At 45.2% G+C, this 71,772-nt stretch overlaps 4 protein-coding genes across 4 annotated transcripts in view; 3 read left to right on the top strand and 1 right to left on the bottom strand.

Moving 5' to 3' along the window:
• LOC123427957 (kinesin-like protein KIN-14H) overlaps window positions 1–4,854 on the top strand; it is a 5,268-nt gene extending 414 nt beyond the window's left edge. Inside the window, exons 2-17 of the mRNA XM_045112103.1 lie at window positions 94–312; window positions 409–553; window positions 921–1,030; window positions 1,116–1,235; window positions 1,315–1,518; window positions 1,632–1,841; window positions 1,945–2,019; window positions 2,104–2,250; window positions 2,373–2,514; window positions 2,613–2,722; window positions 3,145–3,303; window positions 3,383–3,582; window positions 3,664–3,745; window positions 3,948–4,052; window positions 4,141–4,245; window positions 4,349–4,854. Coding sequence (XP_044968038.1) covers window positions 94–312; window positions 409–553; window positions 921–1,030; window positions 1,116–1,235; window positions 1,315–1,518; window positions 1,632–1,841; window positions 1,945–2,019; window positions 2,104–2,250; window positions 2,373–2,514; window positions 2,613–2,722; window positions 3,145–3,303; window positions 3,383–3,582; window positions 3,664–3,745; window positions 3,948–4,052; window positions 4,141–4,245; window positions 4,349–4,540 — 2,325 coding nt within the window. The 3' untranslated portion in view covers window positions 4,541–4,854. The remainder of the gene's footprint in view (window positions 1–93; window positions 313–408; window positions 554–920; window positions 1,031–1,115; window positions 1,236–1,314; window positions 1,519–1,631; window positions 1,842–1,944; window positions 2,020–2,103; window positions 2,251–2,372; window positions 2,515–2,612; window positions 2,723–3,144; window positions 3,304–3,382; window positions 3,583–3,663; window positions 3,746–3,947; window positions 4,053–4,140; window positions 4,246–4,348) is intronic.
• A 30,204-nt stretch (window positions 4,855–35,058) lies between these two features.
• Window positions 35,059–49,811, top strand: LOC123430906 (disease resistance protein PIK6-NP-like). The gene is made up of 3 exons (XM_045114736.1): window positions 35,059–35,384; window positions 38,020–38,235; window positions 47,307–49,811. Exons 1-3 carry the CDS (start codon window positions 35,119–35,121, stop codon window positions 49,546–49,548), a joined length of 2,724 nt encoding a protein of 907 aa, XP_044970671.1. The 5' UTR covers window positions 35,059–35,118; the 3' UTR covers window positions 49,549–49,811.
• Window positions 49,812–52,397: 2,586 nt separating this feature from the next.
• On the top strand, window positions 52,398–53,958 carry LOC123430905 (thioredoxin-like protein CXXS1). Its single transcript, XM_045114735.1, has 3 exons — window positions 52,398–52,676; window positions 53,112–53,234; window positions 53,557–53,958. The coding sequence occupies exons 1-3, from the start codon at window positions 52,563–52,565 to the stop codon at window positions 53,734–53,736; spliced, it is 417 nt and encodes a 138-aa protein (XP_044970670.1). The 5' UTR covers window positions 52,398–52,562; the 3' UTR covers window positions 53,737–53,958.
• A 5,733-nt stretch (window positions 53,959–59,691) lies between these two features.
• Window positions 59,692–62,740, bottom strand: LOC123427956 (protein CutA 1, chloroplastic). The gene is made up of 6 exons (XM_045112102.1): window positions 62,553–62,740; window positions 62,205–62,290; window positions 61,845–61,907; window positions 60,612–60,643; window positions 60,385–60,479; window positions 59,692–60,279 (listed from the first exon to the last, which is right to left on the bottom strand). The coding sequence occupies exons 1-6, from the start codon at window positions 62,723–62,725 to the stop codon at window positions 60,195–60,197; spliced, it is 534 nt and encodes a 177-aa protein (XP_044968037.1). The 5' UTR covers window positions 62,726–62,740; the 3' UTR covers window positions 59,692–60,194.
• Between the last annotated feature and the right edge of the window lie 9,032 nt (window positions 62,741–71,772).

Genomic DNA, 71,772 nt, shown 5'->3' with positions numbered 1-71,772 from the left:
TTTCTTTCTTTACCCTTTTCTTTCTTCCTCCCGTGGATGAATTTCTTCGATCTGTTCCTGATTTCTTTCTTGGTGGTAATGGTGGCGGCGCAGAAGAAGGAGAACCTGGGGAACGCGCGGAGGGGGATGGGCTACAACGCGCCGCCGCGCCGCAACGTGCTCTCGGCCATCAACAACGGCGGCGGCGCCAACGCCGACCCGGCGCCCTCCGAGGCCGGCTCCGAGGCGCCCGCCTTCGAGTTCAGCGGGAGGGACGACGTGGACCGCCTGCTCAACGAGAAGATGAAGGGCAAGTCCAAGAACGACTACAAGGTGTCCCATCCTTCCGGGTTCCTTGGTTGGTCCGGGGTCCATTTCGTTGCAGATTCGTCCTGCAAGGGTTTCCTCAACCCGCTGGATTTGTTTCAGGGGAGGACGGAGCAGATGAGCGAGTACATCAAGAGGCTCAGGGCCTGCATCCGCTGGCTGGTGGAGCTGGAAGACGGCTACTTGGCCGAGCAGGAGAAGCTCCGGGGGCAGATTGATTCAGACAATGCTCGTCACGCGGAGTTTGGTAAGGAATTCGAATCTATGATGCTCATAACTCCTCCCCGTGACTCTTTGATCTTGTCCAGGGTACAAGTGACTCATTTATGATGCCACTTGCGTGCTCTTTCCTCATCAGTTAATCTGGTGGTGTAGAACCTGTGACCGCGTTCTTCAGCACTGCATTATAATGCTCCTGCTTCATCATTTGCGTCTGTTTGGTCTTTTCACCAGAGAGTAACAACTGAGCCATGTTTAGTGCCTTCTTACTGTTCCGGTCACCAGCTTATAATTTGCTGGTGTTCAACCGTCAGTGATGTTGGTTCATAAAAATGCAAAAGCTATAGATAGTGCCATCTTATCAGAATTTGATTTTTGTTGGATTTCCTCTGCAGAGGCTCAGCTCAGTGGCGCGCTTGAAGAGTTGAAAGCTGCAAACTTGGAGATGACAACACGGTGCGACTCACTGGAGGAGAGCCTGAACAAGGAGAAGGCCGCCAGGCTGGTGAGAACTACCACAACGCTATTATGTATCTGATGTGATACAGACTTGAAGCACAACTTTAATTTCTCAATTTCCAAACTGGCAGCTTGCTGTGGAATCCTATGAGAAGGAAAGAGAAGAAAGGGAATCAGCCGAGGCTTCACGGGATGTACTGACGGTCGATCTTGAAAGGGTCACTCATGAGGCAAAGCGGTTTAGTGAGCAGGTAGAAGTTCAGATCATGATGTCTTTACATGAGCCTGTATCCGTAAATCCTTTTGCTGACTGCAAAATTTGTGAACCAGCTAAAAATGGTCCAAGACACCAACAAAAGACTTCAGGAATACAACTCCAGCTTGCAGCAATACAACAGTAATCTTCAAGCTGATACATCTAAGAATGGAGAAATCATCTCGAAGCTGCAAAGGGAGAAGAGTGCAATGATGGAAGCCATGACTAATCTGAAAGATCTCAACAACTCAATGAAGAACCAGTTGGATTCATCCATGGTGAGTTTTGTTTGTGACATGTACAAATTGCAGTTTTCAGTCTTCAGGCTTAGTATTTTGAGTCAACTCTTTCTTTCACTTATAGTTTGCACAATCTATTATATACTCTACAGTCCTCCCAGAAAGAAGCAATTAGAGTGAAAGAAGAACTTAGAAAAGAAGTAGAGTGCCTCAGAGCTGATTTACAACAAGTTAGAGAAGATCGTGATCAGTCTGTTGCTCAACTGAATACCTTGACCGCTGAACTGGCCACTTACAGCGAACAGGCTAAAAAGTCTTCAAAAGACTCTGAACTTTTGCAAATAAAAGCGGCAGCCTTTGAGGTTTGTGCTTTCAGTTCATTTGGTTAATTTTCATGTGACTAGTTGGCTAGACATTATGCTTCTTCTTTTTTTGCGAAAGGCTTACCATTATGCTTGTCCTCAGGAAACATGCAGTTCACAGCAAGAGCAAATTGAAACATTGCAGAAGCAGCTTGCAGTTGCAACCGAGAAGTTGAAGGTTAGAAAAGCTTATTTGTAGCTCATGAGTTTTTGCAATATATAAACATCCTTTGAAGATTAATATAATAATTTGCTTACGCAGCATGCTGATGTGACTGCAATTGAGGCGATGACAGGATATGAAACGCAGAAAGTGACAATTAAAGATCTGGAAGAGCGTTTGGCACATGCAGAGTTTCAAATCATTGAAGCTGACAAGCTACGAAAGAAGCTGCATAACACCATCTTGGTAATACTTACAAAGCAGTGGCAGGGGATGGACTTATTCTGTTGTAGAACAAATTATAAACAGATTATTGCAATATTATGCAGATTTCTCTCTTGGTATTGATGATGTTCTTTGTTTTGCAGGAACTAAAAGGCAATATCAGAGTATTTTGTAGGGTTCGACCCTTTTTATCGGACACTGATTCTAATGGTCAGGAAGAAGCCATTATTTCTTATCCATCATCTGTGGAAAATGCTGGGCGTGGTATAGATTTAATAAATCAAGGTGAACTATGCTACTTCAGGCTTTTTGCTGGTTATACTTAAGATAATTTCCTGCATCAAATCTAACGAAACATTATGCCTTTGGTTTTGCATTTGTAGGCCAGAGATGTTCTTTTTCATATGACAAGGTTTTCGATCACAGCGCTTCGCAAGATGATGTGTTTGTGGAAATGTCACAGCTAGTTCAAAGTGCGCTTGACGGATACAAGGTAATAATCTTTCAATACAAAGTTAAGTGCTGTTGCCATTGCTTGGTTGCAACTTGTAAGTGGCATTCATTTTCTTGTTGTAACTAGGCCGTAGCAGCGTCTGTTAGAACAGTTTTATTTAAGTATCTGGCTATCTGCCATATTCCAATAGTATCTGTGTTTTTTCCACCACCACCACACATAGAAACTGCAATTTGATATGCACATTCTTTTACAAATGTTTATTCTTGTGCTTTTGTGGTATGTGAAAAGATAGCAAACTAATCAGGCACATTCTAATCACTTCTGTGTCACTGTCATCCTGGAGGCTTAAGCTTATTTATAGATTTCAAGACCTATATTATTTGGATGCCTCTGCAATTTTTATTTCATTTCAGTTAATATGATAGCTGTTATGCTTAATTTACCTTTGCATGGTACAGGTATGCATATTTGCATATGGTCAGACAGGGTCAGGTAAAACTTATACAATGATGGGTAAGCCAGGCCGTGATCAGAAAGGTATCATACCTCGATCTTTGGAGCAAATTTTCAAGACCAGTCAGTCTCTAGAAACCCAGGGATGGAAGTATTGTATGCAGGTTAGTCCGTGCATTACATTGCAATCTAACTCCTGCAATGATATATTATCCATGCTGCTACTAAGACATTCACACACAGGCATCAATGTTGGAAATATACAATGAGACAATTCGTGACTTGTTAGCGCCAGGCCGCTCCAGCAGTGAGATGCCTGGCGGTAAACAATACACAATAAAGCATGATTCCCAGGGAAACACAACGGTCTCCGATCTTACTACTACAAATGTGTTCAGCACTGCTGATGTGACGTCTCTTCTAGAGAAAGCATCCCATAGCAGGTATACCATTCGTTGCCGAACAAAAAGCTTGTGCTGAAAAATTATGTTGCGAATCTGATGCGATGCACCACATTTACACAGGTCTGTAGGTAAGACCCAAATGAACGAGCAATCTTCCCGGAGTCATTTTGTCTTTACACTAAAGATATTTGGATCAAATGAGGTAGGTCACTTCTCTCAGCTTTGAGCGTAAGAAACACTGTCCGAAACTTCACAAAATCATTAGCTACCGACATTTTTACAACACAAAATTGTGCACACGTAGAATTTATCAAGAATTGCTATTTTTTCGAAAGGTTATGCATACCAAGTGAACACAGATACTGAGAACTGAGAGTAATATGGTGCTTTTGATCTGGTTGCAGAGCACAGGCCAACAAGTACAAGGTGTACTGAACTTGATTGATTTGGCCGGGAGTGAGCGTCTTACTAAAAGTGGTGCAACAGGCGATCGCTTGAAGGAAACTCAGGTGAGCAGTTGAGCAAAGATAACTATGTTGTTGGGATTTGGTGATGATGATGCCATGGATTTAACCGTCGTGTTTGTTGATGTTTCAGGCCATCAACAAAAGCCTGTCAGCTCTCAGCGATGTTATCTTTGCGATTGCGAAGAACGACGACCACGTACCCTTCAGGAACTCGAAGCTCACGTACCTCTTGCAGGTGAGTGACCCCTCTGCTGCATAACTAACCACCACCATATATGTATAAACGACCTGCACTCAAACAAACTCTTACACCAACTTGTTTGTGCATTGCATTGCAGCCTTGCCTTGGCGGGGACTCCAAGACGCTCATGTTTGTCAACGTCTCGCCCGAGGCGACCTCGGCCGGGGAGACGCTCTGTTCCCTGAGGTTCGCGTCGAGGGTGAACGCATGCGAGATCGGGGTGGCGAGACGGCAGACGCAGTCCAAGTCCTCATCATCGGATAACAGTAACAGGCTGAGCTACGGGTGAACTCTGCCCTGTCTGTCAATGGCCATCGTGGCCTGATGCTGATGTGATACTGCTACATAACGAGCTAAGCTAGCTAGCGGCTCTGTGGGCCGACTTGGCCACGAGTGTGCTGTGCTGGCGACGCGGAGCGGCTGGCCTCTGGCATTAGTAACAATGTACAGTCAGTAGGGAGAGTGGCAGAGCATGCGCTGTGGCATTGAGAGCAGGAGAGAACTGGCGCTACTTGCTGCTACGATGATTGATCTTCTGTTTGTTTGTAGTAGCTGATTGATTTGAGATTTGAAAAGTAATGTTAACTGGCGCTATATTCTTTCTGTGTGTGAGTGCGTGCTGCAGCTGGTACTTGTGGGTATCTTTTGACCCGCCGATGCATCAAGGATGAATCCATGATGCTGATAATATGATTGCGCGTCCATCGGTGTGTATGCCACTCCGTTTTGTGAAGGGCGGAGCCAGGATTTGATCGTAGGGGGAGGAACTCTATTTTAGGCGCAAAAATTTGTGACTACATATGTGGGAATTGGGAATTCTTCAGAAAAGGGAATATAGGGTTCCTGGCTGCATTGTTCAAGAATGACTATTGAGTTTGTGTTAATGAGTCCTCCCTCTCCGATTTTCATATAATGAAATTAACTGGAATATAAAAAATGTTCATAAGGTTCTACTCCCTCTGGATAATAAGATACTCCCTCCGTCCCAAAATTCTTGTCTTAGATTTGTGTGGATATGGGTGTATCTAGTCACGTTTTATTATTTAGATACATCCATTTCTAGACAAACCTAAGACAATAATTTAGGAACGGAGTATGTCTAGATGTATTTAAATATGTTTGAAATTAAAATATGTCTATATGTATTTATCTCTCGGACAAGTATTTTTGGATGGAGAGAGTATTATAGACCCACTGAGAGATCAACCACATCCTGCCTAAAGCGGGATCGCAAAAAAACATCCCTAAAAGGGAAACATTCAAGAATGCTAAACGTACAAAAAAAGGCTGGGTTCTCTAGGCCAACACCCATGCGAAGCGCGGTAAGGCCAACTGCAGCGCGTGACCCCATCTGGACGTTGGTTTTGCCCGGATTCTGTCCGTTTGGGGCGGGTGATGGGGTCGTGTCCGAGTCATCTCTAGGATGCGGTGGTCGTGCGTCCAACGCGCGGACGCATCCTTGGCCACATTATGTCCGCCTCATTTTCAAACACATATCGAATAGCCATGGCCCATAGTTCATCTAAAGCGGCCCTAGATCACGCCGGCAACACATCCAGCCTATACGTCCTCGTCAGCAACACAGCCAGCGGCCGGCAACACAGCCGACCTCCAAAAAAGAATAGGTTTTTCGCCGGCAACACAGCGAGCGGCCGAAACACCATGCTAGCCTCGAAAAAAAAGAACGACCAAGGCCGATCTGACGCCCTAGTTCAGGCCATCGGTGCCGAACATCTCTTCCTGCCGGGCCTCGAACTAGCTCCTTGTCTTCTCGCTCATCTTGCTCAACTCCACGCTCATGATCGCCAGCGCCAGCTCCTTTGCTTTAGTTGCGCCATTGGCGGCCTCGATGTCGAGCTGCCTCTGCATGGCCGCCTCCTCGATGTCGAGCTGCCTCTGCTTGGCCGCCTCCTCCATGTCGATCTTCCTCTTCTTGGCCGCCTCCTCTGTCTCAAGCTTCTTTGTTTGCAGCTCCATGTATTGCTTCATTTGCTCCTCCTTGCCTTGTCGCTTCTTCTCGTCCCTCACTTCCTTTTGAGACATCACGCCATGCAAAGTCTCATGCAAAGCATACGATGCCGCATCACGCTTGTCGTCCACCTTGGTGTTGGTCTTGCCCCTCGGCCTCTTCAACGCCTCACCATCTCCACCTCCGGCCAAGGCGGCCGCCTTCTTGCCTCTCTTCCTTTGAAGCTCACGGTATTGATCTTTGAACTTAGGGCAATTGTTGATGATTTGCCAAGAATGCATGAGAGTGGATGACTTGTCGTTGTACCGGGCCATGAATGCTTCCAAAGATTGAAATGCCTACAGATCAACAACTATTGGACATGCAAACACAATTAATCATAGAGGAGGCCGAGGCATGGCCGTAGCAAAGAAAAGAGAAGAGGCCATACCATGTCCTCGATGCCAAGACCACTCACGGGACGTGCTTCAAAGCTCTCAAGTGCGGCGCAATATTTGTTGCATTCTTGTTGGATGAACAACCACCTCTTTTGAATCGAGTTGATGTTACGGTCGCTCGTAAATTGGTAGGGCGGAAATGACTTTCTTTCATGGAATGTTTTATGAACTCTTGTCCAAAAAACAATTCCCTTTGGTTGCGCACCGACTCTAGGATCTTGGCCAATCTCCTTCCAAATTTCGTATATCAACCCGTCCTCATCTTGTGTGTATGATCCTGTATGAATGCTCTTCTTCCTCATTTGAGCTTCCACTCTTTGGGTGAGCTCGCCGGTGAACAATGGCTCGCCCGAAATATCGACGCCGTCCTCTTCTTCATCACCTTCGCAATATATGTCATCTTCTTCATGCCACGAGTCACCATGGCCGGCCTCGAAGTATTCATCGGCCATGTACTCGTCGCGGCCATCTTGACTCTGGGTCTCCTCCGGATCGAAGGTCAAGCCTTGCCCACCCGTCTGAAAAGCCTCGCCATGGCCGTCGAAGATAACATTCTGCATGAACTAGCCGTAGAAGGGGTCCTCGACCGTTGGTGTCTGTGTTGGCATTTCGCGGAATGGTGCGCGGTGCGACGACATGGTGGTCGTAGACGGCGACCGGGCTTGCTTTCTTTGCATCTCGACGGATGGACGGCCGCCGCTGCAGGACCCCGGCGTGATGTTGAGGTCGATGACGGCCGAGGGCGCGGCGTGGACGGCGCGATCACGCTGACTTCCGGCGACCCCGACAAATGGGTCTGGGCTTGGCACCTTGGCGGAGGGAAACCGAGCGATAATGGCGTGGTCGACGACGCCGGGGAGGGGCACTGCGGAGGCCGGACGACCGACGAACCTGTGCTCGCCGGCCCGACGGGCGCAGCCGCGAAGCTCGTCGGACGACACAACCCCATCACGAGGAGGGCGTGTGCTTTGCTGACGATGTCCTCCTTCTCTTGAGCATCGGCCTTCTGCCGCGTGGCCTCCAACGCAGCGAGCTCGATGACGTAAGCGGCCGCGGCGTCCTTGCTCTTCGCCTCCGCTCGCCGCTTCCGCCTCTTGTCCGATTCTGTGCGCGTCCAGCTTTGCGATCTCCTCCGACGTGAGTTCCGACCGCGGCTTCTTCGTACCCTGGGGCATCTTCTTCTTCTTCGCCTTGGTGGCCGGGACGACGGGCGGTCGCCGGAATTCGATGGGGGATCGTCCATGGCGGGAGGGTGGCAGGCGGAGGGGAGTGGCGGGGCGTGGGAGGGTTTTGGGGGGGGGGGTGCAATGGGGCGTGGGGGCGGGAAGGTCGTATTGCTTTGTGTCACGGACAGGCAGGCAAGGGAAGGACAGGCACGCTCGTCCTGCCCGTCCGCGCGTTGTCCATTTCACCTTAAAACCAGACCAAGTTTAAACCGGAAATGGATCGAAAGCAAACAGAAAACAGATAGACGTCCATTTACATCCACACGCTGGACTGTCTGGTGTATCCGTTTTACTCAAACGGACGCAGAGGGACAGGACGGCGTGGTGGAGTTGGCCTAAACCTCCACCAGCTCGATTAGCTTTGCTCGAGTGTTCATATATTTTGTTTTCCACGGGAGCCCTCATGGCGCTCCATCGGGGAATCCTCCCCCTCGGCCTCGGGTCTCTCCATTCCAGTGCTTGGTCGGTTGCTGCACCACCCAGGGAGGCCCAGGGCCTGCTGTGTGACCAAGACCTTGGAGGGACTCACGTGAGGTAGGATACATTTTTTCTCTTCCATAAAGTATACTCCATATATTATCTCTCTTCCTTCTAAACGAATCCAGTTATACTGAACCAAATTGAGCCATCGGCTAGTCATGTGCCCGTGTATACATATACTACTTCCGCTTTTTAAATATAAGTTTTTTAAAGATTACACTACAAACTACATACAGAGCAAAATAAACGAATCTACACTCTTAAATATGTCTATATACATTTATATATAATCCGTAATTAGACTTATATTTAAAAATGAAGGGAGTATATCATTAAACCTATATGTACATTATGTACATGTTCTCTAAAATATATTCAATTAGTCCGTCCCTCACAGGTGACCTGAAGTTAATCACATGCGTGAAAGTCAAATAATACCCAATCAACCTCGTACTCCCTCCGTTTTGGTGTATAAGTCATCTTACGAAAACCAAATAATCCCAAAACACTTAGACACGATGCATTAACTTTCATCTTGTTTTTTTGTTTTTTGACATGAATAAAAGAATCAACCAATAAGAGACGTGGGACGTGTATATTTTTAATGACTTGAGACTAACTAGCATGACATGCAGTGATCAGTTCATTACATGCAATGATATTAATTAGCAAAATCATATTAATTTTTTTGTTTTTCTCTTTGTCTTGATCACGATGCATAATTTAAAATAACCTATACACCACAGAGGGAATACAACACAAGTGCGTTATGTTTGCACGCCCTGCTAGCCCAATGTTGTGCACATCCAGCTCACCAACTAGTGCTGCAGAGATAGGGAAGATTATGGATGGCTCTGGCATCTATTCTCTTGTCTTTCACATCAACCGAGGCCTTTTCTTTAGTCTTGAGTCCAATGGTGAAGAAAGCATCGTCCAGCTCGACAAGCACGACACCTCTCATCTCCGCGAACAACACGTGGTTTATCTCTTTAGACCATCTACACTCGGGCTTGTAAATCCGATCTCTCAAACATCTGTGGATACGTTCAGTTAACATTGGATGTATCAGTTTTAAACCTCTATTTTTTCATCCACGCAGCCGTATCTTTTATATTTTTTCATATGCCCAATCACTTATACGTGTGGTGGACTGACCGAGCATGTTCGGGTATGTCCGCAAACCCTCGTACTGTGCTCACATTTAAGATGGATTTGAGGAATGCCGGTCAGTACGAATGTTTGAGATGGATAGGAGAGCTCCGACTCGGTCAGTTTTTTATGATTGATCAGTGACCAAACGTGTTGCCCGGACGTTTGAGGCGGATTTGAGAGATCCGGCTGTAGATGCTCTTATCCCTTCCAAGATTTTTCAAGTCAGAGCGCAACACCGCCCTTTGAATTATTCACTAATCTCATGGTCGTCATACTGCCCTTGCTTGGTCCAAATCTCTAACACACCAACATCTCGCATACTCACAAATAAAAGCCTTCCATCTCCGACGATGCATGAAAAACGTCACTCGCCGCCATTGTCAACCGGCGTGGACTATGATCGGGGTTTTGGTCAAAGAGACATGTGCCGTGGTGATGCTTACATTAAGGGTGTAGAACTTGTTGCGTTCCGATACATCCTGTGCACGATGTCGTGGGCGACGTTGTCGGAGAAGGGTCCACACCTGGTGAGGCATGAAACTCGGCGGCACTTGACATGCATGCTCCAAGGAACGACATCGTTTTCAATGGCGTGTCGCCCTTTGCTGACACCGTGCCTGAAAAGATCGATACCGAGAGCCAAAACTGGAGGACAATGGCTCTGTTGCGGGAGGCGGGATCGCTTCCAGCTAGGGTAAATCGCTTGACTAATCTCTCAAAACAGGCTTTCGTCCCCCTTTATAACATAAACGGCCGAATGATACATAGTGATGAGGAAACCCTCATACAAGCACGTCGGAACGAAAGATAAAAAGACATCACGTGAATGGCGCAAGTGCCACTAACCTAACGCCAAACATGAAGAACATGAGAGGCCATGTCACGCCCAAGATGCGACCCTATCCTCAATTTGGCACGAAGGCCTCGTCAGGGATAGAAGCGCAACTCGTCGTGTTGCAAGAATGGATATCGTTACAAGTACATGTACTGAAAAGAAGAGATATATAATAGAATTGGCTTACACTCGCCACAAGCTACATCAGAGTCACAACAGTACAATACATAATCATCATGAATAAGAGCAGGGTCCGGCTACGGACGAAAACAAACGAGAAAAGAAGAACGACGTCCATCCTTGCTATCCCAGGCTGCCGGCCTGGAACCCATCCTAGATCGATGAAGAAGAAGAAGAAGAAGCAACACCAAATGAACAATCAACGCGCTCGCGTCAAGTAACCTTTACCTGTACCTGCAACTGGTGTTGTAGTAATATGTGAGCCACAGGGGACTCAGCAATCTCATTTCCAAAGGTATCAAGACTAGCAAAGCTTAATGGGTGAGGTATGGTTAAGTGGTGAGGTTGCAGCAGCGGCTAAGCTTATATATTTGGTAGCTGAACTTACGAGTACAAGAAATAAGAGGAGGAAGATCTACACATAACGGACGTGAACTACTGATGATCAAATGAATGATCCTGAACACCTACTTACGTCAGACATAACCCCACCGTGTCCTTGATCAGAGAAGGAACTCACGAAAGAGACAATCATGGTTACGCACACAGTTGGCAAGTTTTAATTAAGTTAACTTCAAGTTATCTAGAACCAGTGTTAAACAAAGCTTCCACGTTGCCACATAACCACGGGCATGGCTTTTTGAAAGATTTAACCCCGCAGGGGTGCTCCAACTAGTCCAACTAGGTGAAATCCAAACCAAGATAGCTCAATGAATAAACCATGGGTTGCAAATATCTCATGACCGTAGAATTGGTGGGATTAATTATCTCATTCTTGAAAGGAAAACTCTTCGAGGCTCCTACACTAACAAGAATGCTATAATACCACCTCAAAGGATAAAGGAAGACCAATTGCACATATAAATGCAAGAGAAAGGATACTTGAGGTTCTCCAACAAGAATCTTGAAGAACACTTGAGAATGGATTGAAACCTTGATGAACCACCATGAAGGACCTTCGTATACAAATGAATGATGCAACGATAAGAAGGTAGAAAGGAATAAGATTATGACCTTTCCAAGATTTAGATGAAGCTTCACAAAGAGATACTGATAGACTTGGAACTTCGGAAAACAAAGATAAGCACTTGAGAAAAGAATTGATATCATGAGCCACTCCGGAAGAAGAATTCAAAATACTACGAACAAGAATAAGAATTATGTTATGCTTGTCCTTCATCAAGTTTAATTGATGACAAGCAGCGGATTTAGCATACCACTTATTCTTCGTGAAATGATCTTGAAGAGACAGAGAGATAAGCACCTCTTGAAGTAAAATTAAGGAAGCACCGGTAATAATTCACAATTAAATGGGAACACCACGGATTAATGGAGATACATGAGAATGAAGAGATCATGAGCCACCTGAGAGAAGAAAAACTTAAACAAGGCACCAGAATAATTGAGAGACGAACGAAGAGACAACAATGGAGAAGAATTGAGGATGAAAGCTGAAAGCTGAGAACGAAGAATCTTCTAAAATGATGACCTTCGGAGGAACAAGAATGAAAACAACTCAGAAATGCACCGGATAGGAAGAAAAGAATTACTCATGATTGGAACAATTAAGATGATGGCACAAAGCTGGAATGATGAATCCCCAAGAGAATGAACCAAGATTGAGAGAAACACTCCTTTGAATCTTCAATGGAGAGAATGACGAGAAGAACCTCAACAAGAATAATGAGACACTCCGGAAGAAGAACAAGGACAAATATAGCCAATGACGACAAATAAATTTGAAGCGAACTTGAAGAAGGAATAAGACTGATGAAATTCATACTTACGTCATAGTTGAAAAGAATTAATGATCTCCGGGAAAAGATTACAAGAGCCAGATAAGATCCTGGGAAAACCTATGGGTTATGGGCCCACTCAAAGAACCACCGTTAGAAAGGATTGCTTAGAAGAGAGATATTGCACCGGTAGGAAGAGAACTAGATGAGGTTGAGAACCTCCAAATAATTGAAAAGACTAGAAATAAGAACTACAGAGATAACTTCAACGCTCCAGATCGAAAAGAGAGAAATAAATACCAAGATAGGCTCATAAAAATTTCCGACATGGGAAAGGATTACAAGGATAAATAGGATATGATGAACACCGACAACTGAATTAATTCATCGGAAAAAGATAACCAGGTTGAAGGAATGATGAACTAGAACTCCTGAAAATCTACACAATGAATCGCCGGGTAAGAGAGAAAAGAACGAACAGTGGAAGCACAATGAAAAGAAAACTCTTGGATGAAAACCAATCACCGAAGAAAAAGGGTGGGAGGACGGGGAAAACAAAGAAAACTTGAGACAGATGAGACGAACACCGGAAAGAATTGAGAGAATGATCTGCAAAAACTGGAGAAGATTGAATTCAGTTGCAGAGAAGCACACCGGTTGAAAAGAATTGATACGATGACTCCCGTTGACAAGAATTGAAAAGACACTTTGATTTGAGCAACAGAATTAATACTCTCATAAAAATATGAGAACACCACTTAGGAAAGATCTGAAATCGCCACTTGACATCGGAGCAACACAAATTTGTTGGAAGATCGTCCTATAAGTAACTACTTGAATTCCCACCTATGAATTCCCGAAATATCTGGTCATGCAATCTGGTACACGGATACAAGGAGTAATAATCACACAACTCCTATACTAACTCGTCACCTGTATCACATCCGTCAACACACAACCAGAATCTCGGACCTTCATCTACAACAGACCCTCGTGATCACAATGATACAAAGTATGGTAGTACTCCCGAACAATCTGCACTAGTACTGGGGACTTCGGGGTTATCTCGCCACTACTAGTATTGAAGCAATTACGAACATCCTTCGTTCTGAGATACTAAGAAATCTGAAGGATAACGATGTGCTCAAGAATCCCCTGGAGCTCAACTCCCTGGAAGAAAATCAAGTCAGACAGGAGGTACCAAGACAGAACTCCGTCACATCGGCATCATAAAGATTCCAAAAATATCCATGTGATCCTAAAAAAAATTGAGTGAGAAGAGGAGTAGAATTAAATTATCACCAGAGCATAGAAGAGGAGAAAAAAGAATCCTACTCTCCCATATATAACTAGACTCAAAGTAGTTTTTCACTAGACTCGACTCGGCCAAGTTCGATCAATCAAGGGGGCTCCTAGGTCGGTACTGGTCTGATACCAACTTGTCACTCCCAAGATGCGACCCTATCCTCAATTTGGCATGAAGGCCTCGTCAGGGATAGAAGCGCAACTCGTCGTGTCGCAAGAATGGATATCGTTACAAGTACATGTACTGAAAAGAAGAGATATATAATTGAATTGGCTTACACTCGCCACAAGCTACATCAGAGTCACAACAGTACAGTACATAATCATCATGAATAAGAGCAGGGTCCAGCTACGGACGAAAACAAACGAGAAAGAAGAACGACGTCCATCCTTGCTATCCCAGGCTGTCGGCCTGGAACCCATCCTAGATCGATGATGAAGAGGAAGAAGAAGCAACTCCAAATGAACAATCAACGCGCTCGCGTCAAGTAACCTTTACCTGTACCTGCAACTGGTGTTTAGTAATCTGTGAGCCACAGGGGACTCAGCAATCTCATTTCCAAAGGTATCAAGACTAGCAAAGCTTAATGGGTGAGGTATGGTTAAGTGGTGAGGTTGCAGCAGCGGCTAAGCTTATATATTTGGTAGCTAAACTTACGAGTACAAGAAATAAGAGGGGGAAGATCTACGCATAACGGACGTGAACTACTGATGATCAAATGAATGATCCTGAACACCTACTTACGTAAGACATAACCCCACCATGTCCTCGATCGGAGAAGGAACTCACGAAAGAGACAGTCACGGTTACGCACACAGTTGGCAAGTTTTAATTAAGTTAACTTCAAGTTATCTGGAACCACTGTTAAACAAAGCTTCCACGTTGCCACATAACCGCGGGCACGGCTTTCCGAAAGATTTAACCCTGCAGGGGTGCTCCAACTAGTCCATCACAAATTACCACAAGCCGTATAGAAATCCTCGATCACGACACTCGCGATCTCGTCGGATTCCTTAGTGGAAAACCTCAACTCTGAGATTACCCAAAGCATAATCGGAATCCCGATGCACAAGATATCTCATCAAAGGTAAAACTAATCCAGCAAGGCCGCCCGACGTGTCGACGATCCCGATAGGAGCCGCGTATCTCGTTCTTAGGACACGACGGATAAGCGAAGCGTACGGTGGCCTGATAGAAATCTCCCGAGTTGCCCCTGGTTGGCCCCGCACGGTGCTCTGTTTTGGACCAGCACCATCAGCACTGGCCCTACCTGTATTATGTGAAATTAATCCTCGGGTTCATGACGCCCTATGCTTTCAGTATTAACAAAATTATTATGTTGGGCAAATGTAGTACCAATGTTGGGCCTTGCCAGACCAGCTTTAATCTAAAAATGAATTATCAAGGGGGTCCCCATAACAATCCCGATCGTGTTAGGAGTGCTCACTTATGGAACATAACACCGGTAGCCGAAACTAAGGGGGCAAAGGTGGAAAAAAACACCAGGCTAGAAAGGCCGAGCCTTCCACCTTTTACCAAGTATATAGGTGCATTAAATTAAATAGCATTTAATATGCTGATATGACAAGGGACCCACATTACCACATGGAAGCAACTGCACGTGCAACTAGCAACGCTAACAACATGGTTAAGCAAGCGGTAACATAGCCAATCAGTGGTTTGCTAGGTCGAACAGGTTGAAGGTAACCATGGCATTGTTGAGAGGCTGATATTTAACATGTGGTAGGCAACGAGACATAAACGATAGAAGCGATAAAACTAGCATGACAATGATAGTAATGGTATCTGGAGAAATGGTCATCTTGCCTGAGATCCCACTTGGAAGAAGAATGCCTCCGTGAAGTAGCCGAACCGACGTAGTCGAACGGATCCTCACTTTTCGACACGCTTGCGGAACTCTATCGAGACGGACGAAACCGAAAATAAGAATCAACACACGATATTCACCACACGATGCACAACACAAATGATGCATGAGCAGCTGATAACATGCAAGTCACGGCATGACAATTCACACAAACAAACACTACACCTTAAGTGAAGTTCAATATGCAACGAGTTGCATATTGACGAAACTCCACATACGAGTTATTTAGTTCTATCCCGATTAGGTACACGGCAATATTAAATGTAATTAAACATGACAAGAGGTGAAGCACAATTAATCTACCTATCTAGGCATTTTAAGTGAGGTCGGAAATTACTTATAGCATCTCCGAAACGACCTCACATGTTAATTTACAATTCTGTCCAGATATGAACTAACACATTTAATTGGTTGTTAAACAGAAAAACAAATAGCTTCACATGATTCTACGCGTCGAGACAAGCAATTTACACATAGAGAACATCTCCAACGGAGCTACGGAACAAAAGATACGGACACCGCAAGATATGATGGCATGAATGCAATATGTGTGCAACGACGGTCACGAGCACCTCAAAACATACGACCAACAAGAGAAAATGAAACTACTCGACATTCTAAGCAAGTTTCATGTAGGACACGATCAAAACGGAGCTACGGATCAACAACTACGAGCAAAACAAGAAATCACTACAATCTGCCAAAATCAGCCACATAGCATTTTCTACACCCCACAACTACGAGCTACACAACTCAAATATAATCAACCAAGGCATAACACGAAAGAGGGCAAGAAGCACTACAACAAACAACTAACAACAACTGGCATGACATCATGGATCACTAGGGAAAGAAGTCACAAAATGGCATCACACACACTATTTCAGACTTAGTGAAAATTACACTTCATGAAAGTGCAGTTTTCGATCTGAAGGCATATTGACAGTAGCAAAGTCATAAGCTACAGGACTCCAAATGGCACGAAAATTCACAGCATTCTAGGGAAACATAAAGTCTACAACTAACTCCATTGGACCAACCTCAAAAGAGCTAGAGATCACAAGATAGAAGCAAGACAGGACAGCAACAAAATATAACAGATTCCAGACTTAGAAATATTTCAGCACCTCCAAATCAGCACTATTTCTAGCAACTTGAGAGCAAGAAAAGTACACCTAAACATGCATTTTTATTTCAACCAAAAATACCAGGAGCTAGACTAAACATCAAAGGGCAACTCTCTAGTTGACACCTCCTTCAAATGAAGAACAGATTAAATCCTACGAAAAAGACAAGAGGGCAACATAGCAAAAATATCGCGCGAACGAACTTACTTTAAAGCTAAAACTAATTGCATAGAGAAAGGATTTTTCTATCCCGAAAACATATAAAACATGGGGGGGGGTTGCACAACAATAATCTCATCACACGTATATGCGAGATAATATCATAAACACGGAAAATAAACTAGCGGCAAATCCCTACACGCAAAAATACCAACGGCTACTCTAAAATACATGGAAAATAGGTTCCTAAAACATGGACATTTTGTTGGAAATATGCCCTAGAGGCAATAATAAAATGGTTATTATCATATTTCCTTGCTCATGATAATCGTCTATCGTTCATGCTATAATTGTATTAACAGGAAACAGTAATACATGTGTGAATGAATAGATCATAATGTGTCCCTAGCAAGCCTCTAGATGGCTAGCTCGTTAGTCAATAGATGATCATGGTTTCCTGATCATGGGCATTAGATGTCGTTGATAACGGGATCACATCATTGGGAGAATGATGTGATGGACAAGACCCAATCCTAAGCCTAGCACTAGATCGTATTGTTCGTATGCTAATGCTTTTCTAATGTCAAGTATCTTTTCCTTCGACCGTGAGATTGTGCAACTCCCGGATACCGTAGGAGTTCTTTGGGTGTATCAAACGTCACAACGTAACTGGGTGACTATAAAGGTGCACTACGGGTACCTCCGAAAGTGTCTGTTGGGTTGGCACGAATCGAGATCGGGATTTGTCACTCCGTGTGACGGAGAGGTATCTCTGGGCCCACTCGGTAGAACATCATCATGAGCTCAATGTGACTAAGGAGTTGGTCACACGATGACGTGCTACGGAACGAGTAAAGAGACTTACCGGTAACGAGATTGAACAAGGTATAGGTATACCGACGATCGAATCTCGGGCAAGTTCTATACCGACAGACAAAGGGAATCGTATACGGGATTGATTGAATCCTTGACATCGTGGTTCATCCGATGAGATCATCGTGGAGCTAGTGGGAGCCACCATGGGTATCCAGACCCCGCTGATGGTTATTGGCAAGAGAGGTATCTCGGTCATGTCTGCCTGTCTCCCGAACCCGTAGGGTCTACACACTTAAGGTTCGATGACGCTAGGGTTGTAGGGAATTGTTATACGAGGTTATCGAAAGTTGTTCGGAGTCCCGGATGAGATCCCGGACGTCACGAGGAGCTCCGGAATGGTCCGGAGGTAAAGATTGATATATAGGACGGATGGTTTCGGACACCGGAAGTGTTTCGGGCATCACCGGTAACGTACCGGGACCACCGGGACCACCGGAGGTGGTCCCGGGGGACCACCGAAGGGGGGAAACGACCCCGGGAGGTAAGGTGGGCCAAGTGGGGGTGGGAACCAGCCCCTAGGTGGGCTGGTGCGCCTCCCCACTCAGCCCATGGCGCAAGGGAAAGAAAAAGGGGGGGCAAACCCTAGGCCAGGTGGGCCTAAGGCCCACCAGTGGGTGCGCCACCCCCTCCTCCCCCTCTGGCCGCCGCACCACCCATCTGGGAGGGCTGCCGCACCCCCTAGGGTGGGAACCCTAGGGGTGGCACCCCCTCTCCCCTTCCCCAATATATAGTGGGCACTTTTGGCCTTTGGAGGACACAGTTTTCTCTCTCTCTCGGCGCAGCCCTGCTCCTCTCCCTCCTCCTCTCTGCCGGCGCTTGGCGAAGCCCTGCTGGGAGACCTCGTCTCTCCACCGACACCACGCCCTCGTGTTGCTGGACTTCTTCCCCAACCTCTCCCTCCTCCTTGCTGGATCAAGGTGCGGGAGACGTCACCGGGCTGCACGTGTGTTGAACGCGGAGGTGCCGTTGTTCGGCACTAGATCGGAATCGCCGCGAGTACGACTCCATCAACCGCGTTCTAGCAACGCTTCCGCTTAGCGATCTTCAAAGGTATGAAGATGCTCTTACCCCTCTCTCACTGCTGGTCTCTCCATAGGAAGATCTGAACATGCGTAGGAATTTTTTTGAATTTATGCTACGTTACCCAACAATGGCATCCGAGCCAGGTTTTCTATGCGTAGATTCTTTGCACGAGTAGAACACAAGAGTTGTGGGCGATGGTTTGTCAATTTTCTTGCCGTTACTAGTCTCATTCTTTTCCGGCGGTATTGTGGGATGAAGCGGCCCGGACCGACCTTACACGTACGTTTACGTGAGACTGGTTCCACCGACAGACATGCACATCGTGCATAAAGGTGGCTAGCGGGTGTTTGTCTCTCCTACTCTAGTCGGATTGGATTTGATGAAAAGGGTCCTTATGAAGGGTAAATAGCTTTGGCATATCATCGTTGTGGCTGTCACGTAGGTAAGAAGGCGTTTTTGCTAGAAACCCAAATCAGCCACGTAAAACTTGCAACAACAATTAGAGGACGTCTAACTTGTTTTTGCAGTGTTTGACATGTGATGTGATATGGACAAAGTTGTGATGTTGCATGTATGATGTATGAGATGATCATGTTATTGTAATAGGTTTCACGACTTGCATGTCGATGAGTATGACAACCGGCAGGAGCCATAGGAGTTGTCTTAATTTATTGTATGAGATGCAACGCCATGTGCTTACTACTTTTACTTCATTGCTAACGGTTAGCCATAGTAGTAGTGATAGTAGTAGTTGGCGTGACGACTTCACGGAGACACGATGATGGAGATCATGATGATGGAGATCATGGTGTCACGCCGGTGACGATGATGATCATGCAATGCCTGAAGATGGAGATCGAAAGAGCAAAGATGATAATGGCCATATCATGTCACTATATGATTGCATTGTGATGTTTATCATGTTTTACATCTTATTGCTTAAAACGTCGGTAGCATAATAAGATGATCCCTCTTAAAATTTCGAGAACGTATTCCCCTAAGTGTGCACCGTTGCGAAGGTTCATTGTCTCGAAGCACCACGTGATGATCCGGTGTGATAGATTCTAACGTTCGCATACAACGGGTGTAAGCCAGATTTACACACGCGAAACACTTAGGTTGACTCGACGAGCTTAGCATGTACAGACATGACCTCGAATACAAGAGACCGAAAGGTCGAACATGAGTCGTATGGTGGAATACGATCAGCATGAAGTTGCTCACCATGGTGACTAGTCCGTCTCACGTGATGATCGGACACGGGTTAGTCAACATGGATCATGTTTCACTTAGATGACTAGAGGAATGTCGATTTAAGTGGGAGTTCATACTTAATTTGATTAAATGAACTTGATTGTCATGAACTTAGTCTAAAAGTTGTCTTTACAAATATTGTAGATGTCCAACGTCAACCTCAACTTCAACGCATTCCTAGAGAAAAACAAGCTGAAAGATGATGGTAGCAACTATGCGGACTGGGTTCGCAACCTGAAGCTCATCCTTGAAGCAGCCAAAAAGGCTTATGTCCTTAATGCACCGCTAGGTGACCCTCCCGCTCCCGCAGCAGCCCAGGACATTCTAAACGTCTGGCAAGCGCGGAGTGATGACTACTCTCTGGTCAGGTGTGGCATGTTATACAGTTTAGAAACGGGGCTCCAAAGACGTTTTGAGCAACACGGGGCATATGAGATGTTCCAAGAGCTGAAGCTAGTTTTTCAAGCTCATGCCCGTGTTGAGAGATATGAAGTCTCCGACAAGTTCTTCAGCTGTAAGATGGAGGAGAACAGTTCTGTCACTGAGCACATACTCAAAATGTCTGGGTTACACGGTCGTCTGATTTCACTTGGAGTCGAACTTCCGGATGATGCTATCATTGACAGAATCCTCCAGTCTCTCGCACCAAGCTACAAAGGCTTTGTGCTTAACTACAACATGCAAGGGATGGAGAAAACCATTCCCGAGTTGTACTCGATGCTCAAGTCTGCAGAAGTAGAAATCAAGAAGGAGCATCAAGTGTTGATGGTCAACAAGACCACTAGTTTCAAGAAAGGCAGGGGTAAGAAGAACTTCAAGAAAGACGGCAAAGCTGTTGCCGTGCCCGGTAAGCCAGATGCCGGGAAGAAGAAAAAGAACGGACCCAAGCCTGAGACTGAGTGCTTCTATTGCAAGGGAAAGGGTCACTGGAAGCGGAACTGCCCCAAATACTTAGCGGACAAGAAGGCCGGCAACGTTAAAGGTATATGTCATATACATGTTATTGATGTGTACCTTACCAGCGCTCGTAGTAGCTCCTGGGTATTTGATACCGGTGCTGTTGCTCACATTTGCAACTCAAAGCAGGAACTGCGGAATAAGCGGAGACTGGCCAAGGACGAGGTGACGATGCGCGTCGGGAATGGTTCAAAGGTCGATGTGATCGCCGTCGACACGCTACCTCTACATCTACCGTCGGGATTAGTTTTAAACCTTAATAATTGTTATTTAGTACCAGCTTTAAGCATGAACATTGTATCAGGGTCTTGCTTAATGCGAGACGGCTACTCATTTAAGTCAGAGAATAATGGTTGTTCTATTTATATGAGTGATATGTTTTATGGTCATGCTCCGCTGGTAAATGGTTTATTCTTGATGAATCTCGATCGTGATGTTACACATATTCATAGTGTGAGTACCAAAAGATGCAAAGTTGATAATGATAGTCCCACATACTTGTGGCACTGCCGCCTTGGTCATATCGGCGTTAAGCGCATGAAGAAGCTCCATACTGATGGGCTATTAGAGTCTCTTGACTTTGAATCATTTGACACATGCGAACCGTGCCTCATGGGCAAGATGACTAAGACTCCATTCTCAGGAATAATGGAGAGAGCAACCGACTTATTGGAAATAATACATACTGATGTGTGTGGTCCAATGAACGTTGAAGCTCGCGGTGGTTATCGTTATGTTCTCACTCTCACCGATGATTTGAGTAGGTATGGGTATATCTACTTGATGAAGCACAAATCTGAGACGTTTGAAAAGTTCAAGGAATTTCAGAGTGAGGTTGAGAATCAACGTGACAGAAAAAATTAAATGTCTACGATCTGATCGTGGAGGAGTATATTTGAGTCACGAGTTTGGCACACACCTAAGAAAGTGTGGAATCGTTTCACAACTGACGCCGCCTGGCACACCGCAGCGCAAAGGAGTGTCTGAACGTCGTAATCGCACTTTATTAGATATGGTACGATCTATGATGTCTCTCACCGACTTACCGCTATCATTTTGGGGATACGCATTAGAAACTGCAGCATTCACTTTAAATAGGGCACCGTCTAAATCCGTTGAGACAACACCGTATGAACTATGGTTTGGCAAGAAACCTAAGTTGTCGTTTCTTAAAGTTTGGGGCTGCAATGCTTATGTGAAGAAACTTCAACCAGAAAAGCTCGAACCCAAAGCGGAGAAATGCGTATTCATAGGATACCCTAAGGAAACTATTGGGTATACCTTCTATCTTAGATCCGAAGGTAGAACCTTTGTTGACAAGAACGGATCCTTTCTAGAGAAAGAGTTTCTCTCGAAAGAAGTAAGTGGGAGGAAGGTAGAACTTGATGAGGTAATTACACCCCCTCTCGAACAGGAAAGTAGCGCAGCGCAAGAAGTTGTTCCTGTGATGCCTACACCGACTGAAGAGGAAGTTAATGATGATGATCATGAAGCTTCAGATCAAGTTACTACTGAACCGCGAAGGTCCACAAGGGTAAGCTCCGCACCAGAGTGGTACGACAACCCTGTGATGGAAATCATGTTGTTAGACAACGGTGAACCTTCGAACTATGAAGAAGCGATGGCGGGCCCGGATTCCAACAAATGGCTTGAGGCCATGAAATCCGAGATAGGATCCATGTATGAGAACAAAGTATGGACTTTGGTGGACTTGCCCGATGAACGGCGAGCCATAGAAAATAAATGGATCTTCAAGAAGAAGACTGATGCAAACGGTAATGTAACCGTTTACAAAGCTCGACTTGTCGCAAAGGGTTTTCGACAAATTCAAGGAGTTGACTATGAAGAGACTTTCTCTCCCGTAGAGAAGCTCAAATCAGTCCGAATCATGTTAGCAATTGCCGCCTTTTATGATTATGAAATTTGGCAAATGGACGTCAAAACAGCGTTCCTTAACGGGAACCTTAAGGAAGAGCTGTATATGATGCAACCAGAAGGTTTTGTCGACCCTAAGGGTGCTAACAAAGTGTGCAAGCTCCAGCGCTCCATCTATGGGCTGGTGCAAGCATCTTGGAGTTGGAACATTCGCTTTAATGAGGTGATTAAAGCGTTTGGGTTCATACAGGTTTACGAAGAAGCCTGTCTGTACAAGAAAGTGAGTGGGAGCTCTGTAGCTTTCCTCGTACTATATGTGAATGACATATTATTGATGGGGAATGATATAGAGATGTTGGAGAGCATAAAGGCCTATTTGAACAAGAGTTTTTCAATGAAGGACCTTGGAGAAGCTGCATACATATTAGGCATCAAGATCTATAGAGATAGATCGAGACGCCTCATAGGTCTTTCGCAAAGTACATACCTTGACAAGATATTGAAGAAGTTCAATATGGAAAACTCAAAGAAAGGGTTCTTGCCAGTTTTGCAAGGTATGATATTGAGTAAGACTCAGTCACCGACCACGGCAGCAGACAGAGAGAAGATGAGTTCTGTCCCCTACGCTTCAGCCGTGGGCTCTCTAATGTATGCCATGCTGTGTACCAGACCTGATATAAACCTTGCCATAAGCTTGGTAGGGAGGTACCAAAGTAATCTTGGTGCGGAACACTGGACAGCAGTCAAGAATATCCTTAAGTACCTGAAAAGGACTAAGGAAATGTTTCTCGTTTATGGAGGTGACGAAGAGCTCGTCGTAAAGGGTTACGTCGACGCGAGCTTCGACACAGATCCGGATGACTCTAAGTCACAAACCGGATACGTATATGTGTTGAATGGTGGGGCAGTGAGCTGGTGTAGCAGCAAGCAAGAAGTCATGGTAGCATCTACATGTGAAACGGAGTACATAGCTGCTACAGAAGCGGCTCATGAAGGAATTTGGATGAAGGAGCTCATCACCGACCTTGGAGTGGTTCCAAGCGCGTCGGGTCCTATGACACTCTTCTGTGATAACACTGGAGCCATTGCCATAGCCAAAGAGCCCAGGTTTCACCGGAAGACGAAGCACATCAAGCGCCGCTACAACTCCATCCAGGACCATGTCCAGAGTGGAGTGATAGATATTTGTAAAGTACACACGGATCTGAATGTTGCAGACCCGTTGACTAAACCTCTTCCACGAGCAAAACATGATCAACACCATGATGCTATGGGTGTTCGATACATCACAATGTAACTAGATTATTGACTCTAGTGCAAGTGGGAGACTGTTGGAAATATGCCCTAGAGGCAATAATAAAATGGTTATTATCATATTTCCTTGTTCATGATAATCGTCTATCGTTCATGCTATAATTGTATTAACAGGAAACAGTAATACATGTGTGAATGAATAGATCATAATGTGTCCCTAGCAAGCCTCTAGATGGCTAGCTCGTTAGTCAATAGATGATCATGGTTTCCTGATCATGGGCATTAGATGTCGTTGATAACGGGATCACATCATTGGGAGAATGATGTGATGGACAAGACCCAATCCTAAGCCTAGCACTAGATCGTATTGTTCGTATGCTAATGCTTTTCTAATGTCAAGTATCTTTTCCTTCGACCGTGAGATTGTGCAACTCCCGGATACCGTAGGAGTTCTTTAGGTGTATCAAACGTCACAACGTAACTGGGTGACTATAAAGGTGCACTACGGGTACCTCCGAAAGTGTCTGTTGGGTTGGCACGAATCGAGATCGGGATTTGTCACTCCGTGTGACGGAGAGGTATCTCTGGGCCCACTTGGTAGAACATCATCATGAGCTCAATGTGACTAAGGAGTTGGTCACACGATGACGTGCTACGGAACGAGTAAAGAGACTTACCGGTAACGAGATTGAACATTGTATAGGTATACCGACGATCGAATCTCGGGCAAGTTCTATACCGACAGACAAAGGGAATCGTATACGGGATTGATTGAATCCTTGACATCGTGGTTCATCCGATGAGATCATCGTGGAGCTAGTGGGAGCCACCATGGGTATCCAGACCCCGCTGATGGTTATTGGCCAGAGAGGTGTCTCGGTCATGTCTGCCTGTCTCCCGAACCCGTAGGGTCTACACACTTAAGGTTCGATGATGCTAGGGTTGTAGGGAATTGTTATACGAGGTTACCGAAAGTTGTTCGGAGTCCCGGATGAGATCCCGGACGTCACGAGGAGCTCCGGAATGGTCCGGAGGTAAAGATTGATATATAGGATGGATGGTTTCGGACACCGGAAGTGTTTCGGGCATCACCGGTAACGTACCGGGACCACCGGGACCACCGGAGGTGGTCCCGGGGGACCACCGAAGGGGGGCAAGGACCCCGGGAGGTAAGGTGGGCCAATTGGGGGTGGGAACCAGCCCCTAGGTGGGCTGGTGCGCCTCCCCACTCAGCCCATGGCGCAAGGGAAAGAAAAAGGGGGGCAAACCCTAGGCCAGGTGGGCCTAAGGCCCACCAGTGGGAGCGCCACCCCCTCCTCCCCCTCTGGCTGCCGCACCACCCATCTGTGAGGGCTGCCGCACCCCCTAGGGTGGGAACCCTAGGGGTGGCACCCCCTCTCCCCTTCCCCTATATATAGTGGGCACTTTTGGCCTTTGGAGGACACAGTTTTCTCTCTCTCTCGGCGCAGCCCTGCTCCTCTCCCTCCTCCTCTCTGCCGGCGCTTGGCGAAGCCCTGTCGGGAGACCTCGTCTCTCCACCGACACCATGCCGTCGTGTTGCTGGACTTCTTCCCCAACCTCCCCCTCCTCCTTGCTGGATCAAGGTGCGGGAGACGTCACCGAGCTGCACGTGTGTTGAACGCGGAGGTGCTGTTGTTCGGCACTAGATCGGAATCGCCGCGAGTACGACTCCATCAACCGCGTTCTAGCAACGCTTCCGCTTAGCGATTTTCAAAGGTATGAAGATGCTCTTACCCCTCTCTCGTTGCTGGTCTCTCCATAGGAAGATCTGAACATGCGTAGGAAATTTTTTGAATTTATGCTACGTTACCCAACACATTTAACCTACGGCATACGGGCTATCCGGACACGCACGAGAAAATAAAACGGGACGAAACCTATTGGAACAGCACGTGAAACTAGGCATTCGGCACGCTAAACTAAATCGAACAAATATGCAAGTTGCACCAACGTAATCTACGCGCAAAACTACATGAAATTCATATGCTACACGCCTCAATCCGACTTACGGAATAAAAGATAGAGACGTTTTATTATCACCTATTTTTCTGGAATTTATATTAATTCCGAAAATTCCTAATATACTACACGGGCCGAAACTATTCCGAACGGGCTACACAGAGCATGGGCGCAGTATAATATAGTGTGCCTGCGGTGCATTATAGAGGCCTCGGGGAACTCACCTTGGGGGCCAAGGCCCAGGAGAGGAGGAGACTGCAGGCCGAGGTGGGCCTTGGAGGTGGCCTGCCTCGGGGGCAGTTGGGCCGCAGTTGTGAAGCTGGGCCGACAGTTGGCCACTGCGGGAGGCCGGCCGAGGCGGACCAGGGAGGCGAGGCGAGGCCGGCCTGGGCGGCGGAACTGGGCTGCTGGAGGCGCTGTGGGAGGCCTACGCGTGCACGAGCGCTTCGCTCGTCCGCTTCCTCCAACGAGACCGGAAGGGGCAGTTGCCGGCGGCGGCGGACTGAGCTCGAGGCGACCGGGCTCCGATGACTGCCGGATCTGGGGCGGGGCGAGGGCGGCTACCGGATCTGGCGCCGGAGACCGACGACGAGGCGCTCTGGCGAGCGGAGGACGCGAGGCGGCTGTGGCCGAGGGCTGGCCGGAGACACGGCTTGGGCAGGTGGCGGCGGATCTGGGCATGGCGGGCCTCGGATGGGCTCGGGCGGGCCGACGACGGCTGGAGGCTGATGGGAGGAGAGAGAGAGAGGTGGGAGGCTAGGTAGGTGGGTGCGGTTTACGAGGTAGATGGCTAGGGTTTGCTGTCTAAATGTGTGGGGAGGTCTATTTATAGACAAATGGGGGGCTAGGTTAGGCGGAATTTCGTTCCGGATCCAACCGTGCGGTCGGATTCGGACGATTCCGAACGCGGGAACGGTTACGAGGCCGTGTAGAGTGGATATCCGGAGACGAGAGGGAGAACGGGCGGCGCGACAACGAATTTGAAAACACCGACAGACACGTCCGACGATAGACCGAATACGGTGCCGCTACGGTCGACCGTTCGGGTATCAGACGGACTCCGATCACGACGAAATTCGACAGGCGGCCTAGCTATATTAAAATAATACCGCATGTCAAATCTCACCCCAATCAGAGAAAGTTTTACGCACACTTTTAAAAACAAGATTCAAACGATGCCGCGGGCGCCTGCGTGTGCGGTCGGGGTCAGAACGGACAACGACGGGAACCGGCAACTAACAACGGATGCAAGTTTTGAAAACGGGCGGCAACGGGATGCCGATGCAATGTTGATGATGCGCATGATGCGATGATGATGCGACACAAGGAAATAGACACGCGACGAAAATGGAAAGAAGGGGGAATCTTCTGGAACGTCGGAATCGGGCTGTCACAGGCCACCCCTAACACATTACAACCAAGACACTCACGAGGAACAAAGCCGCGTCGCCGAAAGAAACCACCGTGCCACGAGGACTCGAACACACCGAGACATCTCTAGAGAGGGCGGACTTATCATTGAGGCGGCCCCCTCACTCTGGGCCTGGAGCGCCGCTCCTGCCAAGAGACGGCAAGGACCGAGAACGAAGACCACAATGGCACGTCTATAAGATAGGGGTCGTTGACAGCACCCTCGCCAAAGGCAAGTATGCACTACACCAGCGGGAAGGCAAACCGGACGCCATAAGCCATGTGCAACCAAGAGGAACCGAGGGTCCACGACGACGCCCTCAAGAGGGTGATGACACCGAGCGCCACCCTCATCGAGCCCAAGAGATGGACTAGGGTTTTCACCCCGGACCCATGGCACCTTGAGGGGACCCATAACAACGCCCCCAAGAGGGACACGACACCCGTAGATGTTGTCATTATTGGCGCCGGAGCACAGAGCTTTCGCTCGGACCCACACAAGTGCCACCAGCAGACTCACGGTTGCCGACCCACCACAAAGGGAAGCCGCGGCCTTGCGCACTAGGCCTCCAGATCCAGACCAGGGAATCGCCATTGCTGGAGCCACGACGACACCAGGGCCGCCACCCCTCCTCGAGGGACTATCGCATTTGTGAGGCAAGTGACGCATAGAAGTTGTGTGTTGGGTATTTAACCATCGCACCACTCTTTTACATATATTTGGGACATATGCAGGTGGGTATGTTCTTCCTACCCTTCCTCGCGCGGTCTTCGCAGATTACCTGATCCGCAAGGCCCTCGCTTTCTACGTCTTTGACCGGACTCGAGAGGGTTTGACCAGGGTGAATTCTTCTGGTTTGTGTTAAGGCACACCATGGTGACACACTGAACCTTGTTTGAGCACATGTCTTCACAAGATTCCATCCCGGCACTGCTAAGTGCGGCACCGACATTGTAGGTGCAGAATCTTCCCGCGGGACTATCGTGTTCATGAAGCAACTTTCGCATAGAAGTTGTGCATTATTTAACTATGGAAACACCATTCCATGCATATATTTGGGACATAAGCAGGTGAGTGTGCTCTTCATACCCTCTCTCACGCGATTTTCGAAGATTCCCCACTCCATAGTCCTCTGTGATCTACATGTTTGACCGTACTCGAAAGGGGTTTGAGCGGGATGAATTCCTCTTGGTTCGCATTAAGGTAGGTCATGGAGACATGTGAGGCCTTGTTTGAGCACATGCCTTCTCAAGATTCTCTCTCGGTGGCGCTAAGTGTAGCATCAACACTATAGGTGCATAACCTTCCTGCGGAATTGTCGCGTTTATGAGACAAGTGTGTTTTCATCCGCTAAACCTGTCTAGACTTTCTAGAAATGCCGAACCCTAAACCCTGAACCTTTTGTGGTAATGTCGTGTTTGTGATGGAAGTGCTTTTCTGCCAAAAAGCTAGGGGTGCATACTTTTAGAATTACCCACCAACAAAGGCATTAGTATAATAACATGAATAACGGCCGCAACAACTTGTCATTCTGCATGTGATGGTAATATGGATGCACTAGGGGTTTAGAAGAGTGCAACATCGTTGAAATATTAAAGTGGCAGTAAACAAAGAGAGATAGATAAATTAAGGGCATAAAAAATAAGACCAATAAAAAATAATCAGGAGAAAATTGATGAGAAAGAAGGGAAGTCATTTCAAAACAATTTTTGCATTAGAAATAGGCTTGCAAAAAATCAAGGAAAATGTAAGCTGAGTGCTTTCACTGGGCACATGGCTTATATGGCATGTAAGCCGAGTGCTTTGAAAGGGCACACGGCTTATATGTTGTTTCGTGACGGCAACCATTTCCGTTGTAGACACATGGCCGATATCCTTGCCGAGTGTGCGCTATAAGCCGAGAGTTTTTTTTCTAGAAGTCGTATACCTCATGAAAGCTGAGGGCATTTCAAAACCACTAGGTTTATAAGATGCTATAAGGCGAAAGCATTCTGTTTGCTAGGTGTTATTACGTCTGCATTCGGCTTAGTGGTGTTAGACATTGTATTGTTACGTATACACACGGTAGATGTATAAACTGTGTGTATCACATAATTGGTGTGCGTGGGGTCAGGTTAAGTTGACGATATGTGTTAGGTTCAATCTCTCTTGTGTTTAAGTTGTAGATAATATTGATCCTAACCTCTTGTTGTAATATCCTTATCCTAGTGCCCTATATCAACACGCATGCGTCCCTGCAACAGGCATACGCTTTAAGCCTCATATTCTCACATGGTATCGAGCCTATCTCTTCCATCTACGTCCAACTCATCTTCCTCCACCGTCACCGCCATGTCTTCTTATCCCTCCCTCGTTGCCCTCGGCCACACCATAACTGAGAAGCTCTCTCGAGACAATTTTCCGGTGTGGAAAGCTCAAGTTCTTCCCCACATCAGGGCTGCCGGCTAATGGGGGTACCTTGATGGTACTTCCATGGCCCCCATACCGTTCTTCAATCTGAAACAGATGTCTCCGGGAAGAAGGAGGTGGTCTCCACTCCAAATCCTGCCTACACCGTCTGGTACACCCAAGATCAGCAAGTCCTTACCTTCTTGCTGGCCTCTCTTTCTTGGGAGGTGTTGTTGCAAGTCCACGACATCAACTCCTCCACCGGTGTCTGGCATATGATCCTCCAGCTATTCGCGTCCCAGTCTCGTGGACACGTCATGCAACTTCGCGGCCAACTATCCACTATCCACAAAGGCGATCTCTCTGCGGCTCCCTACTACACCAAGATGAAGGGCTTCGCCAACGAGCTTGCGGCGGTTGGCAAGCCTGTTGATGAAGATGAGGTGGTGTCTCATATCCTTCATGGGTTGGTGTCGATGAAGATGAGGTGGTGTCTCATCTCCTTCATGGGTTGGATTCAGATTACAACTCCTTTGTATCTGCAATTTCCACCCGTGCGGCGGCTGACAACCCCATCGGTCTTGGAGAGCTCTTCTCTCTGTTGCTCTCTGCCGAGGCCCGACTCGAAGCACAGAATCACAACCTCTCCCACTCCCTCAACCTTGCGTCGAAGGGTGGTGGTCATGGCCCTCCCTCCCGATCTGCCGATGGACATGATTACCGGTTCAGTCTCGGTGGGGGTGCACCTCATCCAGGAAGTGGCGCTTCATCTCATCAAGGGCCTCTTGGTCCCCTTGTCTGTCAGATCTGCAAACTTGACGGACATGGGGCGTGGTCCTGTAAGAAGCGCTTCGACAAGACCTACAACAACAATCCCAAGCGTCGTGCCAAATCTGCAAACACAAAGGCTGCCTCCTATGGTGTTGATACTAACTGGTATCTTAACACTGGCGCGACTGATCACGTCACTGGAGAGCTGGAGAAGCTGACCGTGCGTGATCGCTACACTAGACCGGAGCAAATCCACAACGCAAGTGGTCAAGGTATGGAAATTACACATGTTGGTCATGCACTTCTTCCTACTCCTCATGAATCCCTCAAACTAAACAACATATTGCATGTATCTACCGCATCCAAAAGTCTTCTTTCTGGTCATCAACTCACTAAAGACAATTATGCCTATCTTATTGTTTACCCGGAGTTCTTTTGTGTAAATGATCAGGAAACGGGGAGAACAATCCTTCACGGTCAAAGTAGACGTGGGCTATACCCCATTGCTCGCGAGTCGGCTGCGCATGGACGTCAAATTCTTGGTGCCATCAAGTCGTCTACTTCTAGATGGCATAGGCGCCTAGGTCATCCATCGCTTCAAGTGGTGCAACAAATTCTTTGTCAAAATAGCCTTCCTGTATCAAAATAAAACCGATCATCATCTTGTGTGTGATGCATGTCAAATGGCAAAGAGACACCAATTACCTTATTCTCCTTCAACTAGTGTTTCTCCAGCTCCTTTAGAGCTATTTTTTCGGATGTATGGGGCCCTGGGCCTCTTTCCGTTGGTAGATAGAAATATTATGTCAGTTTTATTGATGATTTCAGCAAGTTTAGTTAGATTTATATCATTAAAAATAAATTTGATGTGTTCCAAAAATTTCATGTCTTCCAAGCTCTAGTTGAACGCTTATTTGATCGGAAAATTATTGCGATTCAAACTGATTGGGGTGGTGAATACCAAAAGTTGAATCAATTTTTCGAACGCATTGGTATTATCCATCATGTTTCATGTCCCTATGCTCACCAACAAAACGGTTCTGCTGAACGTAAGCACCGTCATATTGTTGAGGTTGGTCTCTCTATTTTAGCACATGCATCCATGCCTCTCAAATTTTGGGATGAGGCATTCCTCAGAGCCGTCTACCTTATAAATCATGTTCCTAGCCGTGTTATCCACAACCAAACTCCCTTAGAACGTCTTTTTAGCACAACACCAGAATATTCCTCTCTTCGCATTTTTGGATGTGCGGTATGGCCTAATCTTCGACCCTTTAACAAACACAAATTGGAGTACCGCTCTAAGCAATGTGTCTTCCTCGGCTATAGCACTCTTCACAAAGGCTACAAGTGTCTTGATGTGTCCATCGGACGTGTCTATGTCTCTCGTGATGTTATTTTTTATGAACATATATTTCCCTTTGCCGCCCTACATCCTAATGTAGGTGCTCAACTTCGTAAGGAACTCCTCATCCTTCCTCCTCTCCTCCTTAATCCTTCATCTATTCATTCACACGAAGAAGTGCATACTAATAATGTGTCAATTTCTGATACTCTTGGGCCTAATTCTGCTGAAAGTGTGCAGGGATCTGTTGAAAACAGCACCGGAACTGGTCATGATTTTATGCGTGTAGAAACTGATGCAGGAACAGCAGCCACAGAGGATCCGGCGGGCGCATCGACCGGGGCTGATTCCCCTGCTCGTTCTGCCTCGGGATCGGCAACCAGGGCAGCTTTCGCGGACAACCACGCCTCGGGATCGCTCGGCGCAAGGGAATCCCCGGTGGGTTCTGCGCCCCAATCACCTCGCGCCACGCCTCCCGACTACGTCTCAGGTGTTGGCCGCGGCGCGCACGCGCACTCGACGATCCGGGCACCTCCACCTCGGGTTCGGCCCCGTCCCTCGCAGATCCACCCGCACCACGCCAGGCGATGTCCCCCCCGGTCGCTATCGACAGCGGGTCGCTGTCGCCCCGACGGGAGGACTCGCAGGCGGCTCCCTCTCCTGTTGGCTCTAACTCCGATATGCGGAGCCACGTGGCGCCGTCTGATTCGCTGCCCTCGCCTGGTGCGGCAACGTCTGCATCAGTTGTCTCCTCCGACTCTCCTGCAACACGACGCCTTCATCAGCATATGCATATGCTTCCGCCACAGCCACCATCGCCTTCCACCCGTGCTCTTACACAGTCACGCAGTGGTATTGTTCAACCCAAAGAATTTACCGATGGCTGTATTCGTTGGGGCTCGTTTTGTGCTACAGGTGAACCACAGAATTTGAAGGAAGCCCGTACTCATCCCCAGTGGAAAGAAGCTACAAACGAGGAGTATCGTGCACTCATGGACAACAAAACTTAGCACTTGGTTCCACCACGCGCAGGTACAAATATTATTGACTGCAAATGGGTCTATATGGTAAAATGCAAATCTGATGGCAGTATTGATCGGTATAAAGCACGTTTAGTGGCAAAAGTGTTTAAGCAACGGTATGGTATTGATTATGATGATACTTTCAGTCCCATTGTCAAAGCTGCTACCATCAGGTTGATTCTTTCTGTAGTTGTCTCTAGAAATTGGTGCGTGCGACAGTTGGACGTTAAGAACGCGTTTTTGCATGATGTTCTCGAAGAGGATGTCTTTATGAGACAACCACCTGGGTATACGGATCCGAGGTTTCCTTACTTGGTCTGTAAACTTGATAAAGCTTTGTATGGTCTGAAACACGCACCCGTGCATGGTACTCTCGATTGTCCTTCAAACTACAATCCCTTCGATTTCTACCCTCCAAGAGTGATACTTCACTATCCTTTTACTCTCGGAATGGGGTTACTATTTTTATGCTCATCTATGTTGATGACATTATTGTTACCAGTTCTTCTGTTCAAGTAGTTGAAGCTCTTCTCAGTGATCTTCGCATGGACTTTGCGCTCAAAGATCTTGGTCCCTTGCATTATTTTCTTGGTATTGAGGTAACTCCTACTCATGATGGTATTGTTTTATCTCAAGGAAAATATTTGCTAGACCTTCTTCAACGTGTTAATATGACTGGTTGCAAACCTGCTAGTACCCCATTGTCTACTTCAGAAAAGTTGTCCCTGTTTGATGGTCATCCTCTTGGAGATGTGGATTCGACTAACTACCGCAACATTGTAGGTGCCTTACAATATCTGACTTTGACTCGTCCTGATATTTGTTTCTCAGTCAACAAAGTTTGTTAGTTTTTGCATTCTCCTACTTCTGTTCATTGGACTGAAGTCAAGCGCATTCTTCGTTATTTACAAGGCACTATGACTCATGGTCTTCGTATTTGTAAGTCTGCTTCGATGTTGGTGAGTGCTTTCTCTGATGCAGATTGGACTGGTTGTCCTGATGACAGAAAATCCACTGGAGATTTTGCTGTGTTTGTTGGTAGTAATCTGGTATCTTGGACTGCACGTAAACAACCTACTGTTTCTCGCTCTAGCACAGAGGCTGAATACAAAGCACTTGCCAATGCCATTGCCGAGGTTATTTGGATGCAAAATCTTTTGACTGTGCTGGGTATCTCTCATCCTAAGTCTGCTTCCCTCTGGTGTGACAATCTGGGTGCCACCTACTTGTCTGCCAATCATATTTTTAATGCTCGGACAAATCACATTGAAATTGATTATCATTTTGTGCGTGAACGTGTTGCTCAAAAATTGCTCAATATCAGGTTCATTCCCACTGATGATCAAATGGCAGATGGGTTTACTAAACCTCTTATCGGTCGACAATTGAAGGTCTTTCGTCGCAATCTCAACTTGGGTAAGTTGTGATTGAGGGGGAGTGTTAGACATTGTATTGTTACGTATACACACGGTAGATGTATAAACCGTGTGTATCATGTCATAGGTGTGCGTGGGGTCAGGTTAAGTTGAGGATATGTGTTAGGTTCAATCTCTCTTGTGTTTAAGTTGTAGATAAGATTGATCCTAACCTCTTGTTGTAATCTCCTTGGCGTAGTGCCCTATATCAACACGCACGCGTCTCTGCAACAGTCATACACTTTAAGCCTCATATTCTCACAAGTGGAATATATGCCGAGTACCCGAAAAATAATGCATGGTTTATAGGCTAACACACGGGTATCCCCTGTAGCGCGTGGCCGAGATTCAGATTACAGGAATGTCGTGATAGAAAAACCATGGGATGTGAGTAACCCTAGGCTAAAACCAACGCCATAATAATACTAGAACAAAACGAATGTAGTACGTACGTACGTAAAAGTAACGTGCGAGGGTGTGAGCATCTTGCACCCTGCGTGCGCTTTGAAAGTGACTTGTGTCGACGAAAAGAAAGGCACCGGCACATATGCATGCATGGAGAAGGGAGAGGTGAAGAAAGAATAAACGCATTGCGTTGCTAATCTTTTGCATGGCGAGAGGAGGAGGAACCGATCCTTTGCCTGCGGCCGGCGCCACCCAAAGCGATCGAGAGCAGCTCGATCGCTGTGTATATATATAATGGAAAGAAACACACCTGGTCGGCCGGTCCATCGTCTCATATAATAGCAGGAGTAGTTGACAGACGGGGAAACGAAAGACCAAACTAACTAAGGTTTGGCCATGGCGGACGCGCTGATCGGGCCGCTGGTGGGGAGGCTCCAGGAGCTGGCGCTGAGCCAGGCGCGGGCGCTGGTGGCGGTGAACAAGGACATCCGGAGGCTCCGCGACAAGCTCATGTTTCTGCAGGCCTTCCTCCGGGAGGCCGACGTCAAGCGCCACCTCTTCTCCGACGAGATCACCAGGGTGTGGCTGCAGCAGACGCGCGACGCCGTCTTCGACGCCGAGGACGCCGTCGATCACTACTACCTCCAGGTCGACATGTCAAGGTATATTGGTTACTGCGTCTGCGTGCATGCATGTTTACATTACATGTAGTGATCCTCCTCTGGTGTCCGTACGTACCCACATCATGCTGCCTTGGTGCTCATGCGATGCGAGGAGGATCATGCGTTCTGAATTTTCTTCCTAGGAGAATGAAAGTTCGGATTCGATCGGATGTATGCCCATGTCGTTTTTTCTGAACCTAATAACAGTCAATGTAAGCTATATAGGGCGCCGCGACGTTCTCCGTTTTCTGGTGAGGTCACCCCATAGTATTGGAACCACGTGGCATATATTGTAAGGTATAAAAAAAGTAACAAAACTCCACATTATTGAAGGAAATTATAGAATATAGTCCTAATCTGTATTATTATGGCCTAAGGCTATTTTTTTAGATGCTGAAAGAAAAGCCTCTCTCACTTTCTGCAACAATGCGGTATAGAGACATCGAGAGTAAGCATATACACCACTGTAATAATTATGTGACATCCGTGCCCACATTGATGGACTCGGCCAAATAAGCTAGTTTAGGGTCTTCACCTAGCAAGTTATACGATACTCCAAACAATGCCTTCAACGAGAAAATGATGCAGATGGCACACCAAGCCATGTCAAACGAATGGCCCAAAGGCAAGAACATCACTATTCCCCTTAAAAAAAAACATCCATATTCCACTAATGTCTCCATACCTACTTGGAAGCAAGTGAGAAGTAACAAATACCAACATGCAGTGTCACGCGACTACAGATCTAGGAAACATGGGTGAAGGAAAAAAAAACCAGACCATTGAAAGCATCAACACCACTATGCTTTCTGTCTGATACCTCAATCATATTTTCGGAGGCTACAACGTGTTGTCTGCGCTAGCAAAGCCAGGGAGGTGGCTTGACGTGGTGGTCGCATCGTGCTACTACTCTCTCAACTGGTGGTTGTGTGGGGGCAGTGTTGTGGTCAGCCAACGCAGATCAACATCTTCCTTGATCCATTTGGTGGTGGTACTCGGGATGCCACGAGGCGACGATGTGGTATGTGAAGGCAGCTCAACCCCCTTGGGTGCTAGGATCTCCTCACTTGGCTCGTGGAGCTACAATGGTTGCGACGTGCTGCAGTTTTGGTGTGTGAAGGCAGCTCAACCCCCTTGGGTGCTAGGATCTCCTGCTGGACGATGGGTTTGCTTCGGCGGTCATGGGGATACGTCTTCCGCCACCGAGCATCTTGGTGAGCTTTGTTGGTCGGTGGCAAGGCACTCTATCATCTTGATGCATTCCTGGTCTAGGCTCCCTTGGGAGGATCGACTATAGAGAATTCGTCATAGTCCTAAATGGAGGCATCATCGTGGAGCTAGTTTCCTCTACTCACGCATGGGTGATGTGATCTCTGGATGAAAACTCAAACTCCGTCACAACGGGTAGCGGCCACACCTATATTGTTTCCTTTTTGAAGGCGTTCTCTTGAGGTCCTTGACCCTTGTGGCACGACGGTTCGGCAACAATTGTACAACATCCTCTCGTTGATGACTTTTGCCTTGTTTCACTTGCATCGCCTTTAATAAAAGTATTTTGTGTATCTATAGATGCAGTGGTCAGGTGCTCGAGCCTCCTTTTCTTTTCAAAAACTATCAATTTTTTTCTCTCAGTTTCCCTTCTTATCTTTTTAATATTTAAAATTTTAAAATGCAAGTGGAACAATTTTCTAATACATGTTGAAAATGCTTTAGATACACATTGAATATTTTTTACATACATGTCGAAAAATTGAATATCTATCTGAATACATGGTGACATTTGTAAAATGCAGATTAAATATTTTTAACCAAAAACAATTTAAACACATGTTGAACATTTTTCAAAAATGTCATGAATATTCTCGCAAAACATGCAAACATTTCATAAGTATTTACGAACATGTTTTTCATAGGACACAAACATCTTTTCCATATATTAGGAACAGTTTTTTAAATTACCAAATATATATAATAATTCATAAATATTTTTTGAAAATGCATGAATTTTTACATGTGGACATTTTTTAATGTAACAAACAATATTTTGAATGGCAAATGTTTTTTACACATAAAGCTAATAATTTTTTACATTTTCAAAAATGGCATGAACGTTTGTTTAAACGTGCGGAAATTTTTGAATTACACAAACTTTTCAATGGTATGAACTATTTTTAAAATAGTGCAAACAATTTTTTAATTTCATGAACAATTTAAAATATTCGGTGAAGATTGTTAAACACTATAAATAAATTAACTTTTAAAATATATATTTTCTATATTTAAAAATATAAACAATGGTAAAATTAAATAAAAAAATGAACAAAACTCACGAGGAAACACAAGCTAACAAACTCACACTACTGGGCTGGCCCTCTTCACACTTTCCTTGAGGCGAGGCATACACCGTCTCGCAAGAAGTGAGGCATAAAGTCGCCCGGGGAACGCTTGCAACTATAGATGCATGGGGTTTTATGTTTGGCCTTTAGCTTTGGTTTTACCCTATAGTTTATACCATGTTAGGATTACAATTGTGTTGTGCTTATACGCCCTCCAGGTTGTAGACCTAAAGTAATAGTCTAATTTGCATATACGATCTACTCTAATATTTTGTGTGTGCAAATTATTTGTTGTAAAGGTATCCATGGTGGGCTCGTCCAAGTATGAGATATGTTGCAACATTTACAACACAAGTAACCATGCGACGCAAGCTATCTGTGAAAGTAAAGGATATCAACTCAAGGCTCGAGGACATTATTGAAAACAAAGACAAGTATAAAATGGAGGACATGAACAAGAAGTCGGAATTAACATGGAAAGCTGCTACATCAATATCTTATGCCCACAGAAAGTTGTAAGTGTGACTGATTTTTTATTTAGTTATACTTGCTATAATTAGTTTACTAGTAGTTAGTGTGGTGATTATAACCTCTGTCCATTAGGCTTCAAAATTCAGTTTTCGTTATCATTTATCCTGCATATCTCATCATTATGGTATTCTCTCCATGGTCATCATTATGGTATTCTCTCCATGGTTAATTGATCGATGCATGTGTGACCGTGCATGCAGGTTGTATTAGATTCTTAAAAGTACTCCTTCCATTCTCTAATGTAGTGCGTATCTTTTTCTTATATTTCAAGCTTCTTGACAATGTTTATACTTTATAGAGAAAATTATATATATGTATATATATATCAACGATACTGAATCAATTTGAAATAAAAATTATTCCATTATGAATCTAATTATATTGATTTGGTCATCTAGATGTCAATATTTTTTTAATAAACTTGGTAAAAGTCTAGAAATTTTGACTGAAGAAATAAAATCTATTTTGTACTATATTTTGAAAAGGAGAGACTATAGGAGAATAAATTAATTGTAACACTCTTATATGCATGCTCTGTTTGATTATGTGTGTGTATCTGTCTATCTTACAATTCTTATTACGAAAAAATATGATATTAATAAATGAAGACAAATACCCAAATAAGAATAATTTGGTAGGACCGACTTATGATGTCTTTTGTTGACCTTACAATATCAATTCAGAAGAGTTTAATCATGTTATATATGATAATTAGATTTGGTTCCATCTTCCATGCTTGTAGATTGTTCAAAGAAAGAGCCCAAGTACATTCTAATTGTAGACTTGCTAAATCTTCACTTATCAAAGAAAAAAGAAAGATAATGAGGCATCAAGTAATATGATGGCTTTAAAAATATAAAAAGAGTACTAATTTATTATGGACAAATAAGATTTGATTCTATTCATAAATTTTCAAGTAGAAAAGTCCAGATAGATGGTGACATTAGTTTGATCATAGACTGTATGTTTATATATATATGTCAACTGTAAATTTAAAGTTAATCAAGCATAAAAATATGTGCAGTGCAATATAATTTATTATATATGCATATGCGATTGTTTCCTTTATGCGGAGTATTAACTCTCACCACAAATTTAGAACTTGGATATCATTGGTATAATCCGTTATCACCTTAGGCATACTACATTTATGACTATAAGATGGTCCAAAATGATTCTCTTAAGATAATCATTGCCACACACACTTTTTTTCTAGACACCCTTTTTACATGTTGTCGTTACGTATTGTATATCTACTATATAACTACCACTATACGATGACCATATCGATATTGGATGCCTAATGAGATTTCTTGATACCCAATAATGTAATTGGGCTTACTCGGGAAGTTCTCTGTATGGTAGGTCCCAAGAGCTATCTAGGCATGACATTGCCTTAGAAAAACTAGACTATACAGGGATAAGGGAAGGTGTCCATATGACTATGGAAAGAGGAGACACACTCTGAAAGGAGTTTGTGCCTACCACGATTGATGACACTTTGACTTTATACGAGGAGGCCAAGGACCCCTACAAAGGAAAACATGTAGAACATACTCTAGGGCATATCTCACATCAAAAGACATCATCAATCTATGGCATCCTAGTTATCTTTTGCCCTAGCTTCGTAACCCTAGCTCTAGATAGGTTGGATATGATATCACCTGTCAAGCCCTAGGTAGTAGATTCCATCATGCTGCGTCAAGAACACCCATTGTAATATGTATATCATATAGCTGCTCCTCATGGAGGCTCAAACATGTATACATTGTTTGCCCGAGTTGTCATTAACCTATTCCAGACACGAGGCCTCACACACTCAATAAAATACACAAGGGCATATGTGTGTACCGACTATCAATAGCAACGTTGGCCATGTATTGATGATTAATGTATTGTTGATCTTAGTTACAATGTACACTGAAGGTCGTAAAAGATATTAGAGGGAATGATGATGCCCACATGCGTAGCACGTTAGAAGTAGTGCTGCCACCAGCGCTACTGCTATGGGTAAAACAAGCGCTACTACTAGGCTTTCTCCTAGTAGTGACGGATCTCAACTTTGATGAGGGTGACACGTAGTTACCAAGTTTCAGTTTTCTAATTGGGTAAAGTCCCAGATCTTACCTATTGAGATTTTTATCATCATTGAGAGGATTACAATGGTGTAGGTCTACTCAACGGTGAGCTAGGTTATAGGTATGTTTCTCCTGAAGTTTAATGCTTCTGGACGCATGGTAATCTTCCATTCATATAGGTTGACGGGTCCAGATAATTAGGTTGCAATCTTCAGGGGATATGCTAGGATCTAGTGATCCCGATGTTAGAATGAACATCCTTAATAGCTATATCACCAACATACCCCACATGTCATCATGCTTCTGAGTTCCTCCTAGGGCACACCTAGGTCCAAGACTCGGGAGCGAGCCCTTTAACACCAGGCAAGTAACTTACGTGTGCTCACGGAGAAGATCTCACCAATACGTGAAATTACATTGTGTTCTCGCTTGAGGTAGTGTGGTAGAGATAGTATCATCTGAGCTTGTCCACTGTAAACCATTTCCCGATTATGTTTTTATGAAGATGGAACATTAACTCGGTGAACCACTCCCCTAAGTAACCCCCTACCCTGTCCTGAGTATGTAACAATCTTATACTAGACGAGACTTTGACCGAGGGAAAAGCATTATGTATCACAAATGTGAACAATATCATTTTGTAGTCGAATGTATAGACAGCCAAAAATGAGGAAAGTCATCCCGACTTTGGCCACAGTTCTAAACTTTGGGTAGTGGCATGAATTTTATGACCTTGACATTGGTTCCAGATCAGGGCCCTACCAAAAGAATTTTATGCCCAAAAACTTGGGCACCTTCCCCCATATGCCCACCAACAGAGTCATGATGGGACACATAGTGCAAGCCCCCAGGCCCTAGGCGAGAAAGAGTGCAATCGGTGCCGGCCCTTTGGATTAACTTGTGCTTCACATCTATCTATCTGTTCTATTTTTGTCTTCCTTTTGATCATCGTGTTAAACCTACAAGGTATGCTTTCCCCATGATCGATCCCATTGGAAAGCGGGGCCTATCGCTCTAAGTTGTAGCAATGTGCGGAGTTGCACTAGTAGTAGGGCATGATGTGAGAAATCATTGAGGTAAAAAAGGAGGTTGGAGTCTACGTTATGGCTCGTTATGGTGGAAAACGACGCAAGACCCCACAACTCGATCCCAGTCAAAGTAAATAAGGTGATATGGTGAAGCTCGTGAGTTCCTCAAAGTCCAAGTACCTTGCCCCCATGATACCCCTTGGTTTAACCTCTCACTAGTTAGATAGTGACAGATTGATCCATCAAACGTGGCATGTGTGGTCGATATGTTGTCCTTCTTGGGGGTTCCCGATGAGCTTCGTCGGCCGATTTGTGCTTATGTATCCTCAAACAAGCCATCTCGAGCTGCAAGTGCCATACCATCCCCGAAAGATGGCCCTCCAACGAATGTTTGAACATGAGAGGGATCTAGCTTCCTCAATGGTTGTAAGCCATGTCGTGTATGTTTTGCATGGAGGGGAATAATCATTTGGGGTTATCATCCTCTGTACCCTCGGCGGGGCTGACTTCACACTAGTGGCGAGTCGGTGAAAGTGGTGTCGGTCTTTGCTGAGTGGTTCTATCTGAGTGCGCGAAGCATGTGTGTATACAATGACCATGGCCTCATGTTTTCTTTACGATGCATGGGAAGTTTTGAAGGCCGTATTTTGGTCCCTTAGGGAATATAATAAAGGTGAAAGATGAAATAACTTGAAATTATTACAAGGGTAAGGTTGCTTAAGAAAACTTCCCTTTTTTTTAGCTCCGCACGGTTGATGTCTTATTCATGTATCATACCCTGCAACCTACACGAGCAAGAGTAATAATTCCTACCTAACCATTAGGACTTCTAGTCTTCCTACGTCCTCCATTACCTCGTGACCTCCATATTCCCTTATCCCAACCCATAAACGATAGTGCTAGAGTGGCTTGTCTCGGATGCCTTGAAATTCCCATGATCTTTTCTCAGTGTCAAGATCAGGATGGTCTACAAAGTTATTGTCACAAGGCCAATAGGAAAAGGAACCTTTCTTGTGTTGGCACCCAATTTATTTCATCTTTGTTCGAAGTGAACTTAACACATACCTAAATGGTACTACAACTAATAAATGGCCAAAGGAGCATTTTCCCTTATTGTCCTCAAAATACTTAACTTATAAAGATTACACCATCTGATGCATAAAACTCCCACTATTTATCTTTAGTATATATTGAATAATTATTAGACTAAAAAATTAGAGAGAAAAATATGCATCTATAAGTCATATAATATAATTTGATACAAAGTAATAGCTTTTCACATAGAAAAAGTAACAGCCATAATTGCATCATATAGATCCCAATCATGATATCTAGTTCGTGTGATCTTCATACTAAAGAAATCAGGATATAACATGTTGCACAACTATTGCTACAAACCCATAGCACGAGCACCAAGGGTTGATGGCGATGACAAAAGTGATGACCCCACCCCCTCCAATAGAGCACTAGTATATGGTATAGATTAGATCACCTCGGAGCGTGATGTAGTGGCAGCAGAAAAATACGCAATAGATATAAAGTCAAAGGCATGATAATCGAGGGAAGGCAAGCCATGTGGGACCCACATCCATGTGCCTAAAGCCATAAGGCATGTCGGACCCAAGGGCCTCCCCTTGGGCGCCTAATTCTTCTATTTCCTTTATTATGATGTAAAAACGTTTTTGATTTTTCATGAATTTTTAGAAGGTGCGAAAATACCTATTTTTCTTGAAACCCAGGACACTCATGAAGGGACCAACACTCTCACGCTTTATTAGTTTGTTAGGCCAACTTCAGCCCGCCGATCCAAACGGACATGGATTTTTGTTCACTTGTGTCCATTTAGGCCGGCAAACGAACATGTGGACATCGACGGATAGGCAGACATGGCCTCTGCACCCAACGGTGCTGCGCCACTTGATAAGATGGTTGCCCCCGTCATTTCATCGTAGCAGGCGCGAACAGCAGCAACATCGATGATGAGCTCGCAACTGAGGGAGGCCGAGAGCTAGAAGAGTGTGGAACGGTGCTACGCATTCTCTCCGACGTGGCAGACCTAACGATGTTGCTATAGAGCGCGAGGGAGAGCGAGCCGTCGTGACTGGGCACAAGGGAGAGTGAGTTGTCGTGGCTCAGGGCGCGGCAGCTATGGTGCAACCGTGAGGTCCCTCCACTACCGGCACGTGCAGCACACTGGCAGGAGTGAAGCCTGCGATATACACAACACCCGGGATGATGCCACACCCGGGACGAGGCGGTGGACTTGGCCTTGAGGTTGTCCCGTGCCCGAGCGTCTCCTACGTCTTTGCCTTGAGGCGCATCTCGGAGCTTGTGAGGGATTCTTTCGCCGCATGACGCATGCACCTCTCCTCCTCCAGCTCCGTGGTGATGAGCAATGAGCTTAGGAAGCACCTGTTGTTGGCCCGGGGGATGGCAGTCATGGCGCAAGCTCGAGCCCTGCACGACATATTGCAAACGACAGAGCATGAACGCTAGTTCGTCCATCGCTGCCTTGTAGTGCATCTCATGTCCAACCTCTTCGGTAGCCAGAGCAGCAAGAAGAGCGACTTCACGACCTCCATATCAAAGAACAGCGAGCAGCAGTAGGGAGCCATGTCGGAGCTCATCATGGAGCCAACCGTCGCACCATTGATGCCCTTCGTGGGCACAGACGAGTACCTAGGGAGGGCCACGACAGCGTGGTGGACATGTGGACCTTCGACAACGGCGACGAGGTTGGCTGGGAACGATGGTGAGGCGGACTGATGGGCTTCTATGGCCGGCATGGGTGGGGAGAAATATAGAAAACGAGTAGAGAGAGGGTGACTATGGGTGGGTTGGTGTGCCCCTCTTATTTGATGATAGACGGTCCAGGGCTCACATGAAACACACGCAACCGAACGAGGAGTATGCAAGACTTCCGGTTCGTGTCCGCTTCGGATCCATTTTCTATCAAATTTGTGCCGAAAATGGATTCCGGTGGACACAAAATAGACAGAAAAATGAGGAGGGTTTGTGGGTTGGGTCGTATTTTTTGTCCGCACGGACCCAAACAGACACACTCGAAGAAAATGATGTGTTGCGTTGAAGTTGGCCTTAGTCTAAATAAATGATAAAACATTGCATATTTGGAATGATAATAGTATGAAATGATTAAACATGCAAAATTATAGACATTAACTTTTCAATTTTTTCCACAACTGGATGAGAAGTATAAACATGGATTCTTTCATAAGGGCCTAAATAGTATTTTAGGGGCAATAATTATTCAATACGTACTAGAAAATATTTGATGGAAAACAATTTATTTGGGCTCTTAAACACACCAAACATTTTCTAGGGTGAAGAATTAGTTTTTATAGATAGAAATGTTGAAAGGAAAAAATAGAAGCACTCGTGCACTTAGGACCAAATAACCACAAATGAAAGAAGTATCTAGTAAATTGATAAATGTAAATATAATTGAAAAATCATATTATGACCATTACAAAAAAATGAGTCTTAAACTAGTAATGCTATGGAATCAAACGATCGATCAATCGGTGCATTTATAAATAACGAATGTTTTGCAAATAAAATAAACCTTGTAAATAGAAATAATTTATTTAAAAGTTCCAAAAATGATGCTACAACATGCCACCAGCTTAGACAACCATGGTGATAAGAAGCACATATTTTAGATCATAGTGGTCGAGACGCACTATCGAGTACAAACATGGCATGAAGTCGCTCACCATTGTTTAACCTTTCATGACATAGGCAATGTGGTTGAGTCAAATGCCACCTACGAGGATGACGCTAATGAGTACCTACATTCCATCATTACTTGTACAACCCCTTCCCCACACCCATACATGCATCAAGTTGGTTTGAAAACCATATTGCGGGCAGATTTTCTGAGATGCAACGACTAGTGGTGTGGCTAACTTAGAGCAACTCTAGCAGATCCCGCAAAATCTTGACCCGCAAAACGCGTTTGCGGTTTCACGAAGATCGCGTTTGCGAGTCGAAAACATGCGCGGCCGAACAGAAATCGTAGATGAAACTGCATAATTTGAAAATATAGTTTCGCGGAAAGTTCATACTACATATATGCTCCCGAGCTCCTCGGGCTCCTCCTTGACGGGGACGAGCTCCTCTCGACGTCCTCCGGCTCCTCCGACCACTGCCTCTTCACAGGGAGAAGGCGTTCTCCGGAAGAGGAGGAGCTCCCGGCGTAGGAATAAGCTCCCGGCGTAGAAGAGGAGGAGCCCGTGGCCGAGGACGGCGTATGGCCATGCCGACGGTCGTACTCCTCCGTCTCCCAGACGAGGAAGCTCGGTGGTGGCGAGAGGTCGCGGTTGGTCCACCTCTTCGCCCCGCGCTTCCTCGCGGCGTCGGAGCGGACGCGCCGCTCGCGCTCGGGGTCGTTGCCGTCGTCGGATCTGCTGCCGGAGCCACGTCCGGAGCTCCAAATGCGGCCCCACATGGCGGCTGGAGGCGGAAGGTAGTCGCCGGTGGCGAGAAATGTGGAGAAGGGGGGGTGGGGAATTGCGTGGCTCGGCGGCGGCGGGGGATATAGTTTTGACCCGCAAATGCACCGCGGAACCGTAGATATAGTGATCAGGGCGTGCGGTTTGCGGGCCGCGGCAAATTTTTTTACGGGCCGGGCGAGTATGCGGGCTCTGTTCTATCCGAAAAAATGAGCCGAACCCGCATACTCATCGGAATTTTACGGGTTTGCGTCTTTTGCGGGGTCTGCTAGAGTTGCTCTTATCATTGCGAGTTATTCAAAGGCTAGAATGTGATACATTTATTATAGTTGGTTTTATATGTGACCATCTTTGATACATCATTTTATGAGGTTATTTCCCTATGTTACCGTCCAAACCCTGTGTAGGCTAGTGTGAAATAAAGCTTTGTCTTCATAGTTGCCACTGTAATAAAACAACACCATTATGAATTGATAAAAGACAGAAACAACCCATGATGAAACACATTATCATACAAGCATACAACACAAATATAATTGTGTAGTCAGATTTAATTAAAGGCATGAACTTCTCACATATAGTTTTTCCACTTGAGAAATCACAAGCCGTGTTTGTCAATGGAAATGTGTGTGAAATACTCGAGTATGATCTTTTGCAAATCCAAACATTCACAAACAATGTGGACAACCGATACATATATGGTCCTCCACCTTATGATGTAACCAATATCATCATATCTTTTAACTCTTGTCCCGCATAGTATATTGACTAAAAATTTATACGGTTCATCATAAGCCAGTGATATGCCTTATGTGTAGCAACACACCCATCCAAATGTGTAATAGTGAGTAATTTTCACGATCATGCTGCAATCTTGTCATAAATTTTGGTGCATTATCATTTTCTATTTTGTTGTGATCAAATGTTGTAAGTGTTGCAAACATATTATTATTTTGCTATATTGTTGATACAGTTGAAACAAAATATTGGCACCTTGAACAAAATGATGCAATCATTGTTAATAGCTACTTATATCTTAGGCACATGATTGGAAGAAAGTCTGAAAATGATCAAATACTCACTATAAGTATATAAATTAAATACTTAGTAATTATTCAAAGAATTGTTTTACCCTACACAAATGCATTACGAGTTGGCTATATTGGAAAGTGTTACCTAGGTTCCACCTACAATACTAAAATCCCTAGAAAGGATTGATATCACACTACAATAATATTGAGATGTAACATGATTCATTTTAGGTTTACTTACTAACTACTATGAATTACTAACAAGTAACATTGCTTGAATTAAAGGGATGATCTTGTCACCACATGTGCCAATACATGAAGATAACCAAAAAAACTAGAGAATGCTCTTCTTAGTCACACCGAACATAGGAATGCAAACTTATTCATTTGAAATATTCTTACTAACTACTACTAAGTACTAACAATTAATAATGATTGAATTACAGGGATGATTTAGTGCCACCACATATGCCAATACATCATGATAAACGGAAGAAACTCGAGAATGTTCTTCTTCATCCCATTGAAGAAGAGAATGAATATCACCACCATCCGGTTGTGATCTCAGTGGTTGGAAAAAGTGGTGTTGGCAAGACTACTCTCGTTAGAGACGTATATGATAAGATAGATAAGAAAAGGTTCACTGTTCATGCAATGGAGAGTTTTGCACCTTATCTAACAGCAATCAATATTCAGTGGCAAATCGTTCAAAAACTGTCAGGAGATGGCAAGAATTGCACTAGAAGCAATGTCGACAAAGTTTTTGAAGAAAAAACAATAGGTCAGAAATACTTGCTAGTGATAGATGGTGAAGTTAGCAGCACCGACTGGAAGAACATTCTGCTTAGCCTCAAAATTAGTGCTAAAGGTAGCAGAATAGTGCATATCACACAACATAAACCAGAAGAGCCACCTAACGGATATCCCCATGTCATTATTAATTTAGAATCACTTGGACAGAAGACTGCTGTAGAACTATTCCACAGGAGGCTACTCCATATTGAAGTGCAAGACAAAAAAATTCATGATCGCCACCAAGACATCCACAATATCACCGAAGGATTGCCACTTGGCATCGCTCTTTTGTCAGGTCTTTTACAAACCAAGGAGTTTCCAAGTGAGTGGACCAATGTATTTGACTATCTTATGTCCAAGCAATCGAAGCGACTACATAGGATACTATCGGTGTGCTTCGATGATCTCCCACATGAGCTGAAATGTTGCTTCCTATACTTTGCTGCACTGCCCGCCAACATCAAGATTGAAGCCCGCAGATTGGTGTGTTTGTGGATGGCAGAGGGATTCCTAAGACCAAAAGGTGGGAAGACAATGGAGAAGGTGGGTTACATATACCTGAATGAGTTGATTGCAAGGAATCTAGTTAAGCCCGTGCATATGGATGATGAAGATACATCTAGTGCTGGGAGTATATTTGTCACCATCCAGAACAAAATCCATGAATTTTTGCAGTTTGAAGCACAAGAGGCAAGTTTTGTGGAAGTCCACAATGGTGATGATATCCCCACATTAACAAGTGCTCGTCGCCTCTCTCTACAGAACTCCACCGACAAATATGCTGTCCTAGCTAGTTCTTTGCCAAAGCTACGATCAATCTTCTCACACTTTGAGCAAGATTACAAGGATCCCAAAGAAGATCAAATTTATTTATGTTGCTCGCCTCAACTTAGGAAAATCTCTAAGTGGAAGAGGAACAAAGACATCAAATCTCATATACAAGGATTGTTGCATAGATCAGAGTTCCTCCGTGTCATCAATCTACAAGGCATCGAGATTGGTCAGAGGTTGCCAGATGAAATAGGCAATGTTGTGCATGTGCATTACCTTGGAATTACATCTTGTTCATTAGCGGAAATCCCACAATCCATTGGAAGGCTCACTAGTCTTCAGACACTAGATGTGAGGGAAACTAATGTTCGGGAACTCCCATTGGCCTTCTGGATGATTAAGACACTAAGGCATGTTTTTGGTGGTTTCCTGAAATTCCCTGAGAAAATTGGCGGGTTGAAGAACCTACAAACACTTGACTCCGTACAACTTGATACATTGGAACAAGATTTGGTTGGGACATTAGGTGAGATGATCCATCTTGAGTACTTAAGAGTTGGGTATTCTTCGGAAGGCGATGTGGGGGCTCTCTCAGATGCTCTAAACAAGCTTGAGAACCTTAGGACTCTAATCATAAAAGGCAAAAATATTCCATCAAGTGTGTTCACTAGCTACACACATCGCCGCCTCAAGTTCATAGTGTTAGAAGGAAAGCTGGATTTGCCATCTGAGTTGAATGGTGGCTTTTTCCTTCCTAATCTCATTACACTTTCACTGGTGAGAACAAGTATATCTCAAGAATTCATTGACAAGCTGGCTGAGCTGCCCTTTCTTGCCAGCCTTGCCCTGTATCCCAACTCCTACAGGGGTGACTGTATTGCCATCTCTCCTGGTGGATTTCGTTGCCTGAAGAAGCTCATGGTTGATGTGGAAAAACTAAAGAGATTTGAGGCCAAGAATGCGCTTCCAAAACTCGAAGAATTGGATATTCACTCCCAGTATGGTGAATATTGTTGTCTCTTTAAGGAAAACGTCGACCAGAAGAAGACTATTGTGGCCGATCTTCTAAAAAAGGATAATGTTGAAAACAAAAGGTCGTTAATAAGAAGACTATTTGATTGATCTTCTAAAAAAATAAGTGGGCATACATGATAAACAACTGGAAATGACACCCCATCAGCTAAAGTTGTATGATTTACCGTGTCATTATTCTTATGTACTATGTGGCTACTAGACTCATTTTATGATTGTGTGTGTTTGTGTGCTTGTGTTAATATTGTGAACTATGTATTGTGTTAAAGGTTTCGTGCATTCACAACTCAAGCAGTCAAGCATGTATAGTATGCTAAGTCTGAATTTATTTTAATATTGTTTGTTATAACTGTTGTCATTGTTGTTATTTATATAATGTACCCCCTTCGTCTCAAAATAAGTGTCTTAACTCTTAATACAATTTTATACTAGAGCTAGTATAGTCGAAAAAGGGTTTCCCCCGCTTTGTATTACAAAGCAACAAACCGATACAATCAACAGCAGGTGCTGGGACGGAAGCAGCACAATCACACCCAAAAAAACGAAAGAGAAACAACAAGAGAAAAATGCCGACAACGGAGGATCGACGGAAACGAAGACGCTTCACGACCACTGCGCCCACCGAAGATCTCCCACCAAGCTCCAAGGCTCCGAAGCACCGGTACCAATCAACACCTCCAAGAAGGACCGCGACGATGACGACGCTGCTACCAAGGGTTCCCCCGGTACGTGACGAGGCAAGAGGAAGGGTCGCCCTCGAAGCCCTCTAGGAAGGTCCGGCGGCACCCACAGGCGTCGCCGCGTCGGTGTCGGCCAGGACGACACGGGTTTCCCCCGATCCCAACCTTCACCTCGGATGCTCCAGAGCCTGCCACCAAACCGACCACCATCTTGCGCCACCGCGGTCATGAAGCCTCCACGCCGTGTCACCACTGCACCATGAAGTGAGGCCTGCACAGCGGGGAATATGAGCCGGGACTAGGAGCCACAACACTGTCGGCACGCGGGAGGGTACAACCTCCACCGTCGATGACGATAGCCGGCCGGGCACAATAGCAGGAGCATACCAGGCCCGTGGACCCATAGGCCCGGCCGGGCTCTCCACGTCCGTAAAGCTCCCGCCATCGGCGTCGCTGCACCCCGTTCGAGCTGCTCCTCCTCCTCACCACACAGACGACGATGAAGCCACGTCGGGAGCCGGCCCGCTAGGACCCAGATGGGGCCCACATGGCCCAGATCTGGGTCGGGGGCGCGCCGCCGGCCAACCTGCGTCACCACGCCGTCTCATCGCCAAGGGGCAACACCACCACCTCGCCCGTCGTCGGACACTGCTGCCGGGTCGTCGCTACCCCCATGCGCCGGGCAGGGAGCCGCGCGCGGGGGGACATGCAGTCCCGCCGCCGCGAACACCACCCGGCCAAGCGCCGGGAGCGACCGTCGGCGACGGCAGGGAGGGAAGGGGAACGGAGGGAGGTCGGAGAGGGGAGGGGCTCGCGCCGCCCCGGCCACCTCCCGGGGAGCCGGCACGGGGCGGATCCGGGAGGGGGAGAGGGGGATGGGGGCGGGGACGGCCGGCGGCGGCAGGGGCCCTAGGAAGGCCGCCGTCTGTGGCGGGGGGGGGGGGGAGGGAGGGAGGGGGAACTCTAGGGAGCGGGAGCGGGGGCGGGGGGAGGGTGGGGGGTTTCTCCCAGGTGTCGTTGTTGAGGCTCGGGGAAGTCTTCTATTTTTACTAGATCTAGTATAAAGTTGAGACTCTTATTTTGGGACGGAGGGGGTAACAATGTAGCAAAAAAAAAACATGTTCATCAAACTCACAAATATACCCTTTACCGTTTGTTATGGAGGGACTCAAGTAGGACCACGGATAATATAGGTGCTTGGTAATTGCTTGGGTTGTTCTTGGTTTGAGAATCATCATCAACCCTAGCAAACTTGTTTGTAAATGTCTCAAAGAAATACTACTACTATGTTACTTTGTACGTAATAATGAAGGAAAAAAAGTTATCATTCACCCTACAAGATTGTTGTCCATGTCTTACCTTTCCAATAGGTAATAAGAAGCATCAGACGACACGAAATGGACGGCTCATATTAATTGAGCAGTACATTCAGCAAAAGAAGAAGGAGCAGCAACAGCGGCGCATAAGACCATGTACTACTAGCAGTATCCGATGATTAAAAGAGCCTGGAAATAACAGCGGAGGGAGGCTAATCAAGAGTGTTGTGAGAAACAAACAATTAGCGGCCAGCTCCAAAACCAAGCGGCGAGCGAGCGAGCTGGATTCCAGAAGCCACGCCAGCGTCACCACGCACCGGCGCACCGTACGTGACGCGGATCGATCTCCCAAGCGGCCCGTTCTCTCCTGCTATTTGATGACCGGCAAAAGCCATGCGATGCGACGCGACGCTGCTGGTGCTGTTTTAAAGCTCATTCTCACCTGATGGCCATTCCTTTTTCCCCTCTCGGCGAAGGAGACAGACAGCCATCCCCGTCGCCGTCGACATGCCACCCTGCCTAGGTCACAGGTTATGTTTTCTACTGTACTGCTAAAGATTTATATTTTATATCTTAGGGTGCTACAATATCCATTGTGTGGTCGACGTAAGCTCATGCCCGCCCTTTCACGAACTGCACAGCTGCTTCTACTGGGGCCATTGGTGCTAGTTGTACTGGTGGTAGTAGTAGTCCCTCCGTTCCTAAATATAAGACCTTTTAGAGATTTTATTATAAAATACATAGGGATGTACATAGACATACTTTAAAGTGTAGGTTCATTCATTTTACTCCGTATGTAGTCTATAGTGAAATCTTTAAAAAGTTTTATGTTTAGAAACGGAGGGAGTAGTAGATATCGGAACCGGACAAAGCAACCGAGCCTGGACGGGACCGGGCCGGGCCCAGCGCGCAGCAGCGGAATATAATCCTGTGCGCGGCGCGGTGCGTTGCGGCTTATCTGGTGCGAGCGCGGCACCAGCACGTCGTGGATTGCCACTTCCTCCCTCGCCTTTTCTTGTTCTTGTTCTTGGTCGAACTCCTCGTTGCTGGAGGAGGAAGGAAGAGGAAGAGGAAGAGGGAGGGGAGACCGAAGAAGAAGAAGAGAGAGATGGACGTGGAGATCCAGCGGCCGCGGGAGGTGGGCAGCTGCAGGGTGGTCAAGGTGGACAAGGAGGCGTCCTGGGAGCTCTTCACCGCCCAGGCCGCCAACGAAGGCCGCACCGTGCGTCCCCGGTTTATCCCTTCAATCTTTGCCTCCTCCTCCTCCTCCTCCTCCATCTTCTCTTCTTCCCCCAACTCTTGGCCCGGTTTCTTGTTGATACTCTGCTCAATTCTCTGAAGCCGGATGCGGTTTCATGCCGTGGTGGATCCTCAAAATCCCACATTTATAGCCGGAGATTTTGCGGCGTCAACGGCCTCTGCGTGTTTGGCCGCTTGTTAAGAAGCTTCCTTTTTTTTCTGTAAAAATGTCATCCATGGCATGTTCAATCATGTTCCTGTGTTGTTTTTATGTCTTCTAGGAGTACAAAGCAAAAAAAAAATCCTGTTAATTGATGGGAATTGCAATGGCCTGACGATTACTCAAAGTCTTTTTCTTTTAAATTTAGTTATACTTAAAAAGGTGGCTTTGGTTACATTATCCCTCCGTGTTGTGCAGGTCGCTGCTCACTTTGGGGCGTCATGGTGCGTCACGTCCCTGTCCATGAACTACAAGTTCGAGGAGCTCGCCCAGACCCACCCCGACATGCTCTTCCTCTTCGTCGACGTCGACGATGTCCCGGTAACCAATCATTCTGTCAATTCCCCCTAATTATTCTCGCCTCATGGCTCGTTATTGTTTATCTACTTCAAAACATCACATCAGTCTTCAACAACAAGATTTAGGCTGAACCTTCTTCAGAGAAACAAAAACTGACGCGACGTTTCACCGAATCAGTCAAAAATGAACCAATCATTCATTCCCCTAATTATTCTCAATAAACAGTTGCTCCATTGATTCAGTTCGCAATTTGCTGTGAAGATTTTTGTTAGATGTAATTTGGTCTCAAGAAGGCCTACTTAATCTGATGAGCTGCAACGATGTGTGCTGTACATACATGCAGGGCGTGTCTTCCAAGCTGGGGGTGAAGGCCATGCCCACCTTCTTCCTGATCAAAGGCAAGGAGGTGATGAAGAAGATCGTCGGCGCCAACTCGGACGAGCTCCACAAGATGGTGGACTCCGACGACGATTCGCTCAGCTCCGCCGTTACCACTCTCCCTGACATAGTCATCGAAAAATAGCTGTTTTGCCGTAGTCCCTGAAACTTTTCAAACTGCTGTTCGCTTGCTTCCGGTGTGTGTGACTCTGAATCTGATCTTGTCTGATGTGTGTGTGTGTTCCTACTAGAGGAGAGTAGGGCGTGTGACTTGGCTACTGGCCCGCTGGCCGCTGCAACTGTGACTTGCTGCTTTCTGAAATGCTACTACATATAGTACATGCTAGTGTTTTTGTTTTGAGATTGAGTATAGATGATGTTTCTTTCTGAAATGTTACTACATATTGTTTGTTTGGTCGCTCTTGGCTCTTGGGGTGAAGATAGAAAAACAGACGGTGTGATCTCCTCTGCAGCACTGCAAAAGTGCAGCTACACGGATGATTTGGTTATTGTACTGAACTTTTCCTATGATTATGTCAGTAGCTTTTGCTACTGAAGTTGGTAGGTAGGTAGTATCATATCATCGATCTCGGTGTTGGTACGAGTGCATCTGGAATCAGTAGGCAGATTCCCACCGAACCTACTAACCACCACCTTGGAATGAACAAAACTGCAAGCCTGTTGCTGGCCCAGTGCATCATGTGACCAGATCTCCAGACCAGCCACATGTCGGATTCAGCTCCGTGCTGCATTCTGTGGGCACTCTATACATTATTGTTGGAGAGGACTTTATCAACCGTGGTGGTAGCTTAAATTTGTGTTTTGACCCTTTTAACTAAGCTTAGCCCGATCTGGTCCCCATTGAGATTTTCTTTAAGATTTGACTCTTTTTTTACCGTCGGACACCCTGACGATAGCTGACTTATTCACGTCAGCAGCTGATGGTGGACGTTGTGAGCTCCGTTGGGCCCCTACCGCCACCCGGCCCAACGGTAGCCTGACTGACCCTACCGTTAGGAACTATGACGGTAGGGTCCTAGCAGTTATTTGGGCCGAGAGGCTCCGATTTCCACTTCCTCTTTCTTCCCCACCCCGCCACAAGAACAGTGGAAGGACCCTCTTCCTCCCCCTCTCATCTCTCCAATCCCCTCCTGGGATCTTTTTCAATTTTCAACGGTTTTTGTGGATCGAGATGGCTTCAAAAAGAGAAAAGTAAGCTCCTCCAATCCCTTCAATTAGTTTTAGCCAAATAGTTTTTGATTCGACGCATTATTTGATTCAAATCAACCCTATTTTTGAACTAGATTTATTTTTTGGAGCCAAGATTTGTTTTAGGTTGATTCTAGATGTTCTATGGGGTTGAATATTAACTCTAGTCACTAGTTGGAATGGTAGTGTGAAGATGACCCCTAGTTTCATTTTTTTTGTTTGAAAAAGTGTTGATATAATGCATGTTGGAGGAATTAACTCCTATGTTTCTTTTGATATGATGCATGTTGATATGATATGATGCGTGATGTATAGTGGATATTGTTGGGAGGATTATGCTCAAGATGAACCCTAGTCCATGTTTGTTTTAAAATGATGATATGATGCATGTTGGAGGAATTAACTCTAACGTTTGTTTTGATATGATGCATGTTGATATGATATAATGCATGAGGTATATGTGTATAGTAGATGTTATATGAATGAATGAATCATGTTGAAATCATATTTATTTATGCTTATAATGGGACGCAGTGTTTCGGCTCTCGGGTGCATCTCCACCCGCGCCGACGAAAAAATCAAAACAAATACTAAACAAATTCAAAAAAATTCATTTTTTTTGGTGTTGTAGATATTTTGATGCGTGAGGTTCGCTTCAAATTTCAAGTTATTTGGACATCTGAGCATCTCTCGGCAAAAAAGACAAAATTTGGGTCTGTGAAAAAGGTTGACTGTTCACAATTTTTTTGACCCGATTTGTCCTTTTTGCCGAGAGCTGATCGGTTGTCCAAATAACTTGAAATTTGGAGCGAACCTCACGCATCAAAATATCTACCACACAAAAACTTTTTGGAATTTGTTGAATTCGTTTAGTATTTATTTTGATTTTTTTTGTGAGAGGGAGCAGATGAGCTCGGGCTCAGAAGAGGATTTCTCCTTATTCTTATGTTTATGCAATTTTATTTAGGCGGCCACCTCTTGGGGACAACATCGGCATTAGGTACTCCATGCTTGAACGTGCGTTCGATAAGGGTCATCGTTTCCGTTTCATAAAGAACGAAGTGGTAACTACTATGATCAAAATATTGAATTGATGAAAATAAGAACTATCTTTTACGTCCATATTTTGACAGATGCTCCCGCCACTGCGCGTGAGGGGTCACGAGAATGTCGTGAAGATGTAGTACGACGAGCGCTACACGCCGTACTTCAAGAGAGCCCGATTATTGGGTTCCATCATACAGTTCACGCGTCAGCCGCCGACGCCCGTCCACTCATCTCTCATAGCTTTGGTGGACTGGTGGCGGCCCGAGACACACAGTTTCCATCTCCCATGTGGGGAGATGACCGTGACCCTTGAGGATTGGGGGATGATTACGGCCCTACCGATCAAGGGCCAGAGTCGCACCAGGCGAGTGGAGAGGACGAACTGACAGGATAGGGTTGCCATCCTCATCGGCGACTCCCCCTCCCCCCCCCCCCCCCCCGACACGCGCTAAGGGTAACCGGACATTCGGTGTACCTCTGCCCTAGCTCATGAAGACCCTGAGGAAATGGCCAGCAGATGCCGATGGTCGGACGGTGGAGCAGTACACAAGGGCCTACCTGTGGTTTCTTCTCACAAAGGTCGCATCTCCAAACTGCTCAGGGGACACTGCCCTATGGATGTATCTATACTTCCTAGCCGACTGGGATACAAGGTACAGTTGGCGAGTCCGCCAGACTTGCCTACCTATACCGTTCGGTAGGAGAATATCTCATTGTTTTTTATGGAGGTATGATCCTTAATATTGTATTATCTGATCATCAATTGATGTTTTGTAGCTTGACGACGCAACCCAGAGGACGAAAGCAACGTCCGGTATGTGTGGATTTGTCTGGGCCCTCTCCATTTTTATGTGAGAGCGCTTGATGATGGGACGTCCGGAGAAAATGTGACGACGTCCATGGACTGACTACTACAAAGATGACGACTCTGCCCGATACCCTACCATCGCATACTCTTGGGACATGGTGGGTGTCTACATGGGCACATCCAAGGCTTTGTACAAGGCCTTCACCAACGAGTTGGACACTTTGACGCCTTTGCAGGTATAAAAACTAGCTCACCTATCTTTTTGACGCCTTTTCATCAAGAACTTACCAATGTTTTTGTAATAGGCTATCTGGTGGCCATATCAAGACCGGGAGTGGGGGTTCGAGCTAAACGTGATGTGCGTTGAGGACAGGACTAGCTGGCGGTGCATGGTGCCCATGATATGTGTGTACGCCGTCGAGTGGCACTTGCCACACTGCGTGGCCGCACAGTTTGGGATTTACCAAAATACCCCACCGGGCATGCCGAACGAAACAGGCGGCCACGATTTCCACTTATGAGTGCATTGTTTATGTTACTATGTTTTCGTTGCGTTTGATATTCTTATGATGTTTTCCGTTGCTTATGCCTTGCACGAAGAGCAAGCGGAAATGTCAGTCGATCACAGACTAATGAGTGGAGCATAAAGATTTTGTGGCGGAATGGAACCAATAAAAGTTCCATAAAGATGTGGAGAGTAAACTAATTGACTGGGATGCGTACGACTATTACCACATGAAGTGGTATGACGATGGCGTGAAGCACCGTCTTTGACTCGGGCCCAAGTGGACGACAACAAAAATCGTGCACCTGGAGGAAGATGCCCCTGAAGATGAGGCCTACCGTGACGGGAGACATGAGTGGATTTAGAGAGTATGCACCCCGTGATTAACAGAGTGGTAAGTTGTGTTCTTATGTTTTGAACCGACGGTTGGATGTAATGTACTTTATTCATCATTGTGATTCACTTATTCCTTTACAACAGTCCTCGGAGCCAAACAAATGCATTTTTGAGAGCTCAGATGCGCTAGGTGGTGCCCCTGGGATCGGAGGTTCTGAAAACAAGTTGAGGGACACGATGAAGGTAACATTTGAGCCTCCTAGAATTGCTTTATGGTGTTACTCATTTGTAATCATAAAATTGATCTCTATTATGTCCTTATTTTATTCTTGTTGCAGAAGTTTGTGAAGCATTGTCGCAAGCTGATGGGCCTGCTTGGGTGCGTTGGCTCGTCTGCAGCTCATGATCCTGCAGGCCCACAGGGTACCATCGCTTCGTCGAGCCATGTTGCCTCCTCGTCTAGGTTGGTTGAACAGGAGTACGAGGAGGAAGAAGATGAAGAGAGCAACGAGAAGGAGTACGATGACGATGACGAAGCTCCACCAACTCAAACAACTCAGCTTGAGAAGAGGAAGGCGTCGAAGAAGGATTGGCAGGGTACATCCCCGTTTCAGAAACCGCGTCCTCATCAACTCAACAAGAAGCCTGATGAGACTTGTTCAAAGAACAACGAGGACCGTACCTCTAAGAGGGGAAGACGCAAGTGAATTGCTTAGTTAAACTATTTGTGATGGCCTATCAAACTATTTGCTATTTGTTAAACTATGTGCAACCGTTTTCTACTTTATGCTATGTGTGACATGTTTATTAGTTGAACTATTATTTATATCGAGTGTCATACATGTTATATTCTGTGAGATTTATAGATTTCATGTTTTTAAGTCTATAGTATTGCTCGGGATTATTTTTTTGAAAAATAAATACATCTTGTGTGCAAAAAATACACTTTCAACACACCCTACCGCCAAGGGTCCTTGACGATAGGATGTGGAACCTACCAAGGCACCAATCTTCGCCGATTCCAGGGTAGTGAACCTCCCAAGGCACCACTTGCCATCCTACTGTCGAAGACCTTGGCGGTAGGGTCTCATAACCTACTGTCGCAGTGCCTGGCGGTAGGATGGTACGCTATGTCAGCCTACGACTGTCAATTCATGGTTGCTGTTGTTGAGCCTACCATCAAGGCCCTGGCGGTAGGTCGTGTAAGCCTACCGCCGAACGCCCTAGCGGCAGCAAAAGGATCAGATCACGAAACATTTGTAAAGAGGGGTTAGATCCGGCTAAACTTGACTAAAGGGGTCAAAACACGAAATTTAGCCACCATGATACACACTACACAGTGGCAGTGTCCTCAACATGCATAAGCATAACTCCCGTTGTCTCATCCCGTCCGGAATTAATTGACGCTTAAACGGATGCGATTACTGATAGATAGCTACTCTTTACTTGGAACTCTCGTAGCTTAGCGAGGAGGTCAAGTGCATCTGAATCAGTATTTATTTTTCTTTTCTTTTAGCGGTGCATCTGAATCAGTAAGCAGATTCCCACCGAATCTAACCACCTTGGAATGAACAAAACTGCAAGCCTGATGCTGGCCCAGTGCGGCTAAATTTTGTGTTTTGACTTTTGATCCTTTTGCTGAAGTAAATTCAGATCTGATACTCGTTTATAAAAATTCTGAGATCTTACACATTTTCTGTCGTCAAGCCCTATGACAATAGGATACAACAACCTACGGCTAACTTTTCTGATGATAGGGTTGCACGTCTACCGTAAAAAAATTCAAGTCTACACGCACGCACCTTACCTTTTTTTTGTTTTTTTAGCAAAGTACAATCAAAGTCGCTCAAATACACGAACGTACACTCACCCCTACGAACGCACGCACCTTACCTCCAGGCATCTGTTACCGCTAGCGTTCGTGGCGGTAGCCCCTTTTTTTTACCGCCAGGTACCTTGATGGTAGGTTGTTATACCCTACCGCCATAAGGCTCGACGATAGAAAAAGATCAGATAATGAAATTTTTACAAACATGGGTCAGATCTCGATTTACTTTAAAAAAGGGTCAAAACAACAAATTTTGCCGCCCAGTGCATCATGTGGCCAGATCACCGGACTAGCCACATGTCGGATTCAGCTATGTGGTGCAGCCTGCAGATACTCTAGTATCATCATCCAAAGTAAAAGGGCCTGCTAGAAAGCCAAAAGAGGGTCACATTATTGGAGAGGACTTTTATCAGTGACAGACAGACCGACATTGTCCTCAGCACGCATAACATCCACTGTCTCATACGGAGTACTTGGACGGGATTACTCTAACCTACTGATTACAGATAGATCTCTACTTTATTGGAACTCTAGTAGCTTAGCGAGGAGGTAAAGCGCGATATCATTCATCTCTTTTTTAACCGCACGCCACGTGTGTGTGTGTGGCTTAAGCGTCAACGGCTCCTCATCCAGCAAATGTACCAGTCCTACACGAGCGCGACAAGTGGATTTTGTGCAATTGTCTTGGCGCTACACGCTTCTGAAAGTTTATTTGGCCCTAGGAGACGGTACATATCGACCAATTCACCATAGACGCGCAGAAGCCACTGAAGTCATTCTGCACAAGCACAATGTCTCAAACCAGAACAGACACACCACACCACTAGGTACTCTACTCACAAATGCGGTCCATGGGAAGCTCTGGCCAGATCAATTCTCCCTGGTGCTGTTCTTGAGCCACTCCAAGTATTTGAGGTTGCCGCCGCTGATGGGCAGCGCAATGACCTCAGGAACGCTGCGTGAGAAAATCAGACATCAAATATCCGTTCGGCATGTTGATCCATGCTTTGTACTCACACAAGTAAATAGAGTAGATCTTGATAAACAGGACGCAACTTACTCGTACTCATGGTTAGCTTTGACATGTTCAGTCAAGGCATTTAGGAGAGATTCTCTGGTCTTGATGATGAGCAACTCTTCAGCATCAGTTTGCACCTGACGAATGGACATATTGTGGAGAACTAAATATCAGTACTTTTGTAATGGATGTTTGATGGTGAAAAGAGGTGAATAAAACAACAAGTGCTGCCAATTAGCCTGGCCAAGAGAGCATCAGTAGAAATGTACCTTCCCCTCCCACCAGTAAACAGATTCAACTCCTGGAAAGAGACAAGAATGCCAACTATGAGATAAGTAGAAGAAGAAGAAAAAGATGATATGATATGATGGATGGCTGGAAATAAGATTGCTCAGTAAGCCAAGTACAACAGAAGAAACTATCATGAGAAGATGATGGGGCTACCTGTTGATGGCCACATGCATATCAATCATTTTAATACACATATTTTATTGTTAGTAAAGAGTACAATTTGCTAAAGGATTTTGCAGTCATTGCGCCAATATGTTCTAAGCAATCAAGCAAGTCACCCGCATGCCAACTTGCCCGCGCATTACCGAGTCCACAACTATTCCAGTTCCAGTGCATATGCACATCCAGGCACAAGCTATGGTCTACAGTTAAAGGTGTCTTGAGGATCTTGATGATGGTCAGACATTCGGTTAATTCAAGTATAATCTCAAAAGGTAATTATGCCAAACCTCAGTTACCACAAGTTAGAGTTGTGCTTATTTCAAATAAATATTTTCTGCCAGTGGCCAATTAGAGTTGGCTATCCAGCATAACATGTTTATACTCCATCTAATATACTACCTATGCAGCAAAATATAAGACGTTTTTGTAGGCTATATGGAGGGAGTACATCACTAATCCCTAATTCTATAATTATTAAGATAGTTTCCTTCAGCCCTTCTTATTCACCATGAATTTCACTTCAGACCCGATAATGTCGTCAGTTGAATCCCTTTCACCAAGTTTAGTTCCGACAGTGGTGATCTCATGATGCTGCACCTGACAGGTCAAATGATGACGTACACAACTACATGACTATCTGTGTCGCATTTTGGAGAACTCAAATGTTTAATGATTATCCTGATCCACTGAAGGCATTCGATTCAATGCAAGGGATAGAGAAGTCAATTTGTGAAAGTGTACGGCATGGGGCTTTAATGGAAACTGGAAGAGATGATGAGGTTCAAGTGAGAAGTGAAAACTGATTTACAAGATAGTAAGTTGACAGGAATCTACTACTCCCTCCGTTCCTAAATATTTGTCTTTTTACAGATTTCAATACAGACTACATACGGATGTATATAGATATAGTTTCCAGTGTAGATTCACTCATTTTGCTTCGTACCTAGTCCATAGTTGAATCTTTAAAAAGACAAATATTTAGGAACGGTGGGAGTACATTTGAGTGTCTAGCTGCAGATAATAAACAAGAGAGAGAACACAGTTCCTACCAGGCACTATGTTCACACAAGCAGCAAGTTTCTCACTGATAATGCTAGCCGATAGCTTTTTGCCTGCAGCAAAGGAAAAAATAATAATAAGATAACTGAAAATAAAAGACAGCCATTTTACATTTCTTAGTGCTGCTAAAGAAAGAGATCAAACTTGCCAAAACAATGCCATATAAGTACCATTGAACAACACAACAGCGACGAGATTTTAAATAGAAATGTAACTCAAATGCACTGCTGTATATGAAAATAAGTTTAAGTTAGTCAACTAATAGTACGGCATGTGTATGTGATTAATTAATTGAAATGGTAACATGTGACGATAGTAATAAGAAAAGACCAACAACATAGGTAAAGTACCTGCTTCACGATTTGGGACAGTCACATATACAACAATGGAAGGCACGGTCGTGGAAGTAGACTCCATTCTAGCAGAACTTATTGCCCTGCAAAGTTTCAGAACTAATACCTGATTGCCAACTATTCTAGTACATTACAAAAAACAAAATAACAACACAGATTCAGAAATATGGACCAGAAAAGTAACAACCAGAAAAGTAGCAACCAGAAAAGCTAAATACGATGCACGCTGAACCATTCACAACCAACCAGCGCAGCCATTTTTGCAAAATCCCATGAATCTAAAGCACGGATTTATTAATTAAGTGAGGGAAGAGGGAGGGGGGAAGAGAGAGGAGTGTGGATTACCGGACGAAGGGGAAACGGCGGGCGGAGAGGGCGCAGCCCGCTACGGCTCCTAGGCTGAGGAAGAGGAGAGCCCCCGCGAGCGGCGGTCGACGGGGCGGCGGCAGGGCGGAGGTGGAGGAGGCGGCGGTGGTGGGCGAGAATAGGGCTCGGAGTGGGGTGGGGAAGAGTGGCATCTTCTATTCCTGGCCCCACTTGGCTGGGCTGGGCTGGTTGTAGTGCACTAGTGCCGCGCATTCGGTTAATTCCGATCAGTTAATACTGAGTTAATTACACCGTAACACAACAACTTGCTCAAAATTAACAGATTCATACACAAACTTAAAAACCCACAAAATTCGTACTCCCTCCGTCACAGTTTAGAAGACACAGTTAGACTTAGGCGCGTTTTTAAAATAGACAAAGATTAAGGCACGTTGCATTTACTCGTAGCAGCTAACTAATACTACGTTATACTATTTCTATATCCATGCGTAATGTGAATGCTATTTTTTAACTCATTTCACAGCCAATCAATAACCACCTAAGTTCTAGAATTTTTGCATGCATGTCTTCTAAACCGTGACGGAGGGAGTACATAAGTTTATTTAATGTAACAATTGGCTATAAAACAACATGAAACAACCCTCCCGAAAGAACGCTTGAAACAAAAATGAATTAAATATGTCACTTGGAGGGAGTTCCCTACAAAATCATGTATCATATGCATTTGTCTTTCTTTGAATATCTACATAGCATATCATAGATCCTTCAAACAAAACGCCACCTAAATACAAAACAAAAGGCACTTCGACTTAAAGAAATCCAACGTCAAAACTTATTAATTCACAAACAAGGGAGTCCAATCCAGTTTATTCTAAAATTATCATATTATTTATAATTTCTATCTTTGTGTTGTCCTATGTATCACAACAAACAATCATGTTTCTGAAGCCTCGCCTGCTTTATTTCTCGTTCCTTCATTGATCTCAAGTAATACTAGTCACTTGATTAATAGAAATAGCACATCGTTTTATAAAACCTAGAGCAATAACACATCATTATCCATCATCCATCGTCAACCAATGAAGTGGAGTACATTACTACACTTGAGTGTCTAAACCAAAACACTTGCTGATGACCCTCAAGTATAGGGGATCAATTGTAGTTCTTTTAATAAATAAGAGTGTCAAACCTAACGAGGAGCAAAAGGAAATGACAAGCAATTTTCAGCAAGGTATTCTCAAGTGTTGTAAGGAACAGTGATAGATAGTTTTGTAGCAAGATAATTCATAACAAGTGACAAGTAACAATAATAGCAAGTGTGACACAAGGTAGCCCAATCCTTTTTATAGCAAAGACATGCCGAAAAATTCTCTTATATGAGGCAAACGCTCCCGAGGACTAATGACCCATAAGTATAGGGGATCAATGATAGACCTTTCAACAAGTAATAGTGTCGAACCCATCGAGGAGTAGAAGGTAATGACAAGTGGGTTTCAGCAAGGTATTCTCCGCAAGTGCTGTAAGTAGCAATGATAGATAGTTTTGTAACAAGATAATTAGTAACAAGTGACAAGTAATAATAGTAGCAAAGGTGCAACAAGGTAGTCCAATTGAAAAGACCTCGATGACGCCAAGAGGGGGGGGTGAATAGGCTATTTAAAAAACTTCTTCGGATTTGGCTTAAACCTAATGCGTAAATAAACTAAGAGGATATTTGTCAAACACAAATCCTAAATGCACTAGGCACTGCAACGTGTATCAACAACACGATCTACCAAGATGGACACAATACAGTTACTAACCAACCCAAGTAAGCTACACAAACTTACTTGAGCTATATCACACGACAAGTAGGTGAACGACACAAGATACTAGATCACACTATAGCACACGATATATCAAAAGCTGCAAGTGTGAACGTGTGGATATAGAGGGTATGCTTGAATGATTAATCTTGTACAAGAAATAGCCAACACAATATAATGAGCACAAACAATATGCAATGTATGTATGCTCAAGTAACACAAGTAAACCACAAGTAAGGAGTTAGGGTTAAGGATAACCAAGGTCACTGAGACGAAGATGTATCCCGATGTTCACTTCCTTGGAGGGAAGCTAGTCACCGTTAGAGAGGTGGATGTTACCACGAAGGCTCACCCTATTCTCCCTTTGAGATAACACCACGAAGGCGTTTCTCAAACACTAGTGGTAAGCCTTTGAGGTGGCTTCCAAACCCTCACAAACTTTTCCGGGGGTAATCACACGGATTGATTCCTCTCCTAAGAACTCCTATCGCCTAGGAGTCTCCAACCTCCAAGATTAACAAGATCACGGGGAATGCTCAAAACTTGCTCAAATCTCAAATAGCTTGGGTTGAGAGAAGGAGAGGGAGACGATCTATCTTTTGATTGGAACAACTCTCAAGGGGGCTCACAAATGCTCTTGGGATCTAAGATTTGGTGTGAGCAAATGTATGTGGGGTAGAAATGTGTTCTTATGAGGATATGGCTGTGTTGGACACCCTCTCACGAAGTGGGAGGGGGTATATATAGTGGGGAGAGTAAAACAGCCGTTGGGGACACTTTAAGTCAGACAGAGGTCGGACATCCGACAGTTTCTCGGATGTCCGGACGCCCACAAGGTGTCGGACGTCCGACACTGGTCGGTCCTCCGAGAGATGTATATATATCTGGAGTCACTGTGTAGTTGAACAGGAACCGGACGTCCGGAGGAGGCCGGAAATCCGAGTTATATGGCTCAAGTTTCACTGGTGCAAAGTTTCGGATTTCCGAAGCTGGTCGGACATCCGGCCCTCGTACGTCCGGAGGGAGCCGGAAGTCCGAGTTATATGGCTCAAGTTTCTCTGGTGCATAGTTCCGGACTTTTGAGGCTGGTCGAACGTCCGGGCCTCGAACGTCCGGAGGAAGCCGGAAGTCCGAGTTATATGGCTCTGATTTTTCTGGTATAGGATTCCGGATTTTCGAAGCAGTCGGTCGTCTGACCCTCGGACGTCCGGAGGAAGCCGGATGTCCGAGGCACTGGTTCTGTTTTCTGATAACAGCAGAGCAGTGGAGATGTGGTATGAGCAGAACAGTGGATATCTAGTTTGAGCAAGTTCATCACAAAACCCGTGATCCCCTCTTAATAGTGCGGGATCCCTAAAGACTCAAGAATTATAAAAGGGGTACCGATGATCCATACTTGAGTGTATACTTTTATTCGCTGATCATCACTCCGCACCACTAACATCAAAGGGACTGATACCTTTGAGTTAGCCCTTTCACTTGAGCTTGATGTTGTTGTTCCTTCTTGGCTCAAGTTGAAAGCAAGACATGATGAAGTCTTCAAGTAGCTCTCCCATACATAATGTGGAAAGCCTAGCTTATGTATTCATCTTCATTTGTCCACCATGTGAACATCCACAAGAATCAAGCATGTAGTGCTCACGAATGCTTATCTTGATCTTGTCCTTGTTAGCACATGAGCTTGTCCTTATCAACACATGATCATTCACAATAGCTTACATGGGATTAGTGATTAGTTATCTATATGTGTGTTGTCAGCAACACCAAAACACGATTAAGGGCATGACTGCACTTTCAATCTCCCCCTTTTTGGTAGTTGATGACAACATACATATAGCTCTCAAAAATAGTAATAAACATGTGTGGCTTAGGAGAGATTTGTTACGATGCTTATGAAGCTCCCCCTTATTATATGCATAGTAAAATAGGTAAGTGCGGGAGCTCCCCTTAATGTGTGCATGAAGATAATAGCATGATATAACACCATAATAGTTCAGCAATACATAGCATATCATAAGAATCAATAATTCATAGCATATCATATGAATCAAGGCATATCATATGAATCAATGGATAACATAAAACTCATCATCATATGACACAACGATAATATCATGAGATCTCATCACCACATGATAGTTCAACAATACATCATCCATAAGTGATGGCATAGCACATCATCCATAAGTATCATTACATGATGACACATCATTAAGTTCGACATAATACATCATACCATTCATTATGAGAGAAACTAAAATCGAAACTAAGATAAGATAATGTTCTCCCCCTTTGGCATCAAGGACAAAAAAGGAGGGAAACCCGGCAATGCTACCACATACTCAAATATCACCCTCATCAATATCATCATCATCATGCATCATCCTCATCATCCTCATCCTCATCCTCAGGCAAACCACTGCCACCAGCCTCATCAAGAAAATCAGCCCACTCAGGACCAGATGGGAAGCCAAAGTCAGAAGGAGGAGCAGTAGGAAGGGCCTCATCGTCACTCACATCAAGAGCACCTGAGTCTCTCAGACGAGCCTTGAGGGCATTCTTGGAGGAGAAGAGGCGAGAAACCACATCATGAGTTTGACCGCACTGGAAAGAGAAGGCCTTCATCATAGCAGAACGCGCCTTGCCAATGAATTTGGCAAAGCGACCGAGAGGAGCTGAGCTGGATGAAGGGGTTGCTGACCAGGCAGCAGTGCGGCGAGTGGAGGTGGATGATGGGGTTTTCTTGGGAGCATATTTATCCGCCATGTGAGCGGGAATGACCCACTTGTGATGCGTGTGAGAGACAGCAAAAGTAAATTCAGCAACACGGTTAATAAAAGCCTGGATGAAGGGGGCATGAGGGAAGGCTCGCTTGTATTGAAAACTAGCGAGCCGAATCTCATGCCGTAGAAAGTGAGGCACATTAATTTTGCGCTTGGGGTTCTCGTGCAAATGTGACATGATGTCAATACAGTAGCCACTGCAGGATCCCTTATCACCCATCTTGGGATAGATGGTGCGGATAAGACACTGAAAGATGATAAAGTAGGGAGAGCGCCAGATGGATACTTGGTTAAGATCCTTCATCCGTTTGTCTGCATCAAGTTCACGGAGTGGTTTGAGGAGAAACCCACATGCCTCAATTGGCTTATGTACACGGTTAGGATCATTCTTATGGATTTTGAAGCCGGAGTCGGGGAAATCGAGTGCGGCAACAAACTCATCATAAGAGGCTATGAACTGAACGTTAGAGGTCATCCAGCTAACAGTGTTGTTTGGGCCAAAGAAACATGTGGCATAAAATTGGTGAATAGCAGCAGCGTTAAAATCGCACCGAAAAGCAAAGGGGGCAGCAAGCCCCGATGACTCAATGAGCTCAACGGCACCCGGGTATTTCACCGGGTGCGTGCGAATATGCTCAAGATCAATAAAGTGATGGACAGAGAGACCCTTAGGAACAATGACCATAGTAAAGATGTCCGCCTGGACGTTTGTGCGGAAACGTGAGTCCATAGAGTCACGTACAACAGAGAATTGGTCAACGTCGCGGCGGAAAGTGAAGTAGGAAGACTTAGGACTCGTGGTGAAGTTCTTAACTTCATGACCTAAAGTAGCAGGAGGTTCAAGAGAGATGCGACGAGCTTCACCTTCGGGCTGTTCAGGAGGAGGTGGTGGCATATAGGAGGGCCTGCGAGTCCCAGGCTTCGGCATAGTCTTCCGAACGGCGACGTATTCAGCGCGTTCCTCATCCGCAAGCTCATCCTCGAAATCCGAGCCATCAGACGAGGAGTGGGGCTGACGAGGAGGACGTCGGGCGATCCGTTTGAAGGGACGGCGTTGCCCCTCGGAGTCATCCGACCCCGTGCCATTAGGGGCACGAGAGGATGAGCCAGCAGTGTTTTTCCGGGCGATGTGCTTAATCTTGGGCATGATGAACAAGGCCTACATGGTTGGAAACCCAATGGAGAACGGTCACGGTCAAACCACATGAACGAACACATGAATCTTGGGAGAAAGGGGAACCAAACGTGAGTGAGACCGAGGGGATACCTACAGATCGAGAGAGAGGAGGAAAGGAAGACGGATCCCGCGGAGGAGATCGGAACCCGTGGAGGAGATCAGTCAGATCCTGGAGCAGGGTCCCCTGGTGGCGGCGCCGGCGAGCACCTCTCGCGCTGGCGGCGGCGGCTGTGGTGGCGGCTGGGAGAAAAGGAGGTGGGTGGGGGCTAGGGAAAGGCCCAGCCCGCACCCTTCTATTTATAGAGCTCCCGAAGTGTCGGACGTCTGGAGATTGTTTAGCCGTCGGACGACCGACATCTGTCGGACGTCCGGAGTGCGTTTAGCCGTGGACGTCCGAGATCCGTTGGACGACCGAGAGAGAGAAGGCAAAGGCAATTTCTGGGATTTGGATGATGAGGTGATAAGGAGTATTCTCGCATGTGTAGCAACCAAAGGGGCCTCTCAACTAACATATTTTGGACATGTTATGTTGTAAATCTTTTAATTCGATTACTATGATAAGTGTGGGTCCAAAATACCGTCAAACGCATGAGTGCATAGACTCATGCACAAGTTATCCTCTTATAAGAGCAAGGCACATGACACAAGGGTCATGGCACAAATTTGTCTCATTCATATGACCATGAAGTGCTAAGAGAACACCAACACTAAGCATTTCATCAATGTGATTGACAAGGACATGCAGGAAATTACAAAGTGGAAAAGGTATTATGTTCATGCCATGATGCAACCTACACAGTGTTGACTCTAATGTTGTACATGCATGAGGTAAATACTTGTTACCGGAAAAGCATTGGTATGGTGTAGAAGTAGTCGAGTCCTGTCTTGACTCTAATTTCTTCGTGACCAGCACCATCTTCTTCTGAGAATAACTCAAGATAGCAATGCTTCTCCAAAGTACCTAAACCACCAATTAAGCACAATATGGTCCCCAAACTTATTGGGTCCGAAGTAGTTAGTCCAACTACAATATATATATACGGTAAGATCACTCAATTATGTGCATATAGATATAAGTTTTACTTTCAAGCACACCTTAACCTTTTAATGGATACGTCTGATTTACCATATACATATATTGGATCAAAGATACGATAGACATGGCATGTGCATCTACACATAGTAGATATGCCTACACAAGCCTATCAAAATCCAAGGATATACAATTTGGACAAATGAACACATAATTTTCTATTACAGAACATTCATGTCGTCCAATAATGGAAGGGTGACAAATCAACATATGGTAGCACCCCAAGTTCAACACATGAACCGGTCAAGGCATCAAACCATGTAAGGTATGCATTTTGCACAACCTTACATGCATGTCTCACCCTAGTAGATGTATAAGTGTAGGTAATATGATTATAACTCCCACAACATTATGAAATAAATAGTGCGAGCTCAAAGACATGCATGGGAGATTACCGGGTGAGACATGAATTTCTCGGCAAGTTAAGTAGGTCAAATGAAGACAAGGCCGAAATAAAATGACCATGGAAAACACTACCAAGCCAGAGATACCATGTGTGAGAGAACACAATGGCATTTAGAATTATCAGTGGTGGTAGGTGCCAAACGAGCACAAAGGTCGTTTTATACTCACACAAGTGTGATATGGGAGTTCAACCATAAGCATAATGTTTAGATGTCATACGTTAACATCCCAATTATTTAGATCATAGTGTGGAGAAATAATTCGAAAGGCATGCATCGGATGTTTTATCTTACCAGGGGATGTGACGTGCACAAAGCATATCACACTCCCATAATGTGATAATCCATGTATTTATCATACAAGGCAATCAATCATCCAACTAAGCTGATAAGAGGATGTCAATTTGACCTTCGGATGGCTTTGACATCAAACGAAATGATTGGATAATCTTGCACCGTGAATACCAGATGGAGTCCAATACATATATACACATTTTGGGTTAGTGACGTGCGTAGAGCAGAACACTCCCCCTTAATGTGATGAGCTATTAACGTCTCAAAAGACCCACACATCGGTGCAGCTAGGATGCAAGTAATGATCAGGACTACACACAACTATATGACATACATAACGACCTACACATGATAGATAACGCATAACAATCATACTAGTAGGCGCAACATGTCAAAGTACATTCTAGGTACCAAACCTACACATGAGAAGGAGTGGGGCAGGCAACTTACAATGTAAACAATTTAAGTACAACTTACCGCAAAGAGGCACACTGGATATGGGATATGGGCTCGATAATCCAAATGACTTGGCTTGAGATAATACGAATGATGAAGAGCCCTTAAATCTTCATTGTGTATCCAAGTCTCCAATGTCCTCCAAAGCCACCTATTGATCAAGTTTGAGCTTGTTGGTCCCCAACTACGTTGGGTCCTAAGAGGTTAGTCACAATAGGCTTGGCAACCCAAATGGTTATTTTCTTGACACCATTTTGAGTACCAACAAACTTGGCAAACACATTGCCAACTTTATCCTTCCCAAGAGAATAGCTATCATCAATAGTGATTGGGTTGGATAAGTTACCTTTCGTGCAAGACGAAGCGACGTGGCCCTTCTCACGACATAAGTAGCAACATCTACCCTTTGTTTTCTTCCCAGTTGATTTCTCACCTCGGGGAGTGTTGGCTTGGGTCTTATTGGGAAGAGGCCTTCCTTCAACTTGTAGCTGAGTGTGTGATTGAGTTTGTGCCCGCTTCCCTTGTTGCTTGTGACTTTGAGAATTCGTCTTCAGAGGGCAAGATCTAACATGGTGCCCTTTAACTTTGCACTTGAAGCAAATGATTTTGGCAGAATTCTTAACTTGTTCTAGGCCACTCTTGTTCTTGTTTGAGTTTACTCCAACATCATTTTTGTCATTTGGATATGTTTGCTCACACAGGACGTTGTTGAGTGTGGACATCCCTTCACGACACTGTTCCAAGTCTTTCTGTTGGAATTATGCCCTAGAGGCAATAATAAATATAGTTATTATTATAATTCCTGTATCAAGATAATCGTTTATTATCCATGCTATAATTGTATTGAATGAAGACTTATATACGTGTGTGGATACATAGACAAAACACTGTCCCTAGCAAGCCTCTAGTTGGCTAGCCAGTTGATCAAAGATAGTCAGGGTCTTCTGATTATGAACAAGGTGTTGTTTCTTGATAACTGGATCACGTCATTAGGAGAATCACGTGATGGACTAGACCCAAACTAATAGACGTAGCATGTTGATCGTGTCATTTTGTTGCTACTGTTTTATGCGTGTCAAGTATTTGTTCCTATGACCATGAGATCATATAACTCACTGACACCGGAGGAATACTTTGTGTGTATCAAACGTCGCAACGTAACTAGGTGACTATAAAGATGCTCTACAGGTATCTCCGAAGGTGTTCGTTGAGTTAGTATGGATCGA

This window comes from Hordeum vulgare, chromosome 2H (genome assembly GCF_904849725.1).
Source record: "Hordeum vulgare subsp. vulgare chromosome 2H, MorexV3_pseudomolecules_assembly, whole genome shotgun sequence".
Classification (NCBI taxonomy): Eukaryota; Viridiplantae; Streptophyta; class Magnoliopsida; order Poales; family Poaceae; genus Hordeum; species Hordeum vulgare.
This window is presented reverse-complemented; position numbering and strand designations above follow the sequence as displayed.

Bases quoted from the DNA above. Each gene is read 5' to 3' on its own strand.
- LOC123430905 (XM_045114735.1), top strand. From the start codon at position 52,563: ATGGACGTGGAGATCCAGCGGCCGCGGGAGGTGGGCAGCTGCAGGGTG. The intron at 52,677-53,111 runs GTGCGTCCCCGG...CGTGTTGTGCAG, and splicing joins CCGCCAACGAAGGCCGCACC to GTCGCTGCTCACTTTGGGGC. The intron at 53,235-53,556 runs GTAACCAATCAT...ACATACATGCAG, and splicing joins TCGACGTCGACGATGTCCCG to GGCGTGTCTTCCAAGCTGGG.
- LOC123430906 (XM_045114736.1), top strand. From the start codon at position 35,119: ATGGCGGACGCGCTGATCGGGCCGCTGGTGGGGAGGCTCCAGGAGCTG. The intron at 35,385-38,019 runs GTATATTGGTTA...TTTGTTGTAAAG, and splicing joins CTCCAGGTCGACATGTCAAG to GTATCCATGGTGGGCTCGTC. The intron at 38,236-47,306 runs GTAAGTGTGACT...ATTGAATTACAG, and splicing joins TCTTATGCCCACAGAAAGTT to GGATGATTTAGTGCCACCAC.
- LOC123427956 (XM_045112102.1), bottom strand. From the start codon at position 62,725: ATGCCACTCTTCCCCACCCCACTCCGAGCCCTATTCTCGCCCACCACC. The intron at 62,291-62,552 runs GTAATCCACACT...GAAACTTTGCAG, and splicing joins CGCCGTTTCCCCTTCGTCCG to GGCAATAAGTTCTGCTAGAA. The intron at 60,480-60,611 runs GTACATTTCTAC...TCCATTCGTCAG, and splicing joins TTTACTGGTGGGAGGGGAAG to GTGCAAACTGATGCTGAAGA.